Below are 72,089 nucleotides of genomic sequence, written 5' to 3'. Positions count from 1 at the left end.
CTCTTATGATGGCTCTGTATTTAATTTGGAAATCTGTAACTTACTGTCTTCTATGATTCTTGTCTCAAGAAACATGGAATACAAGGGAAAAGAAAAGATCATCATGTCAATTTAGTTTAACTGTTTCTTTTGAAGACAAAAAATGGAGCCCAGTGCTATTTAAGTGTTAGTGACAAACCTAAGATTGTGTGACCCAAGCTTGTAAACCCAGGATCTGAGAGTATGTTCCCAGTTTCTTGAGGAGTATTCCTTCAAACAGAAGAGTATTCTTCTCTGGGCTTGAAGACTGATACATTTCAAGTTCCATGCATTGTACTTTTCAAATATCTACATGCGTACTAAATCCACACTGAATGCTCGTTTAATTAAAATAAACTATCAAAAGAAGTTAAAATGTCTTTAAGATAATAGACATAGGTGAAGGTTTCAGTGTCCAGCTATGAACAGCCTTACTTCAGTCCTGTCAATTTTCCTAGCCCTTGCTCTTCCTTTTTAATTACAGAAATGAATGATGGAATCAAGAAGGACAGCAAATGAGCTCTCAGATCCTAGCCTGAATGAAATCAGTGAAATTCTCTGTGGATGTTCATACACATTAGATTCTCTTGATATGAAAATTGCAACATTGTAACTTATTCAAGCATTACAGTTCTATCAGTGCCTTCCTTGTTTCCAAAAACATGATACATTTTTGAAGTATGCAGAGAAGCGTTAGGGAACACTAATTAAAATATACTTAGATATGATGGTTACGGACCGTGATAATTTTTCAAAAGATAGTAGAAGAAAAAATACTGTCCTTTATTGTTGGCGTAACTCTTTTGGAGGAGAAAGAATTTTTTAGGAAAAATATAATTTTCAAACTAAGCTACCAAAAATAACAAAATAAATCATTTCCTCTACTTCTGCCTCAACACAATGGTCTTATTCTATAAGACTCAGGTCATGTGTTAAGTTCACCTCAAACAAGCAAGGGAGAAAGAAAAGGAACCAAAAAAACTGTATTCAAAGACACATTTCTATTGAAATTGCCTGATATGAAACACTGAATTTTTTGGCACTAAGTATCTCGCAGTAGGAATAGTATGGAGGTCATGAATATGGTGTGATATTTAGTTTCTTTTAACAACAAAGAAGCCAATGCATCCAGCTTTTGGAAATGGCTTCAGTGGAAAAAGATAATTTAAAAATACAAATATACCAGAGAGTAGTTACACATTAACCAATTATTTTCTACCTACAATGAAAGTTTCAGAGTGTTTTCATTTATCAGTTCTTTTCAAGACCAAGCTCAGTAACTACTACATTTTTATCAAGATGCATAAAATACATATATGCAACTTCTTGGAAGGAAAAGAACAAAAAGAGGAGAAGACAAGAGTGGAATGAATATGGCAAAGGTATAAAGGATATTTAAGACGTGGGCAGGATCTTGTAGTATCTTGACATGTGACTAGTGCTAAAGACAAATGTTAAGAAGGTCCTTCATCTGACCTTCTAAAACCTACTATGTAAAACTTTATCAAAAATAAACTAAACAACAACAAAACAGAATACGTACGATATTGGTGGGTGGGGAAATAAAGTTTTAAGTAACTGTGAAAAGGGAGAAAGGAAGATGTGAAAGGAAGAGGGGAGGAGACAGAAAGTGGCAGATTTCTGTAAGTCTAGAACTTTGCCTGTTGGCTCTCAGAATTAATACACATAGCTGGAAATTTATTCTTTCTTGAATAAATTTTATTCTCCCTTGAATAACCCTTTCTAAAATACACTTTACTAAAGAGATCAGTTTTTTAAAAATATAAAATAATTTTTATAATTAAGCTTTCTAAAACATACAGGTTAAAAATAGATAATTTTGTGAAAAAATTACTTTATCTCCTCTCTCTTGATCTCTGTGTGAATTTATATACATATATGTATTTCCCTTTACAAATATACATATGTGCATATACTGTGTAATTTTTCTACAGTTTTATACATATATTGGCAGATAACTATACAATTCAGAAAGTGAAAAAGTTATAAACATTTTTATTTTACATACAAAAATTTGAACACATTATTCAGTTTCTGAAGCATTTGTTCCTGGCTGCCAGTATACATTATGATTCAAGAAAAGACCCTTACTGTTTACTTACCAAATATATAATCCAGTTGGTAGTACATATTTCCCTGGGCTTTTTGAGTAAGGGACAGAGCCAAAAGTAATATTTAAATGAGAACATGGTAATCTACCCATTTTTAAATCAGATTTCTTTCTATTAATCAAGATATCCTGTGGCAAAGTTGGTGGTTACTCAGCATTTATTGAGCATCTATATTTCAGGTATGGTACTATGTAATTTACCTCATGGATTTCGTTATATTTTTCAACAGCACAAATACCACTATCAATATTATTACTGAAATGTAAAGAATAGTGGGTATCCCTGATGATAACTCAATTATTATTAGTGAAAACTTCATAATTCTTCCATGATAGCACAGTATCTTACTAATTGCTTTCTAGTACAGGTTTTGTAATGATAGCTGTGTTTTTGTTTCCTAAGTCCCAAAACATATTGTCTCTATTTTTTGACGTCTTCGATGTGAAAGTCACAAAATTCCAGAAACAGTTGTCAAAAAGTTTTTATTTAGTTCAGCAACACATTTTAAAGGTCACCACATACAATTGGCTAAGAAAGAAGAATAAAAAAGAAATATCATCCCTATTCTGAAGAGAACTATAAAACTAACATAAATGATGTATTATGCTCAAATATACAAATAGCTATGGGAATCAGAACGTCATAAAAAAATGAGGATGACATATATTGATAGGAGGGAAATATGTTTGGTAATATCAATCTTATTCCTGTGTTTATTGTGAGGCTGGCTCTTCCAAGAATTACTTTTCACTCAAGAAGGATGCAGCATAGAAAAAAATGTAAGTCTCCTTCATCTTCCTCATTTTAATTTTCTTCTATAGAAGGAGGACTTTTTTTTAATATTTGGCCATTTAAACATTCATACTAGATAAAGCTTTGATGCAACTGGGTTCACATACTGTACTGCAATCCCAGCTACTTGGAAGACTGAATCAGAAGGATCACAAGTTTGAAGACAGTCTGAGCACTTGCCTAGCATGCACAAGATCCTGGGTTCAATCACCAGCACTGTAAAAAAAAAAAAAAAAAAAAAAGCTACCTTACAAAGAGAAAACATGGAACAGCCTCATTTCCTCATTCACTCTCCACGTATCCACTAGGTAAGCACATTTTAAAGGCCTTCTTTTAATGAATCCATGTGTAACTTGGAGTGTGGTAGACAGATGAGCAACATTGTCATCACCAGGCAGCTCACTAGAAGTGAAGAATTTGAAGAAATCAATCCCAGATTTACTGATTCAAAACTGTGGTTTATCAAGGTGTATCAAAGTCTCTAAACAATACATACTTTCAAGTTAGAGAAAATCTCATACCTCAATTTTTCCATATGCATATGACTGAAACTAGGAAAATGAGGTAGTTTGGGAGTCCTGTCCATGGGGCTGGTTGGGTAAACGTATATTAAGGGTTTACTTCAGATCTGGCCATTGAGTGTGGATTAAAAGAAAGCATTTGGCTTCCTTGGCTATGTTACATAATCCAACCCAGAGGAATCAGGAGTTGGTGGGGGAAGTCATTCATTTCCAAGCAAACTATTGTCTTTTTTGTGTATGTGCCTAATTTTTCAAGTTAGTGAGGGGAAGAAAAATGAGGAAGCAGATGTGGATAACAATCTTCATCACATCCATCATAACTATTAGTAGTATAAAGAAATTCAAAATTTAGAAGAAATAAAAAGCACATTCAAACAAAAATGCCTAGAAAAGCTTAGTGGAGAAGTTAGTACTTAGAAAAGTCTTTAATATTTGTGTATATTCAAAAAGAAAAAAAAAGATACTTCAGGTAATAGGAACAGTAACATAAGCAAAGGTATGGGGAAGGAAAGTTTTGAGAAAGATTTAGGAAAATATGACTATTTGAATGTAGGGGACAATATAAAAGTCGTAGGGGTAAAACTAGAAGGAACACCAGAATTATGTTATGGAAGTAAGACAAAATGAAGAATGTTATATTGTTCTTTAAGCCACAAGGAGTAAAATAGTGATTTTCACCAAGCCAAACTGTAAAAGAATTAATCTGATAGAAATAACTAGGTTAAATAGAAGTGAGAGTAGATGCTCTAAGTGAAAATATTGGAATATTGGATGGGAAATTAAGATTGTGTTCTGTAACAAGTGACCTCAATTATCACGATAGCAGGGGACTAATGAGAGAACATGATTTAATATGCCACTAAATAATAAGAGAAATAATATAAATATCCTTTAGTCAGTGTTTGTTATTTGTCAGGCATGAGGCTCAAAAGTATGAATATCTTATTATGTTTAATTTTCACACTTGCTTCTCAGTCAATAATGGTAGTAATCGTAACCATGATGAGGACAGCTGAATTTTCTACAGTGCCTAATTTGGGCCAGACACTATTCTAAGCACTTTAAATACAGCCATCCTGCAATAGCCACATGGGGTATCTGAGCAAACCCCTCAGATACTTCAATTCACAGGCACTCAATTTCTTTGTATTAAGTGATATCATATTTGCCCACACACATTCTCTATTAAACTTAAGATATCACTACTTTTCTTGTAATATGTGATAAAAAGTACAGGCTATGTAGCTGTTTATCACAGTGCACTTTTAAGAAGTAATGACAAGAAAAATGGCTATGCATCTTCAGTATGAACACTTTCTAAACAATATCTTCAATCTCCTATTTTTTGAAACCAGAAATACAGAATCCATGCCTAGGAGGACAAACTATTTCTCCCAAAAGCAAATTACTATTGCTCTCATTTCATAACTGAGAAAAGTGAGGTACGGGAAGATTTAGTTGTTTGTTTTAACTTTACTTGATAGATGAAGAATTAGCATTCCAACACTTGTACTGATTCACTGATGATTAACCGTTTAGCAAGTGACAGGTCAGCAATTTGAACCTGAGACTAACATTACGGCTTCTACCTAGATGTCCCCCCAAAGCCTAATGCAGTCATAGGTAGAGCTTTTTGGTGGTGGCTAGCTCTAGGGTATGGGATTTTGGGATCAAGGATGTGATCCTGGGATTGATTTTTGGTGTGATGCTAGGATTAAGGGTGCTCCACCCTGGATGTGCATGCAGCCTGGATAGGACAGAAGGGACAGAAAAGGGGCTGTTGTGGTCACTGCTTGCCATTGCTTGCTGTTTGCCACTTTGCTGCTTTGTGCCTGCCATGAACCGTTTCTTCTCTGAGATGCCTCTCTGTCATGCTGCCCTACTGTGGAGCCAGTCAAACGTGAACTGAAACCACTACAAACTGTGAACCTCCGTAAACTTTTCCTCTTTTAATTTTAGGTGTCAGATATTTTGTCTCGGTAATGAGAAAAGTAACTAAGACAACTAACTTCACAGGCTTTGATTTTCCTTTCCCGTAAATATTATGAAAAGTTAAGCAGACACTTATTAATGTATTCTGAATGTAATTCCAATGTATCTCTGTGTATAATAGAACATATTGCTGTAAAAGTTCTTGTTTCTGTATCTGAGGTCAAATACTTAAGTGATTTAAATAAGAAAGCAATTCAGGTGCCTTTTAGCCAGTGAAACTTCTCATGTCTGAGATGGAAGTCTCACACTGCCAGATATCACGTTGACTTTGATCTTGTGCCATAATAACCAGAACATAGACTACCTCTAAATATAAGATGAACACTATATCTTGACCCATAACCTTGTACAACAGCCTTCAGGGAAATAAGATGATTAAGATAGATACATTTTTTTAAAATATGCTTTACATAAATTACACATATCCTTCTACTTTGACATTATGATCTGACCCTTACATCCAGTTGCAGGGAAGACAGGAGATGTTTTTTAAGAAACTTTCCTTTTACAAAAAATAAGGGTGCTAAGAACCATTTGGGGAAAACTGGGAGCCTTTGCTACATTTTCTGTCATTAATTCAATTTTCAGTTTATCTTCAACTGCCTCTAACATACATATACTGTAATAATCTTATTTGGTTGCTGATTCACTTCTTTAGTTATACAAACTCATTTTTCATCTCTGTATTGGTTTCTCAAGGCTGCCTTAACAACTTACCATAAACTTGTTGACTTAAAACAACAAAATTGAATTTTCTCTCAGTTGCAGAGACCAGAATCTTAAATCCAAGTGTCAGCTGAGTTGGTCCTTTTGGAAGGTTCTAGGGACATCTGTTCTAGTTTCTTTCTTAACATCTACTGGCTGCTAGAAACTCTTGGCATCCTTTTGATGATAGCCACATCATTCCAGCCTTTTTCTATGTCTTCACATGAACTTTCTCCTATTAATCTCCAACTATATCTCCCCTATGTCACTGCACCTTCTCTTTTTCTGTTCATTAGGAAGACACATTATCTGGACTTACGACCACCCGAATCCAGAGTAATTTTGTCTAAGATCCTTACCTAAACTGTATCTGCCAAATCCTTATTCCACATAGGTCATATTCTAAAGTTCTGAGACCACATATCTTTGATATCCATATCAACCCTTGGTATCTCATTTTATTATTCATTTCCCTTTTGAAGTGTGCGTTTATGGAATGTATGTGTTTATTATTTTTTTCTGTAGCACAAGACATTCTTAGAAAATTTGCCTTAATTAATGCACTGTATTTTTTTCATAGTTTGTGTTATATGAAGCGTCGTGCTGGTTTTTCCTTACCCCCCCCATTGATTTGGGGCTACCATTCTTTCAACTTTGCTTATATCATGGGGAACAGGGTGGAAGGAGCACAGTCATCATGCCCTTCTCCTCCCATCTTTGCTTTATACGACTTTGCCTGAACTTCTGTTGTCTGGGTGATTTATCTTTGTCTCCCTAATGTCAAAAGCCTGATATTCCTCCCTTCTGTGTTGTTCATGTTGACATTTTAAAAGCCTAAGGACATAAGGGAGGAGATAGCAATTGTATTAGAAAACTTTTGACAGCATATTTTGCCTCTCCTCTCCTTTCTACAGTGTTACAAAGGTCATGTATCAGGGTTCTAGTCAGCAGTACTCTAATTGATTCAATCAGTCACTCCAATTGATTAGATATATTACATATGTACATTAATAAGTATATCTACATATGTATGTAAGTTAATGAAATCACTTTACAAGGGGAAGGGGTGCATCCAAGGCTGGTTTATGCTTATCCTATGCTAAAGTGTCAGAAAATTTTCCCAGATTATATCCTGGAGGATTTTCCTCTACAATAATATTATCACCTTTATAGAGTCTCTCACTTCAAACTCCTAAAAGAAATTCACAGGTGTGCTTCTCATTGCTCCTAGCCAGTAAATAAACAATATAGAAAATCAATTCATTTTGATTTCTCAGACATGGTGGTATTTGTAAGAACTTTTAGACATTACTATTACAGTTTCTGAATAAAGGTAGTGTGGATAAATTCCATACAAGGTTGTTAAAATTGGTCTCTTCCTCTGATTGCTGACAGTAATTTGTTTAACATTAAGGCAAGTTTTGGCTAGAATTTATCAAGTATTATGAGGATGTTTTGATTTTACATCACTACTCAACTTTCTACCTTTTCTTTCTACTTTCTTTCTACTATCTCACCCCTGATTCAGCATCTGGACAATAACCAGTACCAAGAGGATGATAGCAATTGTGAGTTCTACATCATCATTTTCCTAAAGTTTAGGTCATGTCCTTTGTTGCACATATATTTTCCCAGAAAACACTCATTTGGCCATTTTCTGAGGTCAAGTCATGGTGTTAGAGAAACTGCTGAGTTCAAAGCCTCAAATATCAAAAAATGATCATGATAATTTTCATCAGATATTAACAATGTTTTATGCAAAATATATGGTTGGGAAATGATATTCCTGGCAGACTTAACATATATTTTCTTAATGCTGAAAATGTTTGACGCTATAGAACTATCAGTGATGTTACTGGATTAGAATAAGAGTCATTTATTGTTTTACACAATCTATTTCAAAAAATCTAAAGCAATTGTCATATGATGAGCCAGATAAAGCAGGGAAGATGCATATATACATAAATAAATATATCCAAATATGTATCTAAGTTAGTAAAATCACTTTACAAGGGAAAAGGATGTAACCAAATCTTCAACAATATTCAGTCGTAATTTTTTGAAATATAGGGGCTTGGTAGCTCTTGGCTATTGGAAAGTTTTCATCATGTGATCTTAATCAGAAAACTTTGGGTGCCAGAGAATAGTTCAAATGAGTTTAGAATCATATAAAACCTCTAAAAGTTAAAGATGTTAACTTCTAGCCACATTTAGTTTCTCCAGTAAATACCAGGACACCTGAAGCATTACATAACGCATTTGAAAGAAGACATAATTTGCAAACAATGTTATCAGAAATTCTTTAGAGTTACTGAATCACTTTTTCTTTTGTATTATAAATATTCATTTAATTATTCTACATATTAGCATATATTAATTAAGCAAACGCTTCAACTCAGGATGTAGGTATAATTTAATAAGCCAGATAACTTTATAGGAAAACTTGTGGTGAAAAATTAATTAGAGAAGCTTCTAGATTTGGCATAATCAGTTGGGAAAAAACAAACAACAGAAACTATGAAGGCAATGTCCTTCAGTATTTGTTAGAAAAACGAATTCTAAGCAGAACTGTAGGGTCAGCAGCTTTAGATTAAGTTGTTTAAAGGGATAAAACTTCATCAAAGTTAGATTAAAGGAAGGAAGAAGGATTCTACAAGACAGTGCTTACGACTTTGAAGATATTTTTGTAAACACTCCTTTCCTAAGGACAGTGATGACAAACTTGTGGCACGCGTGCAACAGCGGGTACACAGAGCCCTGGGACATGAGCCATGTTGCCCAGCAACTGAGAATCAGATAACAGTTGGTTAGTTTGGGGCGGGGAGGTTGTTTTGTTTTTCCTTCGTAAATCATGCCTCAGTGTTCAGGTTTAATTGCTGTGTTGGCACTTTGCCATAAACCCTAAGTTGGTTTGGGGTTATAGTTCAGGCACTTGGTTTCTAGAAGTTTCACTACCACTGCCTGAGGGTGTCTGCTTCCAGAATGGTTTCAGACTAGTGCCATCATCAGTTGCCAGACTCTGAATTACTAGTGCACCTGCTACTAATGCACTCAAAATACTAACCAGCTTGTCAGCGTTCTTTAACCCAGAATTTATAGTTTGAAGAGATGATGGTATAGAAACTCATTTACATTGAGTTATAGTGTTCATGAGCTATGCTTCTTAACCAGTGCTAACATTTAAAAAACAAAAAAGACAAGGTGCACGTAGGTAAAAGGAAAAACATAAATACACAAAGACCAATCTGATATTGTTAAATTTGGCCTAACAGTGTCTGCATCCGTAGAAAACTGCAATTTAAATTAATATGTAGACAAACCTCAACCTAAGCACAGTATATAGTCTTGTAAAAATTGCTTTGTTTCAGTCAATCACAGCAGCTGAAGTTCAGCCAGTCGTAGGTTATCAACTAATCACACCATGTTTATGTAAGACAAACATCCCATCTCCTTATACCTTAAAAAGACACATACTGAGTTGCCACCAATCAAACTATTTCGCTATGGCACTTCCTTTTCCTGTCTCTATATCCAGTCTCCAGTTGATGGGCATCTGGGCTGCTTCCAAGTTTTAGCTATTACAAATTGTGCTGCTATGAACATGGGTTCACATATATCACTGTGGTATGATTCTTTTAATTCTTTGGGGAAGATACCCAGCAGGGGAATAGCTGGGTCAAATGGGACTTCCAGTCCTAGTTCTTTGAGATATCTCCATACTGATTTCCACAGTGCTTGCACCAGTCTACACTCCCACTAGCAGTGGAGCAGGGTTCCTCTTTCTCCACAGCCCCACCAGCATTTGTTATTGGTTGATTTCTTGATAGCAGTCATTCTTTCTGGAGTGAGGTGGAATCTCAGTGTTGTTTTCATTTGCATCTCTCGAATGACCAGTGATGTTTAACATTTTTTCATGTATTTATTTGCAATTTCTACTTCTTTGTCTGAGAAATATCTGTTCATGTCAGATGCCCATTTTCAGATTGGGTCTTTAGATTGGGGAGGTCTGGTCTTTAAACACTGTCTGTCCACATTGCTTGGTGGAGTTCTCTGAACCTCTCCAGATTCTGAGTGCTACCCCATGAATGAATTGTTCTTTGATCAAATAATTTCCTCCTGATTTAATTTATACTTAACTTCTCTGAAATTTTTCTTTTAATGATAGTGAATATAGTAAATTTCCAGATTGAAAAAAATCAACACAAGAGAAAGAAGAAAGAAAATTATATTTTGGTATACCTTATGTCACATTATTGCATTTGTTCTAATTATACCTATCAATATATTATTAAGAAATATTATAACTGTTGGATTTTCTTTAATCACATGATTTTTGTTAAAGCCAAATGGATCTAAATAAAAATTGTTTAGGAAATGTAATTTGTTTTACTTGGAATAATGGGATGCTCAGCAGAAATAACAGTTTTTACTGGAGGAAGAGAATGGTTGCTTATAGTGACAACAACGAGTTTTGGCTTGAGTGGTCTGTACCTTGTTTAGCAAGGAACAGTGAGGCAGGGAGGCAAACAAGCAAAACTCACTTGCCCTGGCCATAGAAAAAGACTTTCCTCTTGAGAAAAGTGGATAAATATGGAAACCATGAATATGAGTTGATAATACACTTTTGTTAATAAAATTATTGTCAGAAGTATAGTTCTGCTACAATGAGCTTGAACTATAGTGCCTTTTAACCTTCAGAAACACTGTTTTGTAACATGATTTTTTAAATATATCATGGTGGGATCTCCCTGATCTTCTTCACTTAATTTTATATTTAAAAAAATTTTTAACTATGAAAAAGAATTCAATCAACTGATAATTTCATGAGTTACTAGATTTCATTTGTCTCTTTCTATGGTACTTAACATAAATGTGTATTAAAATCAATATTAATAAAACTTTATTCTTCAGGGTACTTGGAAGAGTGGTCTTTCATTTTCATCTTCCTTTCCATCTTCCGGTCCATCTTTTCTGTCTCCTTTCCTCCATTTATCTTGTTCTTCCATTGACACTCTTATCCTACAAATATTTATTAAACATACTGTAGCACAAGGTTCATTTTGGATATTAGAATGCAATATTGAATTTATCAAGTTCCTTGACCATTGTGAATTATTTATGCTCTTGAGCAAGACAGATAATTCAACAGTAGTGATTAGTATAAGCTGGTATGAAAATATAGATAGATGATAGGCATACCACCCAATGGGAAGGTTGAGAAAGAATTTGTAGAGGATGTTAACCTTCTTGAATTTCATGTTGGAGTGAGTGTTAATAACTTAGCAACAGTTTCACAGGCCATTTTCCCTGTTACTTTTCTGCATAAACACAAAATGGAACATACACACATACACAGAAACATATATATAGTGTGCATATACACATAAAATATATATTTATTTAGCATTTATTTGTGGACCCATTGTTTTCATTTACAAATTTGTTTAGTGTCTGGCAGTAACAATAGGAAATACATAAAAATAGTTTTAGTTCCAGGCACTGTGTTACCTACTTTTTAAAATTAATCCATCTTAATTCTCACTACCTGTTTGAGGTCCCATCCGTTTTCAGAGACTGATTTAGTTGATTAAGTGCAGAGCCAGATGTCTGTAGTTTTCCCAATCTCCATAAATAATTTAATTCTGGGAATTGCTGTCTACACCACAACTTTAAAGTATTCATATAGAACAGGCCCTTTTAGTGGTATATACCATTAGCTCAGATGTTTATTTATCAACATTCACTTAACATTTGTTAAAGGCCCTAAGTTATGAGTGTGCTGATTTAGAATCAGTGTGCTCAATCAAATACATGAAGGATTATTGTGGGAACTGTGACCTCAGAATAAGAGAAACATATAAGTACAATAGGAATTTGGAGGAAAAATCACACCATAAACTTTTTAAGAAAGAAACAAAAAACATTTTGTGGATGAAAATTATTTGCCACTTTTCAAATACTGCATTCACTCCCTGCAAAAAAATGCGGCAGATTTATTTTTTCTCCTGAATTTTTAATTTATCCTTAGTTCAGGTCAGTAATTGAATTTAGCTTCACAAATGTCTATTCATGCTACATAGGACAGGAAATGGTCTGGGCAACTCTGGCAACACTAATGTGAATATTCCTATCTTAAACATCTTATAGTCTTATAGTCCAACAGAAGGCAAGAAATTAGGCACATGTTAAAATATGGCAGAATTCACAGGGAGTTAAAAAAAATTCAGAGACATGTAATTTTATCTGAGGGGAAGCAAATTAGAGACAATGTTTACATTTCCAATTTGTCCTCAGAACACTTGTTTTTTTTTTTTTCAGAACACATATTTTACATGATTTCCCGGCAAATTTCTCCTTTCTAATCTTTGCCATATTTCTCTACCTGAGTCTCACACACTCCTTTTGGGCCAATGTTGGATGCTGAAAAATGTCCTGTATCCTTCTGGAGCTGAACCACTGTGCAGACAAGAATAAGAGAAGTCAAGTGAAAATGCACATGTTTTGTCAGCGTTAAAGGAAGACTGGAGGGTTATCAGGGACATTTAAATTTCTCTCTCAGATGACTGAGAGCCTGCAGCCAGCTGCATTCAAATTACATTGAAAATAAATACTTGGCAAATTCTCATCTACATGAAAGTTTAAATTACCAAAAGCAGTCTGACCGGTTATCTTTGACTAAAGTGGTACACAATTTGCATATAAACTTCATTTCTTTTTCTAATTATGCTGAATAAAATGCATTCATTTTCTCAGTGATTATAGACCAGACTTGCCAAACACCTGTGACTGCTACAAACCCTAATTTGATATTTATTTACTTCAAAGCAATCTTATTATCTAAATGATTTGAGTCATCAAAGGACTTAATTATTGATAGTCAATTCGATAGGGTTAGCTTCCGTGTCCTTGGGTGGAAGTGCTACTTAGCTGTAAGAGACCATATGATTCTGTCATTAGGGTATTGAAAATCACATTCTTATTTAATTGAAACTAGATTTAAATAGTAAGGAAAAGGCCAACATTGACAGCTGCAATCTACAAGCTTCCAGGTAAGTTTCTTTAAACCTTGTTTCTACTTGAAATTCTAGGTAAGCATTGTCTCTTTTATGTACATGTATGAGTATTTCCCAATAATTTGGAGAATAGGAACAATTTCCATTCCTCAGAAATTTTAGGATTGTATGGTTTCTTGGAGAGACAAACTGTCACATATAGCATCCCTTAAGTGATACAGGGGTACTGATAAGAAAACCACTGGAAGAGGGGACTGAGATTGGTTGGCAATATTTTAGGACAACGTCCTTTCTCAGCATTGAATTTACAATAATCCTGGCATTAAATGGACAGATTAAACATGAAGAACCACCTTGGGAAAATTTCTCAACTTGCCAACTGGTGTCTCTATGTCAATGTCACTAAATAGAACATCTTTCTCCAAACATTTCTTTTCAAACTAGTGAGTACTGAGGATTTGAGAAGAGTTTCAATTGTAGTTGTCAAGGTTTCTCAAAATATAGAACTGGGACTCATGAGGTTGTTTGAGTCCTTTTCAGGATCTGCATGAATTCGAAACCATTTCCATAGTAGCACTAAAGTGTTATCAGCTTTCCTGGGTGTCATTTTCTTAAGACTGTAAAGTGGAAAATTACAGAGGCCATGTATGATATCACAAAAGGTCCAAAGAGGTAGGGGTGGAAGGTGGTAGGAGAGGAAGGGGAAAGGGAAGAAAGGAAAGGAAAAATTATGAGAAAAGAAAAAAAATGGAAATGAAATCTATGTAAATAGGGAACGGGAATGGTGGAGGCAGTGAAGGGCACACAGGTAATGGGGAAAAAAATAAGAACCAAGATATATCATGTACAGGTACAAGCACCCAATGATAAATGTAAATGTATTGTATACCTAAAATGTACCAATAAAAGAATTAAAAAGAAAAAAAAAGGATTTTAAATGTCACAAGAATTAGGTCATCAAATTATTTAGCTTGGGGAAAAGAATGAAGGGTGACAGCATAGTCACCTAGGTCATGTGTGAAATTATAATCACCATTGTAAGAATATTAAGAACTTTACTCATGATTACCCTATGAAGCCTCTAACCTCATGAGTAGATTAATGCTATTACTGTAGCAGGAAGTTATTTATCTTGGGCATGGGTTCCTGATACAAAGGATGAATTCAGCCCACTTTCCTTTCTGTCTTGCTCTTGGTCTTTTGCCCTTCTGCCACATTATGCACAAAGGCATCTGCCCGATACCTGCAACAGAAGGGCTAGGCAAACAAACTTCTATTGTTCAAAATTCACAAATTACTCAGGGTATAGTATTTTATTAGAGTAATAAACAATGACTAAGACAGCCTCAAAGTGACCCTATGAAAAACTAGCTGTCATCTATTAACCCAAAAGCATTTTACCTTGCCAAAGATTAAAACTAGACCTATATCTTTCACCATGCACTAAACTAAAACCAAAATGGATCAAAGATCTAAATACTAAAACAGAAACACTAAACTGGATGGAGAGGAGGTTAGGTAGAACTCTTGTTTTTATTTTTTGGTTTGTTTGTTTGTTTTTTGGGGTTTTTTTGTTACCTGGGATTGAACTCAGGACCTTGTGCTTGTGAGGCAGGTGCGATGCCACTGAGCTAAATCTCCAAAGATTAGTAGAACTCTTGAAGACATTGGCATAGGAAAAGATTTCATGAAAAAAATCTTCAGTCCCGCATTAACTAGCACAAATACTCGACAACTGGGATCTCATCTTTTTAAAAAGCTTCTGCACAGCAAGAAAAACCAACAACAAAGTGAAGAGACTACTCACAATGTGGGGATAAATTTTTACCAGCTGTTCCTCAGACAAAGATCTACTATCTAGAATATATAAAAAATTTTTAAAAATCAGACCTCCCAAATTTAAAGACCCAATCCAAAACTGGGCATGTGAAATGAACAGGCATTTCTCATACAAAGAAGTAGAAATGGCAAATAAATACATGAAAAAATGTTCAACATCACTGGTAATTTGAGAGCTTCAAATGAAAGCAATGCTGAGATTCCACCTCACCCCAGAAAGAATGGCTACTATCAAGAAATCAACCAATAACAAATTCTGGCAGGGTTGTGGGGAAAAAGGAACACTTCTCCACTGTTAGTGGGAGTGCAAACTGGTGCAAGCACTGTGGAAATCAGTGTGGAGATACCTCAACAAACTAAGATTTGAGGTCCCATTTGACCCAGCTATTCCCCTGCTGGGTATCTTCCCCAAAGAATTAAAAGAATCATACCACCGTGATATATGTGCACCTATGTTTATAGCGGCACAGTTTGTAATAGGTAAAGCTTGGAAACAGCCCAACCGCCATCTACTGGTGACTGGATAAAGAAAACGTGTGTTTGGTTTTTTTTTTATAAGATGGGTTACTACTCAACCATAAATAAAAACAAACTAGACATATTTATAGCTAAATGGATGTACATTGAGTCTATACTCTTAAGGGAAATCAATAGGATACACGTGTAAATAATGAAAAATTTTCTGGTGTGAGAAACTAAAAGTGTACATGAGGATCAAAATGTATTACAGATAATGTGAAATAGGAAGAAAAGTTCCAAAGGGGAAAGGGAAGTGGAAGTGGGAGGGGGGCAGGGGAAAGGAAAGAAAGGAAAGGAATAAATATGAGAAAAGAAAAAAACAGAAACAAAGTCTTTGTAAATAGGGAGGGGTTGACGGATTGAAGGGAGGCCAAGGGAATGGGGAAAAAATAAGATGCAAGATATATTATGTAAAAGTACATATTATTTCTGATTTTTCTGGATCCTCTTTTGTGGCTAGTTCAGGGAGTCCAGATAGTTGAGATTCAGATTCTTCCATCTCATTGTCCCCTGAGGTTGCCTTAGGTGATCTGGAAGTCTGGTTTTGAGATTTGTTTAGGTGTCTTTTCATTTCATCCAGTGCAGTCTGCTGCACCTTTATTGAGAAGACTCTTTGCTCTCGCAGTGGGCTTCAATTCTCAATTCTCAACAAGCCTCAAAGAAGGCTTCTCTCTGCTGCTCACCACTGCATCAATACCTGGCTTTAGAATGATGGCCCTCTGGATCCCTGGCCTTGGCTGTTGTCCATGCAGAGCACTGGCTGGGGTCTGCATACTCTTACTGATGGTATCTGGGTGGGCCTCTGGCTGGGACCTGTGCACCTGTTCAGCTGTTTTCCAGATGGACCTTTGTCTGGATCTTGCATGCCCAAACCGTTGGTGTCTGGTCAGGGCCCTAGCTGGGTCCTGCATGTCCCTACTACTGTCGTTTGGGTGGGCTTCTGGCTGGTGAATGTGCTGCCAAGCCACTGTTGTCTGGGCGACAGAGATAACTATATCAATACTTCAGGTGTGGCTCTATCCAACAGCTTTGGGAAAGTTCTGTACTGGGAGCATTTTTTCCTGAAAGGAAATCTTTTAATAAAGCAAAAGCATGGGCAAGGGTGTAATGGGATGAGCTGGAAGGGTGGGGGCATGCAATCCTGTGGTTGATGGAGCTACATTGTCTTAGTGGTCACTAAATCAATCTAAAGAGTTACATGGTTGAATCACATTGGAAAGGAAGAGAAAGGGGAAAAGATCACAATGCTCTTGCAGTCTGCAATGACTATCAGGCAAATGGGCTATGGGTTGTACCTATAGCCACTGCCAGATCAATGCAATGCTTTATTTATGCTCATTCTGAGGTATTACTTGTCAGGGGTGATCTCTTGTTGTGTGCTTCAGAACAGAGGTAACATGAACACAATGTGACACTCAATTAACCACATCTGTCAATCAGGAGAAACCCAATGGATTCCTTTGTTAGCAGCAGCCAAGGCTCACTGTGTGTGGGGGAGACAAAGCCCTTGCATTACCAGGACTTCCTGGAGGCATCCTGTTTCCAAATATTGCCCAGATCAATTCTGGAGACCCAAACTGATGTTCAAGTACCACAATCTAAACGGTGAACCACGGGGTTGCATTGATCTGCTCTGCTTGTTTCAGGGCCTGGGCACTCTCTCAGTCCTGGAGAGATGCACACAATAATTGCTTTCTTCCTTCCCTTTGGCTTGAAACTCAGATTTCTCACTCACTTAACTGAGTGTGATACTGACACTGATTGCGAGAAGGAGGTGTTTCTTCCAGGCCATAGCCGGGCATTCACTCTGCTGCTCAGCTCCTTTTCTTCTGGTCCAGACTGGAACTTTGTTGAATTAAATAAGCTCAGTTTGGAAACTGAGATATTTCTAAAATTCTTTGTGTTCCTTTTTCTGTTTTGTATCTCTGCAAATCCCTAGCTCTACAGAACAGAAAGGAAATCCCAGCTACTGCGTTTATGTTTGTTCAAATGATTACTTTGTTGAATGAATGACACTTACCGTAAATCTTACCATAACAGAAAAAAGGTACGGATTTTATCCTCCAGAAGTGAACTCCTATTAACTTTTTATGAATAAAATAATTGAGCATTGTAAAGACATAGATTAATAGTCTTATTCCATGTATTTGTATAGAGATACAGCGTGTTCACATATTTTAAGCTGCTTACTGTCTTTTTTCCTCCTAATATCATAATTAACATTTTATAGAAAGTCCAAAAGGGTTGCTCTGTTTTTACATTTGTATAAAAATATTAAAAATCTAAAATATAATATGCATTGATGAACTGGTTATAGATTTTATGAAGATAAAGGGAATGTACTTATTTTAGGAAAAAGTGTTTTAAGGTCATTGAAACATCATAGGTCTGGCATTTGGGAAGTGCTTTGACCTGAGATCTAGCCCAGCTCCTGAACCCCATGAGAAAGGCAGTCCACAGGGACAAAGCCAAGTATGGACATACAATTGCTGGGTTTTGAATGGTGACTCTGCCAGGGAAGAGTCTGTGGTAAGTGGCACAGGTTATTTGGACTCTATAGACCTCAACTGGTAAGTGATAGTCTACCTCATAGAGTTCTTATTATTATAAATGAAGTCACAAGAGGCACTCAAAACAGCGGGAAAAACATTGCAAGTGATAAGAACATTTTATTCTTATTAAGGTGCTTTTTCCTTTCTGAAATAACACTGATATCCAATTGCTGCTGAGTATTAGGTAATTTATTAACTACACTTTTGCTATTCAATATTTTTCAGAGTTTTGCGTCTTTATTTTGAATTGAAGTAACTATTTTGGGCTGCAATGACTCTCTAAACTCTTATTATTGGCCTTAAATCTCTTGTTCTTGGAGTACTCAATACAAATCTATAGCTCCTTATACATGATAGACTTTCCACCACTTGATTACCAATTGGGCCATCTCTTAGACTTTCTTTGTGTGAATGCATAACAGACATATTTAACTTTGAGCACAGGTTCTAAAACTAGGCTGCTCAAGATCATATTTGAGATCAGTAAACTTCAAAAATGAAATTGTGAGCAACTTTTCTCTGCTTAAATTTTTCTTTACCTCAGTTTGCTCATGTATAAAGTGGGAAAATAATATTACTTACTTCATAGGATTTTATTTTGAAAGGGCAATGTATTAATTAATGAAAAATGCATACAAGTCCATCCGGAGACAGTGTTACTCTTCACGCTTCTTAATTATAGGCTGAGTATAATGGCTTCACTCCAAATGCTACACTATGGAAAGTGGAAAGAATAAGTAACTTTACAGTGGAGAAACATGGCAAACACCATTTAAGTGAGGTCAGCCAAAAAAAAAAGAAAGCAGCAGTAATTTTTTGACAGTATGCATCGTTGATATACTGCAAAGAGAATGGCACTTTACATCTGTGGTTTTCTTCTTCAAGTCTGATTGTGACAAAATCTTCAGACAAATAATAATTGGGGAACATTCTACAAAATGCCTGACCAATATGTCTCAAAACTATCAAAGTTATCAAAATTAAGGCAAGTTCAAGAAGTGGTTAAGGAGATGTGATGACTAATGTATCCTGATTGAGATCCTGGAACAATACCAAAAAAAAAAAAAGTAATACTAGGTAAAGACTTAAAAAATACAAATAAGCAATGAATATTACTCAATGGCAATTTTTTTACTATTAGTTTATTACTTGTGACAAATGTATTTATATTAGTGTATGATCTAAACAAGAAAAGAGATCAGGTGGAGGTACAAGGAATTATTATCTTATTTCAATCTAAATATTTAAAATAGTCTAAAAGTAAAGGCTGGGAAAATGCATAAAACAACACCTGAAAATAGTAAATAGTAAAAATGCGACATGTGTTTACTATTAAATGTTGAAAATATTATTAGGACCAGAAGTGTTTCTGATTTCAAACTTTTGAAAAATTTTTAAATATTTGCAAAACCTTACCAGGTGAACATTCCTAATCTAAATAGCCAAATTCTAAATTGTCTAAAAATCTGTCATTCAAAAAGATTCAGGTTTTTGAGCATTCCAGTTTTCAGAGTTTGGGGTTAGTGTTGCTCAATCTGTATTGTTATATTTATTATAACTGTTCTTATGTTATATGAATTCCAGATTAGGTATAGCAAGACTTACAAAGATTTAAGAAAGGGTGAGATACTAATATAGTATTGCTTAGAATCCTAGGTCTTTGCATTGTAATATATCCAAAAGATAATTTGTGGTTGGTTTCTGCACTCCTCAAAGAAATGCCACTATTTCACAAACCTTTGTCAGGGAGGTCATTTGACTGTAATTGAAGTAAATCAAAAGCTACAACTTTGAATTAAAAATAGGATGATGGAATTTTTATTAATGAGGTAGCAAGGATTTTGGCTCAATTCTATGTCTAAAATGACCAAGTGAAATTGACCCTAGAGGCATAGTTTTAAATGATTGACATTTGCTTGGCTATAGGCAGCCTATCTTTTTGGTTTTTTGAGTACCTGGCTTCACTTAATAAGAGCCAGTATTACACCCAATTAGCTTTATGAAACGGGTCTGTACATATCTCCTAAGACACACATGCCATGTGATGTTCTTGCTCTTATATGATGTGAACCTTTTTGATAAAATTGTTGCATCTCCTAGCACCTGAAAAGACAAATCCAAATCTTCATAACCCACAGAATGTATTAGCATCTCTATGTCACTGACTCTGCTACATGTATATGGTCCCTAGCCTGTAATCATGAGAAACATATCCATGTAATTTTGTTTTGAAGGAATTGCATTTTCAATAAATAAAGAAAAGTATCATACAAGCAGGATTTTTTTTTGAAAATCTAGCTATTAGATGACTTCTGTCTAGTTAATTGCAGCATTTAGTTTTTCCTGACATTTAATTACTCTATTCAAATTTGGAAATGTTTACTATATCATAAAACAGAACCAGGAAGTCTTCTCCATTTCACACAACTGGGATCATACAATTTTGACAGTTTTCCCATAGATGCTGATGACATACTGTTTTCCATTTGAGGATGTGAGGATACATAATCCTCCATCATCTTCACTCTAAAATGATGCCTTTGATTTCTCATCAGGCTAACTGCTCACCTCAAGTTGTATGCTAATATTTCATATAAGATACATAAACCAGAACTGGTGGCCCAGTTTACATGAGAGCAATTTTCTTTTTAGTTATATTGGTGTGTCACCAATTATAACATTCTTTTTTAAAAATAAGATTTTTCTCGTTTATCACTCACATGATTTACATGAACAACTGGCAAGCTCAGTTACTCCTGTTAATGCAAGCACACTCCATACTACGGGTGATTAAAATACCTGATAGAAACTTTTCAAGATTTTGCACTTATAAGAACTAGTATTGAAGAAATACAGTCATCCCCTTCATATTCAGTTTCCAAACATGTAAACATAAGCAACCACAAATCAAATATGCTTTTTTAAAAATTCCAGAAAGGTCCAAAACAAGTCAAGCTTAAATGTTCCACATGTCGAATCCACATGAAAGAAGTTAAATGTAAGCACATCCTGCTGCAGCCTGTAGACATTCCACAGACCCTCAGTTTTTTCTAGCACTCCTCATTTGAGTATTGTTTGCCTTGTGTGTAGCTTGGGTACTTTGTAGTTTTAGGTTAATGATTACTGGTCAGCTGACAACATACAGACTTTTATTCTTGTCACTATTACCTAAGCAGTACAGTGTAGCAAATACTTACATAGCATTTAATAGTCTTGAGTATTATAAGTAATCTTAAGATGTTTTAAAATGTACAGAATGTAGAAATATATCATTGTACACAAGAGACTTCTGCGTTCGTGGATTTGGATATACAAGGGAGTTCTGGAACCAAACTCCCATGGATCCTGAGTGACCACTGACTGCACTTAATGTGATGAGCACTTCTATTTACAGCAACTTTCCTAAAGATTATTTAAGGTTACAACAGCTCCTGTAGGACAGTACAAGGGTGAATAATTACATGATCAGGAAAGGTATATTTTCATTAACTGCCCGGATTAGTGTCTAGAAACAGAAAGTGTTGGTAATTTCTAAGAAGGTGTTAGCTGCACCAGACTCATGGTGTTAATTTTTGCTTAGTTTGATATTATAATAAATTGAAAGTAATATCTTAGTCACTTTCTCTTCACTGGATACAATACCAACACCCACTACTCTTTAAGGATGAAAGTTTTATTTTGACTCATTATTGCAGTACATGGTCGGCTGGCTCCAAGCCAGAAACAGCATGGCGAAAGGGCCTGTGTGGAAGGTAGATGCTCATACCACGGCAGCCAGAAAGCAGAGATGAAAGGAGGGAGCCTGGAAGGGAGATACACTGTTCCAGGCCGTGCCCAGAGCGACTCTCCTCTATTGGCCAGGCCCTACCTACTAAAAGCACATTCAGCTCTGATTAGTAATCCACTGAGGGTTTAGCATCCCCATAAGGCAGTCACCATCCAAGACCCAGTTCTGAACACATGGGCCCTTGGGGGGCCATTGTAGATCCAAACAATAACAAGCAGTATATAATGTATTCTTCCCTAAAGGATAAAGCATATAGCTTCTTGATACTCTGCCACTGTTTCTCATATCCCCCATCTATTTCTCATTTATTCATTCTACATTATGTTTTGGATGTGAGTGTGGCATAGACACCGCCCTCTAGGAGTACGTATTTTTAAAAGGAATACATTTGAATACATTAATGAAGTGAAAAATTACTGTATTAAATCTTGAAAAGCTTTCTGCATGTGGTGACATCTAATAGTGACTGAAAAGATGAGAAGGAGTTAGCCAGGTTGTAGAAGGAAGGAGAGAAGAAAGGATTCCAGGGAAAGGTAACAGTATATAAGTGTTATTTGTTTTGGAAGAGACACATATATTTGCTGAATAAAATTTTGAGCTAATAGCAACAATAGAATTTCTGTTCTCCAGTTAAAATATCGCATTGCAAGAATGGATTGTAAAAGGCCAGGTTGATGGTGTTAATGGCAGGTAATGGTATTGTATGGGGAGCCATTGGCTCTACATGAAAAGCTACCCATTGAAAGCACAAGGCTACTTTTAAATTGAATCATGACTCTTCTCATCCAAATGTAACACTTTTATTAGCTCCAGGAGGAACCTTTTGCTCAAAAACATTTCCTCCGAAATTCAACATTAGAGATTTATGCATGTGTCTTAAGCAGCTCCATTTTTTAAATGTCACTTCTACTTGAGGTTAAGCAGAGCTATAAGTCATCCATGGCTTTGTGTGGAATCCTGTAATACAGATGCTTTCTTTCTCCTTATGGCTTAATGATACTAATTATGACTGGGAAATGGAAACTTTCATGGGAGGATAAATGCAAAGGTCAGCCTTCTTTTTTGCATTAGCAAAGAAGAGTCCGTGCAAAGAGCAGGCAGCTCCAAGAGGCTGTGGAAGATCACCCAGAGTAGAAATGAGTTTGTGACCAAATGCTAGTGAGCTCCTGAGACAGATCTCTTAGGAAAGTAGCCCTGATTCAGTTTTGTTGTATTTTGTCTTCAAATATCATTATGCTGTCAATATGCTTGGAAAAATGACTTTCTATTAATTGGAAAACCAATGTTGTGCTTAGCTTTGCTCTTTTTTCTTCCCCAATAAAAGTGGCTTAGCAATATTGAGCAGAGTCCAGTTCCTTTACAAAATATCGATGATGTATTGGCCATACATGGTATAGTGTAGTGAGAAAGAAAAAATACAATTTAGATTCTATTTTTTGGGGGGGTCTCTCACAAGGAGTTACTGTATTGATAAGTCTTTATTTTACAAGCATATAAGTTTGTAACCATAAGGCCAGGGAGTGAAAATGTGATAAATTAATTAATAATCTTAATGAAAGGAATTATGAGTTGAGATTTAGACAAGACTGAGTTTGAATCGTGAATCTTAAAAATAACATTAAAATCTCAGGATCTCATGTCTTCCATTAGTTCAACTTTAATCATCCCTGTGTTACATGGCTGTTGTGAGTAATAAATCAAATAAAGAAAAATGTTTACCCAATGACCTGTACATTGTAGATGATCAATTAGTTATAAATAATATATCCATTATAATGCATGCATTAGTTCATTTTTCTTTGCTATAATAAAATAACTGAGATTATATAACTTTATAAGGCATGGAAGTTCATTTAGCTTACAGTTCTCGAGAATTGAGGAGATGATGCCGGCATCAGTTTAGCTAGAGGAGAACCTCCTGGGGAGTGGGATCACAATGCAGAACCATATGCACAAATGGAGAGATCACATGATGAGAATAGGAAGCCAGAGCTGAGGATGAGCAGTCACTGTTTCAAGAAATAACTGCAAGTCTCAGAAACTACAGTACTGCCTTCTGAGGGCACATTTCCTGAGCTCCTGCTATCTCAACATTGTCACACGAGGACTAATCTTCCAAAGTCCAGACTCTTGAAGAACGAACCACATCCAAAGCAAAGCAAAGCAGTAGTGACATAATTCAAAGTAATAGTCAAGAGTGGATCAATTATAGGAGGAGAAAGACAGAACAGCAATAAATCATCCAACAAAAATATGTGAAATTCTACTAGTAATCCCTTATAGAGGGTTTTCTATGGGTCATGAAAGTTGTTTTTGCATGTTAATTAAGCTATTTTCCATATGTCAACCCATTTAATTTTCACAGTAACCTAATGAAATAATTGGACTATAATCACTAACATTTATATTGAGAAAACAAAAACATAGATAAATTAATTTTGTCCATATTAAAGAAATGAAGAAATAAACAACAAAATGAGAAATAATAAAGAGCAGAGCCTGTATTTGAACCAAAGTAATAAGGCTCAATTCTGAGTTCATAAATATTCCACAATACTACCCATTTAACATTTTAAATTATTTCATCATGGTAAAAAAAAAAACCTTTTATGTTGCAACATACTAAACTTAAAATCTACTGGTATCGTTATACTTAATCGCTTTTCAGATCATTTTCTGGAAAGTATCAGAAGTTAATTAAATTAGTGAGGATACTTGGAATCAAGGCACATAGTTATGGAGATTAGGGATGATTCAAAACATAGAGATAATTGATAACTGTTTGATAGCCCCAAATACATAGCAAACATATTGAGAAGGACCTTACTGAGTGATGATTTAAAAAAAAATTTTATGCGTGCAATCTTCCTTGTAACAATTATTATTTTAACATATATAATTTGCGCAGTGAATTGTCATTGCAGATGAATAAGGAGGATCACACCTAAATGAGTACCTTCCTCTTTAAAATAGTCACTTTTAGAAGTCAGATATTTATTTCCATGAAGCTTAACTTAGTCCATTCAGGCTTCTTTGAATTTTTAGCAGTAGAAATTTAATTTTCTTAATTTTTTGAAAGTTAGGACATTTAAGGTCTAAGAGACCTAAGCTGATTCCATGTCCGAGGAGGACCTGCTTTCTGATGAATGGTACCTTCTCACTGTGTCCTGTGTTACAAGGGGCAAAAGATTACCCTTGAATGTAGATCCAAACCACAAGGTCTCCATCTTCATGACTTAATCACATCCTAAAAGACTCTACTTTCTCATACTGCCACTTTGGGGCTTGAATTTCACAGTATGAGGTTTGAGGGGTTACACAGACTATCGTAGTACCTTTTGTTACTTGTTAAAAAGAAACCTACAAAGTTTGAGTTATACTAAATTATTAATTTTAGTGTTCTCAATGGGAGAAACTTTTTCTTCTTTTATCCAGTTATATGTGTATGTCTAGTTATTTACATATTTATACTATATGTCTATATGTACTTGTCTGTAATTCTATATTCATCTTTATCTTTTTTCTATCCTATGATATTTAGTGCTTTTAACTGCTCAGGTTCTTGTCCAAGGAAGGGATGGGGAAAGATATGAACAAAACTTTTTGTGACTATTAAGCTAGTAAATCACATTTTTAATCATTCAAAGGCTCTCTGTTTTATAGATGGTGCTGCCTTTACACTAGCTTGTTTATTGTTTTAAATAGACACTTGTGTAATCTTTAAAAAAAATTCAGTTTTGCTTTTCCAAACATGATGTCTTTCATTTTCTCTGCTTTTCTTTTTTGTCTTCCTCATCACTCTTTTTCTTTGCACCCAGCAGGGCTTCCTCCTCCTTCTTTCCATATTTTCCTCTTCTTTCCCTTCTTTGATGAGTTCTACATCTCTTACCTTTAATTTTTGTTTCCAATGTCCACAAAGACTTCTGCTCCTATTTGAGGCCCCACTGCCTCTATTTATAAAGTTGCCCCCAGACAGAGTGAGCTTCTGGTCTTTTAAGAAGCACAGTCTGAAACAGTGTACGATACAATGCTGGAAAATAATTGCTGTGATATTTTGTTTAGATCTACAGCAGATTAGAGTGGGAGGTTAACTTTGGTAAACACTGCAGAATCTTGGGGAGATGAATAACTTCCTATAAACATTTAAGAGCTGGTATGATAATCCCCCCACTCTAAAAAAAAAATGGAGAGTTTATTTTAAAAAGCATTCTTTAAAAAATCCCTTCAAAATTCCTTGATTATATTTTATTCAATTTTACTGGTTTTACATATCAGAAAACATTTCCTTTGGTTTGCACGAGCTTATAATTTTATGCACAGCTACATGCTGAATCTTTGCAAAACCCTGAGGTCGCTTTTGGTTCCTCCCTGTAGATTTTGTGTAGGAAGTTTGTGGTTTGTGTATTTTCACTAGTTTTATTTACAATACACAACAAGGGCAAAATGTAAAACATTTTGATGAGTAAAATAAAACAATAATTTTCATACTTTCATTGGTCATTGAAGAGTTCCACTGTACCAATGTAACACACAAAGTCATCCAGGAACAATTCATTTCATTTTTACTGAAAATTTATACTAATTTTACTCTCAAAAGATTTATCTTTGGACAGTATACTCAGTAGTCAAAATATACATGTAAAAACTAATCACCAAGGCTTGTTTTATATCAACATATTATATATAGTACTTGGTAAATTGCAATACTGGTGGTAGACAATCAATAAATGCATGAGCTAAAACAAAAGAACATACCTAAGTAATATGTTATGGGTAAGTAAAGTTCTGCAATTTTAGGGGCTAATCTGTAAATTCCCCTAATAGTGAAAATAAAAGTAACTTTTGGCATAGATTTTTCTAATGCTTTTTCCAGCTATACCATCAACCATACAGTAAAGCTGCTATATTATTATGATAGTTAATTTGAAATATAATACTACATAATATTAACTGATATATATACATATAATCCCTAATATATACTTAATACTTATGTAGATGGACTCTATGGATTCCCTAACTTTTGCTAGTTAGAAAGTTTAAAAAGTTAATTCAGTCAGAATGTCAAAGTAATTTATTACCATATTCTTGCAAAAACAGATGCTAATGTAAAATATTTAGAGCATTAAAACTTAATATTTCATGCCCAGACATGAGAATGGACATTGTGCGCCAATATTTACGTAACTTGTACTTAAATGTATGGTTTCCCATATGGTCAAACAGCAAAATAGCATGCATCAACTTTTCGCTTCACCAGTTTGCAACAAAGCAGTTTGCTACTTAAGTAAAGTTTGATCAAAGTAGGTTTTTTTGGGGGGGATATTTTGGGTTTTAGTTCTAGGAAAAATGTAAGATATGTGTTATATATATTTCGAAAGTATGAAAAGTGAAATGAAAATCCTGCTACTGATACTTCCACTCATACTTTCTCTGCTTATTTGGAAACAGGACAGTAAATGTAGGCCTATTATTGATTTCCTATATCAAAGTGCTCCCTAAAAAAGAGCCTGGATACAGTCTTAATGTAATTTGCTTGGATTTTCTGTTTTGTATTTTTCTGTAAATGAAAGTATATGCATATAAATTTATGTGGTAGTTAGTTTAATATCAGTTGGAGTCTGTGTAACTTAATAAGTACTCTTTTAAAAAAATCTAAAATGTGTACAAATTGGGAAGTAAGTTAAAGGGATAATAAATGCCAGTCAAACTTCACTGTTATTTCAAACAAAGGAAAAACAGGAAGATGCAACTTAAGTATTTGAACTAAATGAACTGAACATACAGAAATCAGAGTGTGGCAGAGCTGTCCGACTGTGAGAAGATGTGAAGCTGGCCCAATCGTGCTTAAGACACTAAAGAGCAAGGCATTGAAGGCATTCATAACATTAAAGAAACTGATCTTAGCAGGTGGATTGCTCCTCAGGGAAATAAAGAAGTTGTTGAGCCAAACTTTATTTTTCTAGGTTTCCTGTCTTAAATTTGTCAACAAAATAACTCACCATACCTTCCCTGAACCAAACTAAGAGAAAAAAGGAGGTCAAGGCTGCTTACAGTATTAAGCTGCTCTCACTTGAAAGCAATTGCTAAGTATGGCAATTACATACCTCCTACAATATTCTATGTAAGGCTTTTTCATAATCTGAATAGAGACCTTAAATAAAATAAACATGTAGAATAGTTTTGGATGCGGTGGGTGTCTGACTTGGCAGTTGTGTCTATGAAAGAGGGTCTTTCGGTACATTTATACCTGGGGGTTTGGCATAGGAAAAAGGCGCAAGTGTGAACATAAATTACTAGCTTTCTAGGCATGGAAACTTTATTCAGACTTTTTGAGTATTTTGTTCAACTATGAAATAAAGATTCTTACATGAAACTCATTGAGTTAGAATGAGGGCTGAGCACATGAGATGTGGTAGACTAAGTTTATAAATAATAGTTACTTCTGGTTCTTATTCTAAACAGGTTGTGTTTTCCAAATTCAGTTCAAATTACTCTGGAATCCATTAGATGCTGTGTGTAAACTTCAAATTACTTATGAAAATATTCATATATGAATAACGGCAGTAAATTAAAATCAGCACTTTATTGTCTAATACACAGACACTATGTTATGTAAGATTTATAACATAAAATCAATAAATCAAAATATTCATATTACTTAATTTTTAAACAATGAAGACAGGCTCTTTAATTCACATGAATGAATGTAGCTAACACTATTGATTTTTTAAAAGAATCACTTTTATGATATTAAAGTCAAAAATCTTTTAAAGCAGTTTACTACTATCCATATTTGATGTCTAGCCTTGCAATTAGTTCTGGGAAAGTATTGTAAATATCATCTTTAACTCATGAAATGAGGCTTGATCTAATATTTCTCAGTGAAAAAATATTCTTAATTTCCCTTGGTGTTTTAGATTCACAATTATATGTGCTGATGAAAGCTTTCAAGTAGTAGGCATGTAAGAAAATCTATTCAAATACAATTGATTAAGGAAAAAATTCACTGTTCTTCAGCAGTGGGAAGTATTTCTAATTCCCAAGCAGAGTAGTTGACATAAATATTGCTCATTGTAAAATATTTGGGAATTTAAAATGGCATATGTATATTTCATATTTTCTTGAATACAAAGGAGAATGTTCATAGATCAAGTATTTCCCCTAGTGTATCAGAAATGTGTTATAATTTTTCTTTTTGATTTGTTTTCATTTACTCATTCATTAATTCGAATCAGTGATTTCCTCAGAAAATATGTATTGAGCCCTATTCCTACTAGGTTATTAAGTACTAACTATTGTTTTTACATTGAGAATATTGAAAGAAATGTCACTTTTTTAGCTACAAAAACTCCCAACCTTAGAACACTTTTTGTTAGGAATTTCTTATTTTTTGGAGTGCAAAAGGATACCTAGTTATTTGATTTTATTTCAGAATGGTACCTTATATCATTTAATATTTCCTGACACATTTCTTGTTCATATGATGCATTTACTCTAAGAAACACAAGCCTATATTTGCATCTTTGACAGCAAAGGAGAGACTGACTAATGGAATTGATGCTTGGTTTGAATAATGTAGGATGTTGTGACAATGACAGTAGCAACGAATCTTAAATAATAAGTCCTACCTGATGCAATTTAAAAATATGCACACTATTGTCTTAGCCACAAATATGTTAGATTTCATTTCTGCTTCTGTGAAGCAGCAGTGTATAATCCATCTTGATGACAGTTGACAAGAGAAACTAATTTCTCTTAAGAGCACTTCCCAATTACCCTTTTTTCTTGCAAAACACTAAGCATTTGGAAACAAATTCTACCATGTCTTTTCTGGATGTAGACAGAAGAGATTGAAGGATATAGCAGGAATTGGTGGCACTTTATGGCTTTCACAAATTAACTGTGTATAGAAAATGGCCTTGGGACACTGATTATAAAAAGTGGGTTGAATTTTTTCTTTTGGTACCGGGGATCGAACTCTGGGAGCTTGTGCTTGGAGATAAGCAGCAGCGGAAGGACTGAGCTAAATCCCTGGCCCGGAAATATACATTTTTAAAGGGTATAATCTTCAGAAAATAAATCCATGCAATGCCTTTTTCATTTAAAACAAGTTTATACAGAATAAAAATGAAAGCAGGAAGGAAGGAAGGAAGGAAGGGAGTAGAGGAAATAAAACATTTCCTCTTTTCCATTACAAAAGCCAAAACTTCAAACAAACTGAAACATTATTCATTACTTATTTATTAGTTTCCAAAAGGTGACCAAAACTTTTAAACAAATAAAACAGCTAAGTTTATCAGCATGCAATATTGGAAAAGTCTTTTCTTAAATGATGAACATTCAGTGAGTTATTCATAATGTTAAAATACACTTCATCTTACATGTCATCGCTTGAAATTTAAATACTGAGAGGGATGATTCCCAGAAAATGAGTAGAATTAAATATTACTAAAGAGACTACATCTATCATATTAGTATCATTTCATTTTGTATATTCAACCCAATTTATATCAATCTTTGCTAACCGAAGTTGTAATTAATTCTGTAATATACCTATAGAAGTTGTGTGAACTTTCATTCACAATGATTTAGCATTAGGTATGAGATTGATGGTGTTTTAGTGAAGGAAGGAGAATAGTAAGAGTCTGAGAGTAAGATGATACATTTTGGTAATGAGACATGATAGTATTCTGATTGAGATTAAAGGAGTTAGATTCCTGATAAGTAAAAAGTATGGTCAGAGAATTTAATATGTTTGGCAATTACAACAAAAGACGAATGAAAGCAACTGCACTACTGAAATAATTTCCATGAATAAAAATGTGTTATAAAAAATTCTTTATAATTATAAAAATACAAAGAGGAGCATTTGCAATTTAAGTGTAATATGAAGGAAAATACTAAAATCGTTAAGATATACCCCCCAAAAGATACTAAAAACAATGAAAACGTTTACGATAGTTACTGAAATGTGTCAGATAATCTTTGACCTCCTCATTTGCGACAAGGTTTTACTATGTGACATGACTTAGAGGATTTTAAAAATTTATTCAAAATGAGTCATGCTGTAAATTCTTACCTAGCCCTCCTACACTAAAGAGAAGAACAGACTTTTTAAGGACAAATTCCAAAAGTATTTACAAATACCATCTGTTTGTGGAGTGGTTTGTGTGCTGTGAGTGTCTTCTATTAAAAACAAAAAAAGAGCATGGTGCTGGAGATAGTAATCATTTATCAGCTTCAGAACACTTAAAATATAATGGCTGGGTGCATGACTCAGTGGTAAAGTGCTTACCTAGTATGTATGAGGCCCTCAATTCAATTCTAGTACCATAAAAATCACAAAACAAAGAAAACTTAATAAATACGTGCTCCTGAAGCTTAATAAACATAAAGAACAATGTCCAGCTGTGACCTGGACTATGTAAGGATCTCAGTGAAATTGCTAGCAGATTGCTTTGAAGACATAAAAAAACAGAAAAGATTGTTGAGTTGCATAGAACAGACTCTCCAAGATTTTATCAGTACAAACATGAACCAGGTGTAAGGCAATAATGACAGAGCTTGGACGGTCATTTTAGGTCATGGCCAAGACGCTGGCTGAAGATACAAGCAAGCATCAGCAGGAAGAACTAGAATCGATATAGATTCTTAGTGGTGAGGAAGGATGAGCCAAGCAGCAAGAAGACAGGTGCATTTGCTCATGTCAAGGACACTGCATGGCATGAACCTCAAAATGGATAAGAAGAGTCTCTCAAGATTCTGCAAAAGTGAATCGGTTTTGAGTCTCTGTCAAATGCACAGACCACCAATTAGACAAAGCCTCCAACCAGAGGTGTCCTTTGTTCCTTTTTTCTACTTTATGCTACTGCTCCATAAGGATGTGGCATGCAGTAGGAGTAATGTTGAGGTGGAAAAGAAGAAGGGGTAAGAGAGTTCACGAGGAGGGATAGAAGTGATAGAATGGAAGGAGATATACACAGGCTGGAGCTCTATGTTCCAAACTTCAGTTTCCCTCCAAGATACAAGACGAGAAGGCAAAAGTGCCTTACTTAATTTTCAGTCAAGTTTAGATCCAATTACTAAATGAAAATGAACATTTTTATTACCTGATCTTAATTACATATTAAGACTTCAGCATGGCTGTTGAAGGCTTCCTAAATTTTCATACTAGGGCAAAGGAAGGAAGTTTCCTCTGTAGACATTTAAAGAAAATAAGAGGTTTTTTTTTAAGTGTCAAGTGATTATATATCAAACCTTGGCAGGCCTGGGATTTAGCTCAGTGGTTTCGCTGCCTGCCTCACAAGCACAAGGTCCTGAGTTTGATCCCCAGTACCAAAAAAATAAAGTTGGTTTGTTCAAAACATTGAGTTGTTATGAATACATATTGTGTTACAATGGATGAGAGTTATATTAATCCACTTTCCTGTGGCTGACACAAGACCTTACATCCACAACTTAATGGAGGAGAGATGTAATTTGGTTCATAGTTTCAGAGGATTCAGTCTATAGTCAGCTCTGAGGCAGAATCATTATGGTGGAAAGGTGTGGGTGACAGAACTACTTTGTTCATGGCAACCAGGAAGCAAAGCTGGGGAATAGCACCAGATAGGAAAGGATGGGCATCCAGATCTAGTACACAAGGTCACAGTTCCATGACCCACACAGACACATCCAAAGTCTACTTTATCAGGCTGCTAGGTGTTCTTGAATCCAATCAGGCAGACACATCACTGTTAATGGTCACTATGGTCATAATAAATTATTGACTTATTAACCTCATATTTTTTCCACTTTAAACCTATGCTATGACCATAAAACTTTCCTCCTCTTCTGTCTGTGTTAGAAAATTATAGCTACATCTACCACTTTATACATTTTAGGCTTGCTGCTCTTGGCTCTTTCAGACTTTTAATTAACTATTGTATAGTTTCTGAAATAGGGAACCTTCTTTCATGCTTATCAGACAAACCCAATTCTATGATCTTTACTTCAAAAAACATTGACATCCTCAAACACATGATTGTGTTGTTTGGTTTTGTCCCTTAAAAATTTTTATTTTGCCACTATCTCCTATCTTTTTGATTGGTGATGGTTATATTGCTCTCATCCTAAACAGATCCAAAATGTCATTATTATTAAATAATTTTATTTTTCTTGTAATATTTTTATAAACAGTATGTGTGGATAAACAAGTAAAATCAGGTATTCCAACACATAATAGTGGTAACATGAAGGTAACCAAGGAAAAATGAGGAAAAGGTTTACATCAGTAAATTGAAACTGTATGAATTTCAAGTGTTTGTGTTTGTGATAACACTAAGTGATTTCTAATTATTTTAAACAGAAAAAATACATGGTAAGCTCTTGAGAAACCTAATCCAGGGCAATACTCTTTTCTGAATAAGAAGTAAATTTAATGCAAACAATAGAGTTTGGAAAGATATATATCCAAAATTTATATTTCTCAGATTTTCAACTGGATCCTATCATTGATAGAGGGACAGAAATTTTTCCAAGCATTAAAAGATCGTTTTTTTCAAAATGTCCAGTTGCTGCAAACCAGTAAGAGTTCTCTGTGAGTATATTTTGGCTCAAGGGTACTAAGTATCTAGAAGCAATTCTGTTCTAAATTTTTTATGGAACAATATCTTCTGGTAAAGATGATATAAACATGTGAATCACTGAGTATCTCCATGTAGTTTTCAGATAAACGTACAAAATAAGTGATGTGTTATTTGTCAGCCCTTAGAAGAGGAGCTTCTGCTAAATTGAATTACTCCAGCCTAGCTTTAAATCAGGGGACTGTGATGAAGGTATCCACTACTACACGGAATAAATTTCCCCAAGTGCCTTCTAGGTAAAGAAATGGTGACCAGGTAAGTGCAGCTGCAGAGTGAAAGGAGCTTTAAAATAAAATAGCTAACAGTGAAAGATTTGTGTATTTATTAATTTAATTCCTGTTGTTCTTGATTTAATTCAAAAGGTTTGCTTCCTTAATTCTGAATTAAAGTAGAGATTTATGGTGTCCTCATTCAAAATTGAGACAGACAAAAAAAAAAAAATCACAATGCTTTTGATTTACCTATAATTTATTAAGGAATTGAAACTAGGGATTCTTTCAGCTACTGTTTAATAACATGGCATATGCAGCCCAATCCAGGAAAATGAGCTCTAATCAAAACCCCAGTTAATACATCCCTACTATCACAGAACATGCGATATACCTAATAAAACTAGGAAAGCAGTTAATAATAGTGAAGGGCCCTGTACAAACATATGGAAGAGGAAAAGTGACAGAAGAGAGAAATTTACAATTGAGACTTTTAAAAAAATCTTAATTCTGTTCCTTTGTTGTTACATTATATATTCCAAGAGTTCTTTCTGTGGTCTCCTTATCAAGCTAATTTGTCATATTTTCTATTTAAATGTTATGTTATTTTTCCCAGACCTTGCAGTTTTTCCAGGATTAACTCTTTCTTGACCTTGACTCTTCATTTTTGAAACACACTTGAGTGTGGTTTTGTTTACTAAGTGGCACACAAGAATGGGAGGCCAAGGAGAAAGATGGGGTAGTATCAAGTGTTTGTGGCATGCAATATGCCAGCAAGTGGGCAGCCGGCACCCAAGAGGGCAAGCAGGTGAAGTTAAGGTCTTAGTCAAGGAGACTGGAGACACAGCTAGACAACCTGGAAATGCTGGTGTTTCGGTGGTGAAAACTGAGTTAGAAGAAACTGGAGTATGAGAAAGGACAACAGCAAGTATGCAATGAATAACTGGTAGGTCAAACAGCAAGGTAACAGTGGGTAAAGTATAGCATAGAAAAAGCTTAAAGCTGTGCCCCTAGGATAAAAATATCTGCCTGAGACAACTCCAGCCAGGAGTTGTACAGCCAGGAGAATTTACTGTTCATTGCAGCCAAAATCCAGAAATAGCCTTCCAGGCCTCAGATGCTCCTCTTAGCTCCTCTTGGAACAATTGCTTTGCAATGCAGTCATTCAGGGAGGGAGCTGTCACTCTCACCTGTGAGGTTCAGGGCCCCTTAAGGGCAGAGAACCAGGGGAGGTAACTTTCATAATTACCTCCTATCATAGACATCTGAGGAGTTGGCTCCTTTCCAGATAACTACTAGTTAGCAAACCTGGGTAACTGAGTCACATTGACCAAACACGCTTAACTGCCTCAAGCCTTTTCTTTTAAAAGTTGAGCTCAGTTTGCTATCAACTCTCTTCCCTACTACCATAGGTATCATTGAACGAAATCTGTCTTAACTGCTTTTAACTAATGCCCACCTTTGTTTCTCTTTGGTAACTCTTACAAATAAAATAATAGTAGCTTTCTCAATGTAGCCATTTCTTAAAAATTTCACCAGCAGATTAATGGGAGGAAGAATGACATACCTATAAATGAGAATATTTGTACAGAGTCTTGCTATGGTACTCTTAGGGACAGAAAACCCCTTTTATCCTTGAATGTTTGACAAATGAGTCTATAAAATAAAACAATTATAGAAATATTAATAGGAGAAAAGTACACAAATTTATATATGCATGAGATCATCACCAAGAAAGAAAGTGAACATCAACCAGCACATTGAGATCTAGACTTTTTATACCCTTTTCACAAGGAAGAGGGAAAGAAAAACATATAGCTTGGAAGTAAATGGAGAATTGTTGATTTGGGGGAAGGATAAATGGGCTCCCAGAAGATGATTGTTTGTGACACAGTTTGTCTGGGTATAGTGACCACTTCTAGTCTCTCCTATGATAATAATGCTGTGAGGAGAAAGGTAAGATATAAATGGTTACACCCTTGAAGTTACTTGGAAGGAATAAATAATAGGTGTTTAAGGTAATGAGTATGTCAATTAGCTTATTCAGTGATCCCATGTTATATACATATATTTTAACATCACTATGTACATCATTGTTGCACATGATTATAATTTGTAAAAAAAATTTTTTTCTTAAAAAAAGTGCTAATCTTCCCTCATTGATAAAACTCTCAGGGAAGAATTTGACAACAATGGAATTCTTTTGGAGGATCTGTCTTTAGGCAGATAAAGGGGGGGATCCAAGAAAGCTTCTTCCTCCACTGATCTTCAAGTGTTCTTAGCTCAAAGTATCAATAACACTCAGTACATATTTTGGGGTAAGATTTTTCTGAACTTCTTCACCTTGTTCATCATGAAATAGGGAGAGGAATATTAATGTTTACTTTCAAATTTATTGTCCGTCAAAGATAACTGAGCCATGAATGATCAATAACATTTTGGTTCAGTAGAAATCTTTAGAGATCACTGAGGTGAACATGTAAGAGTAGAGGGAAAGTAGCAAATAGGGCTGAGACACTAGTCAGTGGTGGGTGTTCCAGCTGACCATCTGAAATCAACTTAACTCATCAATTTTTCACAAGACAAACAAAGCAACTAAATTCCGGTGTCTGTGGAACCAAGTCACAAATTAAAGAGATCATTAACATCACACCCAATCCTGGCCACATCTATTAAAGGGGAAAATGGACAAATCTTGAGAGTGTCCCACCTAGATAAGGAAGTGAGAGAAGAGCGCATATCTCTCCCTTCCCTAGGTCCAAACAACCAATTTATAGACTGGATCTTATTTTTTTTTTTAGACTGGATCTTATTATAAAGAATTTAGTACAAGTAATGATCACTTTGAATTGAGCAGGAGAGTTATAGTAAGAAGGGAATAAGAGTGAGTCCAGACTCCGCTTTGTGAAATAATTTCAGTCTTACATTCAAATTATTTTAATTCACTATTTCAATTCAATTCAGTACTACTGTTACTGGGATTGGGATGTAGCTCAGTTAGAGAGTCCCTGCTTGGCACACACAAGGTCCTGGGTCCGATTGCAGAACTATAAAAATGAAATAAATAAGATAAAATAAAGTACAATATACTACCACAGTCACTTTTAATACCCAAATCTGTTGAAAACTAGGTGCACAGAAGAGCCACCTTAGATGGCAAAGGCAGGACAAAGTCAAGGGCAAATATCTATTCCTCATAATTCACTAAGAATCTGCTATGAGATTTTGCTCTGTATCCATGAAATAATAAGCTTATTCTGTTTTTTTTCTTGCACTTACTTCCATCCAGAATATTCTCTCTTCAAAGAGTAGGAGATAGAAAAATCTAATATCAAAGTCATTGTAATAGGAATGAGTGAATGAATACAAAATTGCAGCTATTAACTTGATACAGACTTCCCGGAAACTAGAACACATCTGTTTATTTCCTCATATTTTTCTATCATTTTCCTAACAGGATTACTTTTCAGAAAGGCAGTAAAGCTAAGTCACAATTACAGATTATTTAAAATTACGGCTCTTTTTAAAAGGAGTAAATAAAATCTTATGCCACAGATTAGAGACTGTAAATATTCAGGGGTGGTATATGGTTGCCTATATTTTTTTCAACTTGTTAGTTTTAAAAATAATGTAGTGAATTTGGTTTTGTGAAATTTTCTATAAACATGTACACTGGCTAATGTTTTGAGCAAATACTTTTACATTTTCTGCTTCATTTGATCCCCAAACTTGTGGCAATAGCTACTATTAAACATGTGAGCAGTATCATTACTAATACTCCCAATTATATATTATGGATTGTTTAATTTTGTTTAATGATTTGCAAAAGTATAATCAAAAACTCAAAAACTCAACAAATTGCATAGGTTAAAGTGCAGTGATATCTTTGAGAGTGATACAGGAGAACTGAAAGCCTGATTGGAGTGATCGAAGACAAGAATGATAAATGAGAAAATTGAAGCAGCTAAAATAAATGAGCCACTCATAGAGTTCTTTAAAGAGAGGCAGATTAATAGGTGAGAAGAGGAAGAAGACCTGGAGACTGAGTTAGGGAATGTCACAGCATGCTGGAATGCTGATGTGAATCATAAAGTAGAAGGAACATCTGATGGATATCTAGAAGAAGGAAGAGATAGCTAGGAAGATTCTGGGAAGAGGTAGTATTTTAGCTGAGGTACAAGTTATGAGAACTCATTGAGTACGTAGAAATAGTTCAATGCTGAAGAAACAAGTTTGCTACAGTTTGGATCAGGGCTGTGTGTAAAAGGGTTGACCTCCGGCCTTTAAGTCATTGGCAGTGTGACCTTGAAGAGGATCAGGACCCCTACCTCTTTCTTCCTCTTTTTTTAATTTTCATTCACTTCCTACCTAGAAGGCTGGCAGATTTCATCTGCCACAAACTCCTACCCTGATGTGGTGCCTGTCCCCAGGCCCACAGCAATAGGACCAATTAATCATGACTTGGAACTTTCAAACCTATGAGACAAAAATAACCCTTTTCTTTTTATAACTTAATTACCACAGGTAGAGCAACTGAGTGCTTACTTTTAGTAGATAAAATATTCTCCAGCAAAGCTTAAACTTCTAGACTATTACCTTCCAATACAATGAATTTTTATGCTAATTAGAATGTTTCTATAAGCTGAAGCAGTGACGTAGTGCGGAACACTTAGTGAGAAGGGGAGAGGATTTTACCAGCCATGAAGTTTGAGAGCATTATATCCAATTCTAGCTCTGCTCTCCTCCTCCCAGGTTTAAACTGGCAAACATTTTGAGGGGAGAGAGTAAAAAGTATGCCTGAAAATGTTAGGGAAGACAACTTCACATCTCCACCAGTGTTAGTGGGCAAATATGGACATTTGTTTAAGCATTATGCAGTTTATCTTCTCTGCCCATAAATAACTTTGTAAACACATTTAAAGTTAAAAAGCTATGAACATTATCAGATTTACAATGCCAGTATCCATGAAGGTTTTCAAAGGTCCCAATGTTTGTAATGTTATTTAAACAACAGACCTGTGGAGAATGAATGATGTTCCTCAACATGAGAAATCCCTGCTGCTCTATTCATTTCCCAGTGCTCATGGCATTGTATGCTTAGTTTTGAACTCTAATGCAAACATCAGCTGGTATACACTGAACTCTTGGAAACCTCTGTATAATGAGTTAACGTTACTTGTATAGTGTGTCAAATAAAAGTCTATTCCAAGATATGCCTTTATGTCTTTCCTATGGTTGATAATTTTATGTTTGGGAATCAGCATCATGCTATGCTATTTGCTGTTGCTTATGTCCCTTCAGTGAAGGTATCAGTTCCTCATCATTACATAAGGAACACACACTGCCAAACTCTGGTATTATAGCCACGCCTTGCAGTCCTTGAGGGAGGTCAAGGGAAGGCAATATATGTATTAGTTCATACTCCTTCTCCTCGCTAAGGCTTTCTCCCTTTCTTTTCTTCTTTCTTTGATTCTTGTTTCCTCTTGTTTGCTTTTTTTGCTTGGTTTTCACATCCTCCGTCCCAGAAGTTCTATAATGCTACATAATCTTCTCTCTTCTTCAGAGTAACTCCACCCAAATCAGAAACCTTAATTTAAAGTGATTTACCCAGTCTTATCAATCTATTTTCCAAAAAAGAAAAGTAGAGAAGATGTAAAAGAAGAAGAAGAAGAGGAGGAGGAGGAGGAGGAAGAGGAGGAGGAGGAGGAGGAGGGGGAGGGGGAGGGGGGGAGGAGGGGGAGGAAAAGGAAGAGGAAGAGAAAGGAAGATGACAAGGGATTTTTATATCCAGCCATAAGTCCACAGAACTTCTCCATTTTTACACACCTGTTGCCAAGAATATAATTCTTAATTCCCTTAGTGGTGATGACCAAAAGTGCAACCTTCTTCAGGTCCAGTTTAAGGGAAATGTTTAGGAGAAAATAATCACACCTTTGTCTTTTTTTCCTTCCAAAGCTTTATGCTTCATAAAGTTTTCACAGATAGAAAATAGTGATCACTCAAGTCTCCAGGCTATCCAACATTTTTCTGCAGAAAAGCAAAGTGTCTGATTGTTCAGGCTGGATCATAGAGCCATCTTGGACTTCACAAAGGGGGAGCACTTCAAGGATGGGTTGTGGTTTCTGGCCCGTCCTGGCTCACGTACTTCCATGGTATGGCCTTTCCAGGTCGGTACTAAATGCTGCACTAGAAAATGAGAAATTGGGACAATCAAAGGGAAAAGAGCAATGGTATTTCTATAGAGAAAAAAAGTCTTTAGGTTAGAGAAAAGGTATAGTCACTGCATTAATAAGTGAAGCAAAGCTGTCCTCATTCATAAAACTAACAAAAGAGGATACTACTTGCTTACGTATTAAGACATTTTGTATGTTTCTATACACACTAACGTAGGTACGCATAGACATATTGTCTTCTATGTGTCCCTATATTCTATTATATGAATATATATTTTACTTTAACATAATACAATGTTTAGAAATAATTCAAATAAAATAGTATAAAATTAGATACTGTAAGCCTAAGAATATTTCCAAGAAGTATCAAAAGCCACTTGCTCTTTCTAACTACTCTGCTGTTTTCTACAATAAGTTGGCAGCTCAGGTTTCTATATCTTTGGGAAGTGCTTCTAGAAAATCCCATTAAATAACATTTCTTCTCTTGGAGCCCTTTGGATAAGAATAAATTGTAATATAGCAGGGAACCTTTGGATGTTTTTCTTATTTATGATGATATATGTCAAGGGAAGAGGAGCAAGGGCCAAGTCCTCTGTGTTAAAACCTTTACCTCCATTATTCTTATTATTCTCTGTAACAAACAAAAGCTCTTGCTGGGTCATACTCCTGCCACAGACAAGTAGAAATTCTTAGGATAGCAACTGAGAAAATACAGGTGAGTTACTCCACTACCTTTAGTGATTTGGATACTATACATTGATGGAAGTTGCTGAATCAAGTGCTTGGAGCAATGCCAAGGTCATTCTTAAAGATATCATATCAGTTATTGTACAAATCCCATCATGCCCTTTGGCTACCTGATCAGCCCAGACTGTGTGTGTGTGTGTGTGTGTGCGCGTGCACGCGCGTGAGCTTTAATCAACTGATTCTTTTGGCAAGAAAGCAAAACAAATGAGAAATCACAGAAAAGAAGAGTCAGCTTGAGAACAGAATATGGAACTAAAGATTGTCTTCTTCATTTTATTCAATCATTTCTTTCTTTAATCCCTAGTTCTCTTAAAAATTCTCTATTGAATATCTGTTTAATGGAATTTTGCTTAGTACCTGGCAGTACATTCAGTGGTGAGAAAACATTGTTAGGTAAGGTAACCTTGATTATCCACTTGTTGTGTTATTTTGTGCCAGGGCACCAGGTAGGCTTTTATGTCACTGGCTGGCAAAAATATTTTGTCATCCAGCCTAAATCTTCTCTGAGCCACTTTATTGTTCCAGCTACCAAAGCAAACACCCATGTTGAGCATCATGAAACCTGGCCAAGGTACTTCTAACTGCTGAGCACATGATCTGGCACATATACACCAGGAAGTAACTTTGTTAGCAAAGCCACATGGTTGCTATAGATCTGGGGTAGTGTATTTGACAGGAAATCTCTGTAAATGGCTCTGTTTATTTGGTTCTGGTTTTTTTTTCCTGTGCTTCATAAAAGTAGAAAGGGATACATAGCAAGAGACCTCTGCAATAGGTTCTGATCTGCTCCGTGCTATGGTCCAAGGCTGAGAGAAAAGCTGAAAGACAAAACTAAAGAGACAGAGAAATAGGGAGCCAGGATGGCCAATGCTTCTCCACCAGTAAAGGCACTGGTCAGTCCAACCCACTGATTTTTATTGGTAATCAGTTGGGGTAAAAGGGAACTACATGCTAAAGGGGAAATATGTGCAAAGATGTGCAGTTACTACGGATACTAATGCAAGCGAGACCTGTAAAGGACAAGACAAAGCATTCTTGAATTAGGAACAAAATAGACAAAGTATAGGATTGTAATTATATTCTTGTCCTTCTAGTTAAGAAGGTTTTAATTGTGGGAACAGAATTTGGGTGCAAGTTACTCTGACCTCAGCACATAAGCTTTGGCCAGACTTGCTTCTCAAAACAAGCCATTTGAGGGATTAACTCTTTCCAGCCTTCACTGCTTACAGCCTGCTTTGGGCATAAGCAACATGGTGGTCCCCTACAGATGAAAAGATTAAAAAATAAAAGTAAATGCTTGCTTTAAGTATTTAAGGGAAAATTTAAAAATCAATTGTTCTTTAAAATAGACAACATCTGTCTTTGATTTTTTCAGTGCCACTTAATGCAAATATTCACATCATACTCAAAGAGACACTAGAAGACATTTGATAATAAGTCTGTTTTATAGCTCATTCCAGAAGGAATCAAAGACTCTAGCATGTAGGGTATAGCTTGAGCTAAGTGCAAATCCTAATAGCACAATTGTTCTTGCTTTGAGGCTTCCATGTGCTGGTTACAAAACGCATAAATGACAAAGAGCCAAACATGTCTTCAGTGTCAGCTTCTCCTCCTATTTCCACAGAGGAAAGTGTGAACTTTGCCTTCACAAAGGGATTAGTGCAATTAAAAGTTACAGTGGATTCAGAAAGACAGTGCCTAAGTAGCTTTTTCTCTATAACACTGAAGGACCCTAGTTAGCAAGACAGACTCCATATTGCTGCTTGACCCACCTGCCTGTCCTTTAGATGAACTCAGAAGGAGGAAGCTTAGAAACCTCCTCCCCTTAAAAGGTCCCTTTAGGAATAACAATTAATCAACTATTGTTTTACAAATGTTCTAACAGCAGGACGTTCCGCTTCTGTACCTTTTTGCTTGCTTTACTAGTTCTATCCCATAGGGGGGCCTAGAACCTGTTGGCATCAAAGGTGTATAAAACATGTTTGTCTTCCCCAGTCGGGCTCGAGTCCCATGCTCCGGCTCGGTCCCGGCCGGTAATAAACTCCTGTGTGGATTTAATATCAGTCTCTGGTTGGTTCTTTCTCACTGGGTCTAACAAACACAATCTGCAAATCTTTTACATTTGGCTAAATTTAATAGAGTTGAATGATGAGTTTTTAAAATGGAAAAGCAAAGGTCAAGATAGACACATTGTGTGCACTCACACATGTTATATACAAGTTTATAAGAGAATAATAATATTAGTACTATTAGCTTACGACAAACGGCAAACATTTCTATAGACTTTCATATTGTAAGGAAGATACTCATATTTTTTTCCAAATTCAATTTTGGTGCTACATGACATAGGAGTGAGTCAGAGAGCTGTTGTTTACCCAAATTTTAGATAAAAAATGAGTCTCAGACACATTAAATTTCTTTCCTAATATCATATATCTAATGTATCTACACTTCTTTCTGATTCTCTTTCCAACAAACATCTTACAGTACCAAAGTCAGAAAATAATTAGAAAATAAATTAGATTGACTTTGGCACGCAAAGCAAGGCTGACTCCATTGTTAATTCTCTTGGTACAGCCCAGTAATTCCCTCATGGCTCAAGTTGATTGTGGAGTCACAAAGGGGTGGCAGTAAGTGCTTCAGAGGCAGACCTGAAAAACTGGTCTTCATCCTCAACTTACCAGGAAAGTTAGTCAATTATTTCTCTGTGTTTCAATCTGCTTAGATGTAAGAAGGGAAAAATAATAGCACTTCCCTCCTAAGGTTTTTGCAAGGATTTCCTAATTGAAGCAAGTAGAGCATTTGGCCCAGAGCCTGGCTTGCTACAAGTATTAGCGGTTAGCATTATCAAGCCTCATATATTGTTCTCATAAATGAAAGAGTCCTTTCATTTTCACAAACTGTCTCTGGGATTAGCGCTGAAGGAAAGGATGCTTTCTTGAAAATGTGAATCACAATATGACTTCAAAAACTATTTGAAACCCAGGATAGATGCATTCTTTGCTTGGCAAAGTAGTGTTAGCAACTTTTAAAATAGTCACGTATAGTTCTGAAACATGATAAAAGATCCATTTTAGTAAATTGAAATGCATTGCATAATGAGGTAGCAAGGATTTTAATTCTTCTTTGGAATGGAGATGAAGTGGGGCTAGAGGAGAGTGAGATGAAATAGGATGAAAAGTTAGGAGCAAGATTCAGCTGACAATTGGGATCTTCAGTAACTTCTTGGCAGGTCAGAGGCCAAAATAGGACAAAATTCAATAAAATTTTTTTGCCATATTAAAAAAATACTGGGATACCTTACAATGGTGTTATTTGAGACTGCCATTTGTGGGCTGTTTGCAGGTCTTTTCCAGTAAAAGTCTAGGTGATGGACCAGAGTTGTGTTAGTGATGTGGGAAGCAAAGAAAGGAGACCTGGCTATGGGTGGTAAGCAATGAGTGTGGGAAAATAGAGGGAGGAGCCATTACAGAATTCACAGTTAAACGGAACAGAAACTGGACAGCAGCCCACCTGTGGGAGTACTGATTGCCCGGAGAGTGTAGAATGCAGAAATTATTAAAAACAACTCCAAGAAGCCAGAGGAGGTGGAGACATGCAAACCAAATTCATATACATTATTAAAAGCTATCATATATATAGATATTTCCATATAATTTCATGTTTTATTGTATTGGTTTGAGCTCATTTTTCACAATTCATGAATTCTTAGCAGTGTTAATTTAAGAAGGCAGAAACATTTGGAGCCAGAGAAGTGTATTTATTTCCCAGAGTTGTTTGGTCCTTTTAGCTTTAAAGGAACATAATGGCTAGCTAGAGTTTTACATTGACTTTGAGACTTTATGTGACTTGCCTTTGCTAACTTGTAAACTTTTCCCGAAAGCTATGTGTTGTGACTTTTAAAGAAAAAGTGGCCTTGTGAACGGAATGATCTAGATGAGAAAGGATCGACCCAAACACCCTCCTTGCCAACCATTTTCCTGGGATTCTAATTCAACAAAGGATTATTTGCCCCCAAGTCCCTCGACCAGACCTCCACTCTGACTTGTAACTGGGTTTCCACTGTAGCTGCCCACATGCCTGTCTTCTAGGAGTTGAATGAATACCCCACAGAAACTGCTGCAAAATGCTAATCTCGTTTCTGTTAAAAAGTGACATCCTGGTAGCTATTTAGAGGTCCAAAGTTACAATTTTTCTAGGCAAACTTAATCTATAGAATATTCTGGCAAGTGCCTAGATTGTTCTAATTTAGAAATCATGAAATGTCACGCCATCAATACCATTATTATTAATAGTATTATTATTATTAAATTACACATAATTGCTAATTGTTGACCCTAATTAGATCCATAGTCTGTGTCAGACATTTTAGTAAGAACATGGTAGGAATTAATTCTCATCACAACCATGAGCTTTATGAAACACCATTTTTCCCATTTGGGGAGTTAAAAAAAATAAGGCTAACAGGTGTGAAATGACTTCTTAGGGCTATACCCATGGGAGAGTGGCAGGATCCAATTCAGAAGCTTCAGATTAAATTGAACAGTAATGTCACCTGTCAACTTAATTCCATTCTCTGCCTGTAGAGGTTGCCTAGAGAAAGTGCCACCTTCACTGCTGGAACTCAGATGTGGTAACTCCCCACCTCTTTCTCACCCACTATCAGGAGAGAGGGCAGAGAAGCGTGCTGGAAAGCCCTGCATGCCATTCTATCCATCTGATATGCCAGGCCAGCCCCTATTACATGTCACTCTCTATCAGGGAGAAAGCGAGGCCGAATTAAATTCAGCTGTCAAGACACCCAGATTTGCAGCAGGCAGAGATGCTCTTTACTCTTTATGTGAAAGCTCTGATTGAAAAGACAAAAAGAATTTAATCAGTCACTCTGCACTGCTGCTCTGGTAACTCCAAAGTTTTTGATTTGCTCTCCCCCCTTGCACATCCCCTAGTGTGCTTTGTTTGGGATAAGCCCTCCTGGCTGAGCGTCAGTAATTGGTTACTCACATACTGTGTGAGTAGCACTTAGAAGTCAGCAGTTTATGCAACCAAGCAAGCAGGCAAGTGCTGAACCAGAAAGAACTCGCTTTTCCAGGGTTGGCTCTGGGTCCTCAGGATGCTTTAAAGTCTGATGGTCTGAAGCCCAAGTCCCAGTGCAATCTGCAGGTGACAAAGAAGGACAGTTCAGGGCTGCCAGTCACACAGACCCAGGGATGCAGAACTGGAGGGCAAACATGAATTTGGAAGAATAGTGGATTTTTGCCTGAATCTCTCTGAATATCCAATGAGATTAAGGTCAGAAGATTATGGAAATACTTTACCAGAGGCAAGGCAAACTCTCTCAGCAAGGGTGACTCAAAAGTAAGTACCCTGGTTTCAGTGGCCTTGGTAAAATCTAAGGATTTAAATAACTATTTGCCACAAGTCATTAACCAGCTATGTTTCTGAACTAAAAGAAGTAGAAGTAGTAGGGGCTGTTCGTCCTAACCCAAGATCTCTCTGTAGTGAAACAAAATGAGAACAGTTGAAAAGCGGATGGCTGTGTTCAATATACATATAAAGGAGATCTCTCTACAACAAGGAAATTTTTAATTCTTTTAATTTAATTCTTTTAAGTGGCTTTCTGCTCTCCTGTCTAGATGTCACCACTGCTATAAAAAAGAAGCTAAGGCAGGCTAAGTTTATGCATCTCAGAAGGATTCATTACACCTCTTGAGGAAGAGTTCCCTTTGCATTACTTAGTAATTATATGTTGTTCTTTATGCCCCATGAGACTATGCATTCCTTTTACACATGGAAGTATCCTATTCTCCCATTTCATAGCACCTGATATTTTTTCACAGGGTATGCACTACATAAATACTGTGTATTACATGAAGTGAAAATGAAAATAAGTATTTGGGTATCCTTTCTAAAGGGCTTTAAATAATCTCTGATCTTTACAGTATCTCCTCAAAATAGATTTACCTACATATTATAAACTAGGCTAATTTAAGTCAAAAAATTCAGCTAATTACTGAAGGTCATATAGCTGGTGAGAGATAGAGCAAAGATTTAGACACAAGTTAGTCTGAGACCCTAACTCAGCTAGCTTTTCCAGTACAAGAAGAAATGAAGAAAAGAAGGGCAGCAACTTTCAACTGCTGGAAAACCTTGTGTAGCCTTCAGCAAATCATTTAACCTTAACTGCTTCAATTGCAGTTCTGTAACACATAATGATCACCTATTACTAAAAACAGCAGTTAATTTATATAGTTCCTTGAAGGCATTTTACCTATAGGGAAAACAAATTCTTGAATTAACATGAAGTCATTATTTAAGACAATATTGAAATGTATCTCATTTTCTCCATAAGAGAATGATATTGTGATATAAGTATACTGAAAAACTGCCCAGTTTGTTTTCTTGTCTAAATGTTTTGTACACATTTAACTCAAATGTGAATAATTTCTGACCTAGAAATGTAGCTCAGTGATACAGCACTTACTTAGTATGTGCAAGGCTCTGAGTTCAATCTCTAGCACTACAAAACAAACAAAATTGGAATCCTTTACGATAGTATTAAATGACTCAAGAGATCTGAAATAGTTTAACAAAACCTTTTGAGGACCCACTTTCTCTTAAAAATCCCTTTGATTGACAATGAAATATCAAGGTAAATTGAGGGCTGAGAATGATAAAGCTGGAATGACACAAGTATATTGTTAGAGTCATATTTTTCTAAAATCACGGATGTTTGAATGAAGAAAAAAATAGAGAAACTCTATTAAAAAGAGGCTTTTTTCCCTCTGAGGTGACAGAAAGAAGTCCTTGAGTGGAGTGCTATGATTGTGAAAGGTAAGAAGTGCAATATGCGGCTCAGATAAGTCAGCGTTCATGACCAAGTTCAAATCAGTTGAAGGGGGTGGGTGAGAAGCAGGTAGCTCACAGGGACACTGAGGCCTGGTCTTTGGATAGTTCCACAAATGATAGATCTACTAAGAATGATGCCTGGCTTTTCTTCTCTTTCTCTCTCCCTTCAAAGTTTTATTGTCTTCCATACCTGTCTATCTGATGAAAATCCCCCCCCACACACCTTATTCTAACCCTTAGAGTTCAAAGTAGGAAAATATTCCGTGCTGGAGATGTGTGTAATCTGCAACCCTCCTTGGACAGCTAGAAACACAGCCCCACAAGATTGTGAACTTTTAACATTATTATGTGATTTTCAACCATACTGTCCATGGCTTAGTTTCACGGTGTTCCAGCATAGACTGTGTAGGTGCCAACATACTCCTATGCAGGGGAAGGCGCAATGCCATCCTAACTGGGCCTCCCAACCCGCCATACACAGAGCAGCCAAAGGAAACCCATCTGCATCAGACATTACAGGCTCTTGTGCAACATGGCAAGTAAAGTGCAGCAGTTAACGGTACCAGTATTTCAACCTATTATGTGTGTGTGTGCCTGTGAAGGCAGGTGTTTATTGTTACTAAGCAGATATGTAAGCTCTCTGCTTTATTTAACTTGGTCTTGTATTAATTTTGTTTGAATGTTATAATAAAAAATATGAAAAGTGAACTTAGATGCCTACGTTTCCACTGTCTTTTATATGGCAGCCCGAGACAATTCTTTTTCACTCAATTCAGCCAAGGAAAGTAAAAAAGTTTGGCACTCATGCTGTACAGCAAAGTATTTTATACTCTTTATGTTCCTTGCTAAACATATAAATATTTGTCAAATAACAACAAAACAGAATAGGAATCGCTAGGACTGGTAGTACATGCCTGCGATCCTAGGCTCTCAGAGACCTGAGGAAGGAAGATCATAAGTTCAGGACCATCCTTGGCAACTTAGTGATAGTCTGTCTCAAAATGAAAAATTTTCAAAAAAGAATTGGGGATATAGTGCAGTGCTCCCTGGATTCAATCCCCAGTATCACAAACGGAAAATAAAAGTAAGAATAACAGGTAAATAGACATGTAAATCTGCAGGATATTCTGATGCACTATTGAATGAGTTTAATTTGCATGTGTTGTCTCACATTCTTCATGCCTGTGTCACACACAAAGCGTGATCATCTCAGAAGGTCCAGAGCCCACTTTTGCCATGCTAACCCCACTCTGAAGCACCTGGTGTATAAGTGGATAGTAAATAAAAATTGTTGAATGAATTAAAAAAGTGGATAAATAAATATAACTAGGACAAACATCACCATATGAAATAAACAAATAGTAAGAGTATTTGCAACATGGCTTTGGAATACCAACAGAGACCAACTGGCATAAAACAAGTTAGAAGAGATGTGGCATATGCAGACTGTGAATAGAAGGCATTGATGTTCATTAAATGAATGTGAGCTCAGCTCAGTTTTGTTTTTTTTTTCCCGGTACCGGGGATCGAACTCAGGACCTTGTGCTTTCAAGGCAGGCAGGAGAACCACTGAGCTAAATCCCCAGCCCCCTCAGCTCAGTTTTGATGACTCATACCAAAGTAAGCCACAGTTTAACGTAGACTTTACTGGCTTTCTTTGTCCTTTTTCCAAAATAGTAAAATATTTAGTCTTTTTTTAATCAGCCCTAATTGCAGGTGTACCATCAAAATTTACTCTTAGATAGCGTAAGAACGAGGACCTCGCAAAGGAAGAGTATTTCTTTTCTTTTCTTTCCTTCCTTCCTTCCTTTCTTTCTTTTTCTTTCTTTCCTTTCTTTTTTCCCCTATATGCCCCTACTTTACATTTTTGTAAAGCATTTGGTCAAGATGCAACAGATTCTACTTAGGCTACCATATCACTGTCAATGAGAGAGTTTTAAACAAGCCCTCTAAAGGACAGTCCCCAAGCTCTGCCATCCTGACTCCCTCTCCTCACATATGGAAATGACTATGAAAGGATTTACGCTCCTATGCCCTTGAGATTCATAATCAGCACTCAAGTGTACCTTCTCAATTTAGGGTTTGTCCAGTATTATCAAAACTCAGCAACCCTGACAGAATATGGCTCATACCCATGGCTGAAGTTTATTTCAATTCAACTAATACAAATAGAAAATAAACAGGAAAAAAGCCAAGATTTTCTTTTCTTGTCCTTTATTTATTTATTTTTTATCAGAGGCTAAGAGCTCTGATACCAATCAGGGTTTGATAAACAGAGATGGCAGTGGGGAAACAATCAGATAACAGACATAAAATCCAACATCAGCACACAACTGTATTAAATTACTCACTTTTTATCCTGTCCCGGCAATGTTCAAGTAAACTTTAGACATGTGGGAAAGATTGTTAACAAGTAATAGGAAATAATTAGAAGAGAACCACCTGCTTCTTATTTCTTCATCAGTGAACTGGGAATAATGTCAATTGCATAGCCCATAACCTTTCCTCCTGATTCCTTACTAATGTAACCCTGGTTGTATTTATTAGATCAGTAAACTTACTCCCAATGTTCCTCATAGCTAGGCATACCATACATATTCAATAGGAGGAATTAGAGCTTCCTGGGAACCCTCTTACTTTTCTATTAGAAGGTCCAGACATAGCTGATTCCCACCTGGTCTCTTTGAAACATAATCATGATGCATGGGGCTGTGATCATGAGGTGACAAGCACACTAGTCACACCCAGCATAGTAAGCAAGATAGAAATAACATGCTGTGTCCTAGATGACGTTATGAATATTTGAATCCAATACCTCTAAATGTTCACTTTTCATATTTGGAAAAATGAAAATAAAACAAAAGAAAGAAAATCTGTTTGACTAAGCCGTAACTTTTCTGTTATTTGAAGGATAATTCAAACAAAAATACACTACAATTCCTTATAAAATAGCACTGGACTTAACCCATTTATGCTGAAGATTGACATTTTTAAAAATTTCGCATGAAGTTTATATATTTTACCCATAAAAATTGAAGGAACAAGAATTCGAAGAGAAAACATTTCATTATGTCCTATTGTTACAGGTGTTCCAAACATGGATCACTATGCATTGAATGATTAAAATAGTTTATAACATAATTCCTTCAAAAGACATGTGGATATGACTTTCAGCCCACAAATCAAGGTGGGCAAATAACCTTTTATTCAATTAGGCTGTATGATAAAGGATTTATTCTGACTTTTCCAACAAAGTTTATCTCAATGTGGAGTCCTGTCCTGTGATAAGATGTGGGGTAAGGAAGAAGAAAAGCACCATCAGTTCCTGATCATTGCTTCATTGAGGTGGAGTGGAAATTATGCCTGTCAGGAAGGCTCCTAGAGTCCTTACACTGACAAGGTTCATGGATTTTCCCGAGGTTGCCTGTGGACCCATTTCTCACATGTTTATCACAGTTATTGCTTGGAGAGTCTTAATACCTCCGTGATAGTGCTTCTCAGAATCAATGTGTTTGATTTTGGTTCTCTTCTTGCACTTGAATCCCACACATCTCCATCTTTCTATTTACCTCTGTCTCTTGCTCCTCATTTCTCTCCCTCCTTCCACTTCACTAAGTCAGAGAAGATATTTCTGGTTAATGAAAATTTTCTTACCTTGTGAATCATCAAAGGGTTTTGTGTATGTCTGGGAATTTCATTATCTTATCCTTGTTTATCACAAGAACAAGACTCCCTCAGCTTTTCAAAGAAATTTGGCTTAAAAAATAAAAAGCCAAAAATACTCTCTGCTTTTATAGTTTCTATGATTGTCCCTCTTAAAAATGATCCAGCATGGATCTACCACATTTTCTGAATGGAGGAGAGAAGATCAGAAAGAAGAAAAGAACCAGCAGCAGAATTAAGAACAAAAAGGAGATGCTATCTAATATATGGGGACGTGGCAGTTGTAGGAAGGATTGGGTTACATTTCTGCTGATGGTCATTTTTATGAGCTGCTCCACACAAACTCATGACACCAATCCCTGGATGCCCCGAGATGTTGTACCTAATGTTGTCTCTCATGTCAGTATTCAAGGCTATTGATGCTTTTTGAATCCAAATCCATCCTCTTCTTTTCACCTTAAAGACACACACTCCATATTTTACCATGATCCTCTTACCTGAATTACTGCAATAATCTTCCTTCCTTCTCATGATTTATTTCTGGATTTAACTTCTAAAATACTATTATCACATGGAAACTACAGTGCTCCAGTGAAGTCACAATATGATTACCTGCCTACATAATTGTCTTAAAAATTGTTCTCATACTTCTTAGGTGTAAATGATTTCCAGAAATTTTCAAGGTCCTAGTCTTGAGCTCCATCTGTCCCTCCTAAGTCCCCCTGCTGTGTTCCATAGTGTTCTGATTGTTCCTCCTAGGTGTTCTCATGCCACTAGAAGGTTTTCTCACTGCTGTTTTCTTCTTCCCACATTTTCATCTTATTTCAATTTTCCCCATACCAGCTGGGGATGGACCTCAGCTGAAAAGTATCATTGCTTGTTTTCTTATCAGCCTTATCCATTGTGCCCTCAAACTCAAATATCTGTCCCACAGATTGCAACTTTTGTTCAGTGTACTGTACCCCATAGAGCCCATGTGCCTCAGCAAAGACCCCCCACAAACCCCTGGGTCTGTCTCTATAGTGAACATTGCAGGAAGTCATACTTAAGTCAACTGTTGTTCACAGCACTCCCTTAGCAAACGATGTTGATTCGGAGACAGCCATTTGGGCTAATCAAACATAGCCTGTAGTTGAAAGAGGCTTGTAAGAACTTATTTCCTTCATTACAAAGAAATAAATACACCAAAAGATAACTTCTTTCCTCCTCTGTGTGTGTGGTATGGATGGAAAGCTCCAAACTGTTACCATAATTTGCAAAGAAAGGAAAATGCTACCACCAAGAAAAGGGCACAAAAAACTGAATGTAGGAGGGGAAAATGAGATAGAGCCACTGACTTCACCAAACCCAGAACTATCCCTGTGTTTCAGAATTCCAATTATGTAACTTGTGTTAGTTTCTGAGGGTGGTCTTAGTGAACTACCACCAACTAGATAGCTGAAAACAAGACAATTTTATATTTTCCTGGTTCAGTAGGTCAGAAGTAAAAAAAAACAAGGTGTTCAGGTTGGTTCATTCTGAAGGGTTCACTGGGGATTCTATTGCATAACTCTCTCCTGGTTTATTTTGATTGCCTGTGGGTGACTTGTAGCTGCTTCACCCCGACTTCTGCTTCCATCCCCACATGGTCTTCCTCCTCTGTCTCTGTCTTCTAACTTTTCTTTGCCTGTAAGGACACTGGTCATTAGTTTACTCACCTCTCTTATACAGGCTGACCTCACTTGAACTTGACCAAGACTGCAGAATTCCTATTTACAACAAAGTTAACAGGCAGAAGGATTAGGACATAACCTATATTTTTGAGGGAGACAATTCAGCCCAAATGAGGCATATATTTCTTATTTTTTAAAACATCTTGTCTCTTGCCCATATTATTTGCAGCTGAAGGTGTACTAATCAACACTCCCCACTTTACCTTGCCTCCCAAATTTTGTGTGTTCTTCTCTATGGTCTTTTTAAAAAACTTGGCTTGTGCCATTACAGTACTTAATTTATTGTATGCTACTTGCTTTTGATTTGTGTTTTTTCATTAGTCTGTGCATACAGTAAGCTAACTCCCTCTGCCTGTCTTGGTCACAATTCTGTTTCTAACACTTAACAAGGAACCTGAATTATATTCTGTGATCTATAAATATTTGTTGAAATGAATAAGTTAAATTTGAGAAATATACAAAAGTAAGAAACACTTGCAAATCATCCAAAATACCACTATTCATGTAAAAATAGTATTAACATATTTGTGTAAATCCTTCCAGAACGCTTATGCAAAGGTTTTTCATTCTATACTTAATCATACTGACTGTAAAATCATGTGTCCTGTTTTTTTCCCACTAACAAACATTTTTCAATGTTATTGCAGGTCTTCACTAACTTATAAATAGTTATATAAATTTCACTGAGCTATATACAAGAATGTACTTAACCATTCCCTGAAGGGAGGACATTCAATACATTCTGTTCTTTAAAAACTTTCTTAAATTTATTATTTCCTATATGTAAATATTTTTCTAATATATGAGGATATTTCCTTAATCCTATTTCATACTTCACTAGGTTAAATTATATTTTGAGGCCCCCAAAGTGATGAGGAATTCAAGGAACGGACTTAGAAATTTAGAAAGATTCCCATGAATCTGGAGGAAAACAGTCAGATGATGGAGAAGAGCAAATACAAATACTCAAGAAAGACTGAGCCCATGAGTGGTAGCTAAGCTCCCTCCAAACAGCCTAGTTCCTTACTGTCCAAAGTGATTTCCATTTGTTAAGGCAGAACTCAGTCTTTTTGATTCCCAAGAAATCAGGAAGATAGAAACTGGAGTGGAAGAAACAAGGGTCAGAATGTACTCCAATTTTCTCTTCCTGCAGTCCCATGATTTAATGGATTTACAACAGCAAGCTTATTGAGGAAGCTTTGGGGACATATTCAGATGAAACCTATGAGTGAGCCATAAAAATGCCATATTTAAGAATGGGCCTTTGGTGAACAACAACTGTGCTTTACATTTCTATAAACTTAAGAGTTATTAAGTAGATTGAATAAAGATTCACAATGTTTAGGACATTTTTCTATAAGAAAAAATGGAAAACAAGACCCCAAACCTTACCTGATAACACTGTTTACTTCTGATATTGTGTATGCTTTTCATCCAAAGTCTAAGCCTGTCATTTGGAAACCAGCGACGACCGGTCAGTAGCGCTATAGAGAGAAAAAAATCAGTGCTACAGGTTTGGGCAGTGGTCCTAGTTCATGCTCTGCCCCTTCACTGCTTTGTTGTGCAAAGCACCATGCAGCTTTCCACCTGAGATTTAGCTTGCACATGCACAAACATGGTAATCCTTTAGAAGCATTGCCCTCTAAAAACCTTTGATTTCTAGGAATGCATGATGCAATGCTAGGTGATTCATTTAAATTTGTTAAATATTGACTCTATCCTGACAGGTAATAAACCATAGCCAAAAAGAGTTAATGTTCAGAAATAAACTATTCAATTCCCGGAAGTAGCCTGGATTCTTGGTAGTCAAATGAATGAAAGTTGAAATTGTTTACCAGGAAAAAAAAGTAATTATCTTGAAAGTTCTCATGGTTTAATCTAAAGAAAAAGGATTTTCTACAACCCATGTTTTTGTTCCATAATGGAAAAAATCTGGACCCAACTGTGTATGACCAGAGTGTATCCATCACAGGTAAAATGTTAAAGATTTTGCAAATATGTCTTACAAATATTATAGAAATTAGAAGGCAACTTGCACTACAATGAAGAATAAGAACAACGATTTTATTCATTAAACTCTGCAACCTATTCATACACAGCCCAAGTGATTTTGCTGTCCTGAATTGAACATGAGGTTTTTGTTCTTCCCTCATACCTTAAGAAAAAAAGACTCAGGACTAAGACTACTCTAGAGAAGAAGATGCCTGGAGTGACATTATATTTCCCAAAGCCTGAATTGGCAGATGGTGTCCAACATATACATTGCCACAGTTTTTAGTTCTTTCTTGTTTAGACTCTCAATCAACGATGAGAGTCAGATAATGAATTGCTACAAATGAGTCTAACATACCTGTAGAGTAATGTCAGGAGCATATCACAGTTATTTAAACCCCAAAGTTCTGGATGTACTTCAAATGCTGCTTCTCACTCATCTATAACATAGGCCAAACTACAATGGGAAAAAAAGAAAATTCATTTATATTTATATTCATTGTGCCATAAATTTGCTATCATGAATTAGGCAATTTGATATTTTAAGTACAAAATAGCTATTCTGTCCTAGGAAACCAAGATACTGGTAATAAATGCTCACTTAATGGATTTAATTTTGTCTCCAAGATCAAATGAAATACAAGAAATCTCACTGCTTTATCACTGATTCTAATTTCATTGTCTATTAGCAGCTCAAACCAATTTAGTTCTGTCAAAATAGAGAAAAGGAGCCTGAGGGATCTACCAGGCAAAGAACTCGGCTGATTGCATGATATCACACCTTTTAATTTATGAAAATTCTAGGAGTAATGCAAGTATTAGAAGGTTTGTGATGTGCAGGTCATATAAATGGTAGGAGAGTGTTGAGAAAATTGTCATATTGCTTAATGCTTATACACAAGAGCAGACATGTAATCATATGTGCTGTACTTGAAAGAATGCAGGACTCAGTACCTTAGCATTTTTAATAACTTGGCCCCATAAATACTGTGCTAAGCTCAGAGTGAACAATCCACCTGTCACTGACTCTGGGCCAGAGATCTTGGAAGTCAGAACCAGCACTTAACTTTAAGAACCTGCTACAAAACTACCAGCTGCCTACATGTTTCTACCCTAAGTACTTCAACTATTTTCCTTTTATGAGATTCCTGAAGAGGAAGCAGTAAACCAAGCATCTCAGGACCAGACACAGCATCTTTTCCTCTCAGCTCATCTCTGGCTTGGAGAAAATACAGCCAAAAGATTTAAATAATCTCCTTGAACTTCCTCATGAGACTAAAAAGCCTTTCCTAATTGGGTTTTAAAAACTATAACATACATAAGTTGTCTTCCAGGCTTGCTCAATATCCATCTCATGGAATATAGGGAAAAAAGTAGTATGTGATTTCCCTGGATTGTGGAACTAGAAGGTTGCTTGGTCTTTTCATTAAATCCGGAAACCACTTGGCACCTCTAGTGTAGGCGTTTCAGGGAATATAAAGTAAGTAGCCACTACCAGGATGCAATGGGAGGACTTCACAAAGAAAATGGTAGCTTGGTCTCCCAATTTCCTGAAAAATTTTGATATTTTTCCTGAAATTATAGCATCTATTTTAGTACTATAAAATATTATTTATATTTAAAATATACAGATTTTAAAATATTAAAATGTTCTTTTCTATATCTAGATGATTAGAACAAATTGCTAACAGTTATAAAGGAACTAAAAATCTGAACATTGTGAAAAGAGAAGATAAAGAAGAGATCAGCTCTGTTAGATTTCTTTCCTTCTTCAATGGAAAATTTCACGTCACCTTGATATTTGTCTTGAAGCACTAAAACCAAATATGACTATATTTGGAGATACGTGCATAAGGAGTTATTTAAAGTTAAATCTGGTCAGGAGCTTGATCTAATAGGAGTCGTATCCTTATTTTTTTTTTTCCGGTACTGGGGATCAAGCTCAGGACCTTCCACTTTCCAGGCAGGCGTGGCACCACTGAGTTACATCCTTGGCCCTTGGTATCCTTTTTGAGAAGAAACACCAGAGATCTCATCTTCTTTCTGCCTTGTGAGAACAGTCCAAAGTTGACTGTCTACTACCCTGCAAAAGTCTTCACCAGAAATCGAATTAGCTGGTGTCCTGGAATTCTAAGTCTCCAGAACTATGAGAGAATAAATGCACCTTTCTTAATCTACCCAGTATGGTATTTTGTTATAGTAGCCCAAGCAAAACAAGACACCTCTCAGATTTTGCTCTCAGTTGTCAAACATTATTTTGCTATTTGGAGACAAAATTCTAGAGGCCAATTGTGATAGGATTTTAATTTATCATGTTCAAAGATCTGCGGTAGTTCTTGTCAGGTAGAATACTTTGCAATCACTTGACCTAACATCAAAGTTCATCCAATTTGTCTTCCACCTGCCTTTTTATATGTCCAGTATTATTTTCCAACAACAACCACAAAATTTACAGACTGATAACGTATGTTTTCTGCTTGTATTCATTTCCTAATTTTCTACTTTTTTGTCAATGTTTTTGGTATCACAGCAGATGCACTATTTTGTATTGCTTTTCCTTTCAACTCAATTGTAAAACTTTGAAGAGAAAGGGCTATCAACTTTAAACGGATCCACAGAGCTCTCCTGTAAATAGTAATAAAGACACAGTACAAGAAGTCTTCATACATGAAACCTATACACACAGACTTATGCATAAAAGAACATCTTGCATACATTGGAAAGAAAAAAAAAATAAAGAAGGGGGAGAGGGAGAAAGAAGGGGATTTGAGCCAGAACAAAAGACTTGCTTCTATTTCATCCTCACTTTCATTACGACAAAGAAATGAAGACATAATGTGCCTAAAAGGGCCACCATCATACATGGTTTATTCACTGAATAAACTCTTCCTCCTGTTTTCCCAAGAACAAGGTCATTAGAAGTTCACAGAATCATGGCGACAGTCAGCATGCACATCTCCCAAGCTTTTTTCTTGAGTCTGTGTTCTTCTCAAGCTCTATGAGAAGCTTCATGACTATACACGTGGTACTCACCATAGCAAGGACATCAGAAATTGTTCCTGACATGCCGAATCACCCCGCTGCAGACAGGCAGGTCTGCCTATGACCTACCGAGGTCCCCAGGCACATGGAAGATGGCAAATCACCCCACTGCAGATAGGCAGCCACCTGGTTCCACACTACAAAGACGCAGAGGACACCAGACTACCAGACCAAGGTACTGAGTCCAGCTGCTCCTGGCCCAGAGATAGGGGCTTTTGAGCCGCCGTCACACTGCTCCTGGTCCAGAGGAGGGGGCTTCCTGGTCACCATCACTCCTGCTGCTCCCAGCCCAGAGGAAAGGGCTTTTGGGTCATGTTCTGTCCCACTGCTTCTGGACCAGAGGAAGGGACTTCCAGGCCACCATCCCTCCCACCCCTCTTGGCCCAGAGGAAGGGGCTTCTGAGCCACCATCCCACTGCTCCTGGTCCAGAGGAAGGGGCTGCCTGGCCACCATCCCTCCCACTGCTCCCAGCCCACAGGAAAGGGCTCTTGGGTCACCATCCCTACCACTGCTCCCGGCCCCGTCCCACCTCTCCCAGCTCAGAGGAGGTAATCCGTGCAGGTGCTAACAGCCCCCGCCCCAGTCAAAATGAGAAAACACGCAAATACCTCTCAAACCCACACTTCCAGATCACCTACAGAAACCCCAAAGGGAAATAAGATGGAACACTCTGATACTTAACCACCTGGACCCACTGAACTGGTAACAAAAGGGGATCTGGAAAAAATGAAATCAGAAATAATTTCTTGGATAACAGAAGAAATTGTGCCCCTAGTGCAAGACATGATTAATAAATCTAGAGAGGAGCTCAGGAACATGATGGAATCCCAATATAAGAAAAAAATGGAATCCATAAAACAGATGGAAATAGATTTCCAGGAGATTAAAAACTCCACTGAAAGTCTACACATCAGAATGAGGCAATGTAAGGACAGAATTTCAGATATAGAAGATAAGATTGCAATTAGTGACAGGAAAAGAAAAATTGCTTCAAAATTATAAGGGAACATGAGAAATCAATCCAGCAGCTGCTAGATGATGCAAAGAAGAATAACATAAGACTGATTGGGCTCAATGAAGAAATGGGAGAGAGTCCAGATGACATAAAAATATCTCTTCACAGAAATAATGGCAGAAAACTTCCCAAGCATGGGAAAAGAGCTTGACATACAGATAAGTGAGGCATATAGGACTCCAAATAGCCTTGATCAAAAAAAATCTACACATAGGCATATAATTGTTAAGATTCCAGAAACTCAACAGAAGAACAAAGTTCTACAAGCAGTGAGAGAAAAGAAACAAATCACATACAAAGGAAAGCCCATCAGAATCACAGCAGACTTCTCAACACAAATCATCAAGACAAGAAGAGCTTGGAGTGACATATTCCAAGACCTAAAAGAAAACAGCCTCCAACCCAGATTGATGTACCCTGCAAAACTATCTTTCAAAACAGATGGAGAAATAAGATACTTTCATGACAAAGAGCACCTTAGGAACTTCGCGAATACCAAACCAGCACTCCAAAGAATTTTACACAATATCCTAGGAACAGACCTTGAGGATCACAACCCCAGGAAGCAAAGCAGAATGAACCCATCTGGCATGACAAGAAATTAAATGGAAAGGGGGAGAACCCAACAAAAAGAAAAAGTCATGGCAATGACAAGTCAATATGTTTCAGTTATAACCATCAATGTTAATGGTCTCAATTCACCAATCAAAAGAAATAGACTGGCAGAATGGGTCAAGAAGCAAAACCCAACAATATGCTGCATACAAGAAACACACTTAATTCAAAAGGAAACTCATAGACTGAAAGTTAAAGGGTGGAAAACAATACTCCATGTGACAGGAACCCGAAAAACAGCAGGAGTAGCTATCTTCTTTGCAGATCAAGTAGATTTCAAACCAACACTGATGAAGAGAGATGAAGAAGGACACTACATCCTTGTAAAGGGAAGAATCCAAGAAGAAAAGGTGACAATCATAAATATCTATGCACCAAACACTAGTGTGCCCAACTATATAAAACAAATACTAACAGAGATGAAATGTCGTATATGCACTAATACAGTTGTAGTGGGGGACCTCAACACCCCACTGTTGCAAATAGATAGATCAACTAGACAAAAAATAAGCAATGAAATACTAGAACTCAATCAAACTCTTGAACAAATAAACTTAACATATGTTTACAGAGTCTTCCACCCCGCAAAATCAGAATACACATTCTTCTCAGCTGCACATGGGTCATTCTCAAAAATAGGCCACATACTCACACATAAAACATGTTTAATTAAGTGCAAAGGAATTGAAGTTATTCCCTGTATATTATCAGACCATAATGTGATGAAATTGGAGATCCATAGAAAAAGAAACTCAAAAAATTTCATAAACACCATGGAAATTGAACAACACACTTCTGAATAACCAATGGGTCACAGAGGAAATTAAAGAAGAGATCAGACAGTTCCTTCAATTAAATGACAATGACAGTACAACATATCGGAATCTATGGAACACAATGAAAGCAGTCTTACGAGGGAAATTCATAGCAGTGAGTATGCATATTAGGAAAACATAATGAGCCCAATTAAACAACCTAATGCTGAACCTCAACCTTCTAGAAAAAGAAGAGCAGGACAACCCCAAAGCTCATACAGAGGAGGAAATTATAAAGATCAGAGGAGAAATCAATGCAATGGAGACTAAGAGAACGATACAAAAAAATCAATGAAGCCAAGAGTTGGTTCTTTGAAAGAATCAACAAAATTGACAAACCCTTAGCCAATCTAATCAGAAAAAGGAAAGAAAAGGCCCAAATCCATGTAATTAGGAATGAAAAAGGTGAAATTACAACAGATCCAGCAGAAATCCAGAGGATCATCAATACCTACTTCCAGAACATATACACCAATAAGATAGACAACACAGAAGAAATGGACAGATTCCTAGATACATATGAGTTACCAAAGTTGAACGAAGAAGACCTAAAACTTCTGAACAACTCAATATCAACCAATGAAATTGAAAATGTAATTAAAACTTATCAACTAAGAAAAGCCCGGGCCCTGATGGCTTCACTGCTGAATTCTACATGACATTTAGAAAGGAATTGCTGCCACTACTGTTTAAACTCTTCAATGAAATTGAAAGTGAAGGAATACTCCCAGATTCATTTCTGGAAGCCAGCATCACCTTGATCCCCAAAGCAGAGAAAGACCCAACTGAAAAAGAGAACTATAGGCCAATCTCACTAATGAACATAGATGCAGAAATCTTTAATAAGATAATGGCAAACAGAATGCAGAAGATCATCAAGAAGATCATACACCCTGATCAAGTGGGATTCATCCCAGGGATGCAGGGATTTTTCCACATATGCAAATCAATCAATGTAATACACTATATCGATAGAGTCAAGGACAAAAACCATATGATTATCTCCATAGATGCAGAAAAAGCATTTGACAAAATCCAACATGGATTGATGATAAAAACCCTACAAAAAATTGGAATAGATGATCTCTACCTCAAACTGATAGAAGCCATCTATGAAAAACCAACAGCCAATATCATACTAAATGGTCAAAAACTGAAATCCTTCACACTCAAATCAGGAACAAGACAAGGATGTCCACTATCACCATTCTTGTTCAATATAGCTCTGGAAACATTAGCCATGGCAATTAGACAAGAGAAAGAAATAAAAGGAATAAAGATAGGTAATAAAGAAGTCAAATTGTCATTATTTGCAGATGACATGATACTCTATATAGAAGACCCCAAGAACTCCACCAAAAGTCTTCTAGACTTAATAACCAAATTCAGTCAAGTAGCTGGTTACAAGGTTAACACACAAAAATCAATAGCTTTCCTCTACACCAATAACAGACTTACTGAGAGAGAAATAGGGCAAATAATTCCTTTCACAATAGCATAAACAAAAAAAAAAAAAAAGAAGATAGACAGGGCCAGGGATTTAGCTCAGTGGTTCTGCCACCTGCCTCGCAAGCACAAGGTCCCGAGTTTGATCCCCAGTACCAAAAAAAAAAAAAAAAAAAAAAAGAAGATAGACACAATAGCATCCAAAAAACTGAAATACCTGGAAATCATCCTAACGAAAGAAATCAAAGATCTCTTCTCTGAAAACTATAGCACTCTGAAAAGAGAGATTGAATATGATATCAGAAAATGGAAAGACATCCCCTGCTCCTGGGTAGGAAGGATTAATATAGTGAAAATGGCCATATTTCCAAAACTGCTATATAGATTTAATGCAATTCCAATTGAGATCCCAGCAGCATACTTCATAGACCTTGAGAAAACAATCCAAAAATTCATTTGGAACAAGAAGAGACCCAGAATAGCAAAGGCAATTCTAGTTAACAGAGACATGGCAGGGGGTATCACAATCCCCAACCTGCAACTATACTACAAAGCTACTGTGATAAAACAGCATGGTACTGGCAAAGAAACATTCTTTAGGACCAGTGGAACAGATTAGAAGATGCAGAAACAACGCCAAACACACTCAGGCATCTCATCTTCGATAAAGGAGCCAAACACTCTCATTGGAGGAAAGATAGCCTCTTTAATAAATGGTGCTGAAAAAATTGGGCTTCAACTCGCCAAAGATTAAAACTAGACCTGTATCTCTCACCATGCACTAAACTAAAATCAAAATGGATTAAAGATCTAAATATTAAAATAGAAACTCTGAACCAGTTGGAACAGAGGTTAAGTAGAACCCTTGAAGACATCGGTGTAGGAAAAGATTTTATGAACAAAACCTCAGTTGCCCATGAACTAGCACAAACAATCAACAAGTGGGATCTCTTCTTATTAAAAGGCTTCTGCACAGCAAGAGAAACCACCAGCAGTGTGAAGAGACAACCCACAATGTGGGGAAAAATCTTCACTTGCTCTTCCTCAGACAAAGGCCTACTATCTCGAATCTATAAAGAACTTAAAAAGATCAGACCTCCCAAATTTAAAGACCCAGTCTGAAAATGGGCATCTGAAATGAACAGACATTTCTCAGACAAAGAAGTCGAAATAGCAAATAAATACATGAAAAAATGTTCAACATCATTGGTCGTTCAAGAGATGCAAATGAAAATAAAGCTGAAATTCCACTTCACTCCAGGAAGAATGGCTGCTATCATGAAATCAACCAATAACATGCTGGCGGGGCTGTTGAGAAAGAAGAACCCTGCTCCACTGCTGGTGGGAGTGTAGACTGGTGCAAACATCGTGGAAATCAGTATGGAGATGCCTCAAAGAACTAGGACTGGAAGTCCCATTTGACCCCACTATTCCACTGCTGGGGATCTTCCCCAAAGAATTAAAAAAATCATACCACAGTGATATATGTGCACCCATGTTCATAGCAGCACAGTTTGTAATAGCTAAAACTTGGAAACAGCTCAAATGCCCATCAACTGGAGACTGGATAAAGAAAATGTGTTTTTTTAATAAAATGGAGTACTACTCAGCCATAAAAAATAAGAAATTAGAGACATTTATAGCTAAATGGATGCACATTGAGGTGATACTCTTAAGTGAAATAAATAGGACACACATGAATAAATACTGAATAGTTTCTCTGGTGTGAGAAACTGAAAGTGTAAATAAGGACTAAATGTATAATAGGTAATGTGAAATAGGAAGAAAAGGGGCAAAGGGGAAGGAAGTGGGAGGGCTAGGGGAAAGGATAGAAGAGAATGGGATTAATATGAGAAAATGGAAAAATAGGAACAAAATCTTTGTAAATAGGGAGGAGTGGAGGGCTTGAAGGGAGGGCTGGGCAAGGGTGAAAAATAAGAACCAAGAGAGATTATGTAAAGGTGCAAATTTCCAATGATGAATGTCATTATATTGTATACCTAAAATGTACCAATGATTAGAATGCATAATTGATAATGCAAAATAGGAAGAAAAGGTCCAAAGGGGTAGGGGTAATGGGAGGGGCAGGGGAAAGGAAAGAAGAGAAAGGAAAAATGATGAGAAATGGAAAAAATGGAAATAAAGTCTTTGTAAATAGGGAAGGGTGGAGGGGGTGAAGGGAGGGCTAGGAATGGGGAAAAAATAAGAACCAAGATGCATTATGTAAAGGTACAATTCCCAATGAGAAATGTAATTGTGTTATATACCTACAGTGTACCAATAAAAGAATTTACTAAAAAAAAAATAAATAGAAATTGTTCCTGAAATGTCAGGACCAAATGCAATGAGCGGGAATTGTTATTGGTAGATTTTAGGCCCAAGTAAACCATGACTACTAAATCTGATGAATATATTGACACATTAAGTGAGCAGAGCAGAAAGAAAACAAATTGTTCCTAATCTGAGATTGTTCTTATAATGAGAGGAGGTTAAGGAAGATCCCTTCTGGGTTCCACTGGAGTAGTGGCACTTTCTTCCAACACTGCAACACAGCCTGAAGCTGTGGGGGCAGTTTACAGATGAGAATGAGGAAAGTGCATTCTTAAATTTTCAAACTATTATAAACATTGAAACTCCATAAACAGAATTGGAAGGAGCCAATCTGAAGAATTTGGCCACCAGACACTTATAAAGGGACCTATTCTAGGGAGTAGCCTTTTGTCTTCTTCTAAAAAGAAAAATCCAATGACATAAAGTTTCTTCTACCATCATAAGGGACAAGTGTGTTACTTGATTGTTTCTTCATTGTGATGTGAAGTTCAATAACACATAAATAGATTTTTTTTGTAAACACTGCTGTTAAACACAGAAAAGCAAAACTGTTAATCTTTCTAAACATTCAGTGTCCTACACATAATTGGCTATTTTTCTTCTTCTCCAGTGAGGCTTCATGTTAATGATTTTCATGGTGACCCCAGAGTCAGGCCTTTACCTTCAGGGAGGCATTTTTGTAGCTTACCATTGTCATTTCATATAGCAACAGCATTTCATAAATTTTGCCAATGTCTCAACAAAATATCTCTTATAATTAAATCTACCAGTGTGCAATATGAATCGTTAATGAGACTTATGACCTTATTTTTATTGTAATGGAAAAATTTTCAACCACTTCCAGCTAATGAAATCTGTCTTATTCCTTTGACAATTTTCTACACCTGCATCTGTAACGTTCAAGGCAAACTGTGTGCTCCATACAGGAAACACATGTGCTAATGGGAAGAAATCTCATCAGCTTTGCGTCTGATCTTATTTGGCCAGGTCTTTAAGGAAGATACATTTAGCGCTGGTCATTCAGAAAAGAACAAACCTGGCTAGTTATAAGAAAAGTTAATCAGAAAGGTATTTTTTCCACTTGAGATGAGGAAAATATTCTTATAAAAGACATAAAGCGAATTTCAGCAGGCTCTAGTAAATTTCTCTAAATGATTGATCTGATAGATCAATTAAAACTAACACATCTGATTTGATCAGTATTCTGAGTTGTTTTACCAATTTTCTTTTCTTGGAATGAAATTCAGCAAATGAAGGCACTGTATCTTTCTACTTTGGAATAGATTGGATACACACTCTCTATAATGAGTGGTTGCTTCTAAGGAAATGACAGATATCCACCCTGACTGCTGTTGTTACCTACAATTTAACTTGACTTTCACAAAAATGTCATTGTCATGGGGGCTCAAAAGGCTTCATTGTATTAAAGAAAATCACTTATTATCTTGGTAACTGAAATCCACTCTCCACCCAATGAACCATTCATTTTTCTTTCAGCAAACTGTACTGAGTAACAAGTATGCATCGAGCTGTGCTTTAAAATTAAAACAAACCAAACAAAACAGAAACAACCAAATAAGAAACAGAGGAAGAACAGAGCTCTTGTTTTTAAAAACAGAATTGCTAGTACAGACAATGACAAAATACAGATGATTAGGATATAGTAAAGAAAGGGACCCTTGTTTACCAAAGAACGATACTGTAGCACTGTTAAGGAATCTTTTTTACTTTAAATTTGTATATTTTTCTAAGAGTGCTTTAAAAAAAATTTTTACTAGCTTTATTGTTGGATGGAAAGTTAGGATCATAGTGTTTCCTATAAAAGAAACCATTTTAAAAATAATAACTAAAAGATCTTCTTTTTAGCCCTAAATATTTTATATACTAAGCATGAAACAATGAACAATTCACCTTTCTAGGAATATATAGATGTAGATACACACAGGTCCAAAGGCATTTTAGAGTTTTATACTTCTAATAGATCATGAATGAACAAGATGATTAAAATAATAATAGAATATCTTTCAAAAGAAGATAAATTTGATTTTTGTTCTCAATTTCATTTCAAGTTGAAATACATTAGCATTATATTTAATCACTTTGAAATTAATTCTTATCTTGCTATATTGTGATGCTTTCTTAAGATATATAATATATGCAGTATAACATCTCTAACCTCATTTGTCATCAAAACATTGGCACCCACACACACACACACACACACACACACACACCCATGTTCACCTTTCTCATCTCTTTTTCACAACTGACATCATTTCACAGATAAGAGTCAAGATGACAATGACCTTGTGTACATATGCTACGTTTTAGTGGGAGATGCTGGCCCAGCATTATGGAAAGCTTCAGAGCACAGAGGGATTTGACCAAATTCTTCTGACTTAGGCAACCAAGTAACAATTCAGGTCAACTCAAGTTAAGGTGGAGTCCAGATAGAGGAGAGAAATAGAGCTTTCATTATTGTGCAAAGGCATATTCTGAATCTTTGGCATTTTTTACCTTGGTCAACAGGTATACCTTCATGGAATGTCTTCTTTGTGCTTCTACATTAGAAGTGAAGTATCCAAAAACAATTCCAAAAAAGTTATCACTGTGTGATTTCACCATTTTACTCATGACTAAATATAGTTTTTATATTCTTGAACCTTTTTGGACCATTAGTCATATGTACCATTTGCCCAAGGTGGTTATGTTTCACCACTATAGTAGATGAAAATGAACTCAAATTCTGCAAATCGAATTCCAGTAAGGATATTAGGATAGGATGACTTTACTGTTCATTCTTTTCGGAGCATTTAAAAGATTGTGATGGCAATACCAAGTGTGGATGGTCTTTCTTTACATTGAGTAGTACAATTTCTGTGCTTCTCTTCCTCTAATTTCCACAGCCGTGGCCACTTCACTGGCATATACAGGTCAAACTCTATCTCAGTTTCTGGGATTAGCCCTCTCCTAAACCAAGGGAATTTGAACCATAACACAATTTGATCAAGATAGAGCATACTTTCTGTGGAGCTCAAGATCCATTAACATTTTTTGTTCTTATTTCTATCACTGGATTCTGACTTCCTACTCATTTCTATCACAAATTTTCTGTTTCAACAAAATAGCTTATTTCTTGAAAATTTCCAGAATCTCCTTTATTCCAACACATCTCTGTGACTATTATGACTACAAGACATCTCTTCTCACATTTTTCTAGTAAATTACACTAAAAAAAAATAAAACATTTGAAAATTTACGTGTAAGAAGCCCTGTAAACTTTGCTTCCTTAAAAAGTAAGTTCACATTAGCAAAGATAACATCATTTCTAAACGTTCTTAGGCCATTCTTGGATATTAGCATTGAAAATAATTTTGTACAAAAAGGGAGTGTATTATACTATTATACTTGGCAAGTGCTATGCATGCAGGATGCAGAAAGAAAACATTATTGCAACTCAGAGTCACACCTGGAAAAGGGGCGGCTCCTGCACCCTCTGAGAGTGCCCGCTGCTCTGCTCAAGTGAGTTCAGCAAAAACAGGAAGCAGGAGAGAACCAGCGCATGTGCAGCCATGTCTCCATTGGAAGAGGGTGTCATTTGTGATTTTTGACAAACCACCTGACTTATCTATTTGTACCAAAGCACAGGGGGAAAAATGTAACATACAGGCCACCAAAACAGGGAATAAACTTTGGAGAATTTGGAGAGTTGTAACAACGATATGAGAGTATAAAGAAGAACAGATTTGAACTCAACATGAAGTATTGGCTGAAGGGCTATATTACAAGAGTGTGCATCAGAAAACACGCTCCACCTTTCTCTTTTCCTCCCCTTCCTTCCTCCTTTTCTCCTTTTTTTTCCCAACCTTTCCTCCCCCTTTCTTTTCTTCTTTCCTTCTTCCTTCCCTTTCCTTTATACATTCATTGTTTCCTTCCTTCCTTTTCTCATATTTGTCACTTTTTTCACCAAAAGGCCCCCTCATATCCTTATTCTACGATGCTTTGAAAATCATTAACAACCCACCTAACAACAATTATACAGCAGCTGTGCTCTACATTGGTTGACTGTACCTACATCAAAGGCATCTCAATAAAGGCTCTAATCACAGCAAAGATCCTCTAGTCAGCTTTTTCTCACAGTGTCCCGTTTGTCCTTCCACCCTCATATGCAATCCTAGTATCGGGTAGCATTTTTACTGTAAGTTTCTGCAATTAATGTGTCCGGTAGAGAAACTCATGGAAACATAAGAATATGACAAGAAAAAAAAATGAATCCATAAAGACTTGAAAATGAAAATAAAGCTTAATTTTGCTTGCTAAAATTTCACATTTAAAAATATTTAATCAGACCCACTTTTACTTACCTTTTCTAATCTCTGCTGGGAACTTCTTATTGAGCTCTGTATTCCCAATACCTGCAATAATAACTAAACCATAGCAAACACTTCAGCACTGAATAGGAGGAAATTAAAATAATGATATTAAAATATATTTTGCTTTCCTTTTTTATTTCATCTTCAATAATAGAAATATCTTTAGTGGTAGCTCATAAAAGGCAACGTGAACCATAGATTGTAGTTAATTTTCTAGGCAATTTGATTATATCTCTTCCTCCTTCATGCAACACAATAAAAGAAAATAATTCCCTTTAAATATCACTTTATATTGTTTAACGTAGAATTAATAAAAGAAAATTTAATGTTCCTACAAAGACATATAATACCTTGGGTTTAGAAAACTGTAAATGCAAGACAAGAAAAATTACATGTGAAAAAATTAATCAAAGTAAAACTCACACCTTAGCTTTGTTCACAAACTATACACAGAGAAAATCCTTAAGATGAGGATGCACCCTTGTTCCCAGGGAGGGAGGGGCATTTGGCAAATGAGCACGTAGTACAAGCACAGGGGAAAGATGTGTGCTGGCTGAGGAACGGGGGTCATCTGGGGACTCACAGCCTAGAGCAGGGTCTGCATAAAAAGTGAAGAGGGGCAGGGAAGGAGGAAGATGAAGAAGCCAGTTCTAGGCAGAATAACAGTGTGTGCAACATCCAGGAGAGTGCATATTTGGGGAGATACAACTAGCGCTGTGCTGTGTGGCCAGATCTAGAAAACCAGAATCAAGCACAGCATTAGGGACAGAATAGGAATCAAGTCAGGTCTGATTGTGATTTATTGTTATAAAAAGCAAGTTTAGGTTCCATGGCTTTTTCACAGGATATGCTCTACATTAGCATCAAATCACAGTTAAATAGATAGGTAGGGTAGAGACCTCACCTGCTGCCTTATTCTAGAAACTACACAAATGGATCCTGCTACACCTTTCTCCTTTTGTCATTCCTCTTTCATGCTTTAATTTCAAGTAATAGAAACACAGAATCCTCTTTGAAACAGACAGCAATCAGAAAAAAATCTTTGATAAGAGTAAATATTAAGTTCCCTATTCCATTAAGGACTTCTTTCAAACTCACAATGAATGAAGACTGGGATATTTTAATCATGGAAGCTGTGTCTGTAAACGTCAATCTTGAGTAGGTGGTATAGAATTGTCAACTGGAAAGTCCAGGGCCACAATGAGAAAGGAAGGCACAGGGATCCCAGAAAAAAGGACACAAGGAAACGGGAGAGAACACAATGATTTAACAAATTCAGTGGTACCTCGGTACCCAGATGCTTTTGTTTGCCAACAATTTGGTTCACTATCAGAAGCATTTGATGAAATTTTTTTGTTTGTTTGCAAACTACATCCGGTGACAAACAGTACTGTGGCTGCACAAACACAAATGTAGCCATCTTTTCCAGAATCATACAACAAATAAACTTCATGAATGGAGGCACCACTGTATCTATTAATGACTATTCTGCATATACAAAATTGCATGAGACAGAACCACTGCCTTCAAATCATAGGTTCTCTTCACTCATGAAAACTCTGTGTGTGTGTGTGTGTGTGTGTGTGTGTGTGTGTTCTGCATGTATTCTACCTGGCCTTTTCTGTTATGCACACAACATGGACTCTTTTAGCTCATGTTGCTTTCTTTGTTGTCACCTTGGAGTAATGACTGAAATCCAGAGGTTCCAGCTCTATTGCTTCCCAGGAGTGTGACCTTAATCGAGTAGCTTAACCATTCTTTTCCTTAGTTCTCTTACTTGTAAAATGAGCAATACAATAGCATTTTCCTCCCAGGATACTTGGAAGAGTTAAAAGGTTTTCATGATTGTAAAATTTGTGAAAGTTTCTGACATGTCATAAACCTATAGAAAAATTAGCTATTTTTATTTCACCCAGGAGCTACAAAAATAAAGGGAGCAACATGAATGAAGCTAGCAATATTCTTATATGACTCTCACAGAAAGAGGTGAGCACAGAAGATTTTTGCTTTTGTTCAAAAACTTAGCCACTTTTATATGCAATATGTGCCCTAAATCTAATAGGGTTCATAATAACTATTTCAAAGATGATATTTCACCACTCAAAACTTTTCTTATGTTGTGGTGATGTAAACATTAGTACAAATAAACTCCAAAAGTACGCAATAAACCCAAACAAATAAAAAAGAATTATGGCCCCATTACACACTTCTCCTTGGTGAAAAAGTTTAGTTGATAGAATACTCAGTTCAATTCCATAACTGTGACAATGGATGTCTTATTATCGATTTTATTTTATGTAGTATTGAATTTTGCCCCAGGAGAGTCATTATATTTAACTTCTCAGGAAGATGAACTCTGATGCCATTTGGGGCTCAGGAGGCCACAAATGAGTCTAGGAAATTTGCCCAGTGATTTATTTGCTTGGCTGATTTTGTGTTACGGGGGGATTCTGATCAGCTAAGTCAATCAGTGCTTACCATTCCCTACAGCCATTGTGCAATGGCCACCAGCATGAGAAAAATTATAAGAGAACATTTTCCCTTGCATCCCCACCTTCTCACCTCTCATGTAGATGGCTGAATGTAGAACAGTGGGACACCTGTGCTACAATTTTACTTTTCTAAGTATTACTGACATGAAAGGACCTCAGGGTTGTTTTGAGTCTCTTCTTCATTTAATCTCTCTTCTTCAGAGCACTTTTGAGAAGGGTACCCCGTGCTTGGGCTGACTCATGACCTTTCTCAGTAGCATCATGGCACTAGCAAAACAAGCTGTGTGAACCCTATTAACATTGGGTCCATTTTAGTTAAACACTGAGTCTGACACCATGTTTTGAGTACCTGGGTAATCTCTTGAAAACATAGCTCGATTCACAAGTTCTGCACACATATCACAGATGACTGAAACATGTAAGAGTTTGAGAAAGTAAGAAAGCAAATGGAAGAGGGGCCAAATGATAAATGAATTATTATAAAACAAAAGGTTTTATGAAGAATTATGGTTATGTGCAGAAAAAAATTGGTGGAGGCATTGTATGGAATTTGTGTGGCTGATCCCCACTCTCTGTGAAGATTTATGTTAATCATGCCCCTGGCAATTGAAATTACCTGGGCTTTTTTATGTTGGACACCCTTATTTAGGACTGTGTGAAAGTAAGAGATCATACTGAAGCTCTCACTGCTATAAACTCCTTTGACTTGAGTTCTTAAGAATGTTCATTCTAAATATTTAAAGGTAAGGTGATTAATTATTTCCATCAAGGTAACCAAAATCTGTCTATGACTGCACACCACGCACATGCAGAGGCCCATGTACAAGGAGTGACTGAGACTATGGTGAAAGTTCAAATTTCTAAAGCATATATTTCTATTAATCTGTCTCAAAATACTCCCTCTAACTTTAAACATACTTATCCCATCATTCTGCCACTTTCTGAAGCAGTTCTGGAAGTCCTCTTCGGATCTTCATGAGATATGATAAAAAATGCAATGAACGCTGCTAAGTGCCATCCAACAGAAAGGCAGGCTTATAAATATGAACAATGTGTCCTCATCCACTTTATCCACAAAATCTGGTACCATGCAATTTCTGGATCATTCCCAAGTCAG

General features: G+C 36.2%; 1 long non-coding RNA gene across 1 annotated transcript; it reads right to left on the bottom strand.

The window, feature by feature from the left end:
* Positions 1-39,639: 39,639 nt before the first annotated feature.
* Positions 39,640-54,449, bottom strand: LOC147822786 (uncharacterized). Its single transcript, XR_015445079.1, has 3 exons — positions 54,243-54,449; positions 52,836-52,886; positions 39,640-39,892 (listed from the first exon to the last, which is right to left on the bottom strand). It is a non-coding gene; the product is annotated as an uncharacterized LOC147822786 (long non-coding RNA).
* Positions 54,450-72,089: the final 17,640 nt, after the last annotated feature.

Source organism: Heterocephalus glaber, unplaced genomic scaffold (genome assembly GCF_053883595.1).
Source record: "Heterocephalus glaber isolate CG9 unplaced genomic scaffold, H.glaber_assembly_v1.0 deba00001608, whole genome shotgun sequence".
NCBI lineage: Eukaryota > Metazoa > Chordata > Mammalia > Rodentia > Bathyergidae > Heterocephalus > Heterocephalus glaber.
The sequence above is the reverse complement of the archived record's forward strand: the minus strand, read 5'-3'. Positions and strand labels throughout refer to the sequence as shown.